Source organism: Urocampus carinirostris, chromosome 5, assembly GCF_059441175.1.
Source record: "Urocampus carinirostris isolate Australia breed hairy pipefish chromosome 5, RoL_Ucar_1.0, whole genome shotgun sequence".
Lineage (NCBI taxonomy): Eukaryota > Metazoa > Chordata > Actinopteri > Syngnathiformes > Syngnathidae > Urocampus > Urocampus carinirostris.
In genome coordinates, this window is record NC_142353.1 from 27,229,512 (window position 1) to 27,301,600 (window position 72,089).

Genomic DNA, 72,089 nt, shown 5'->3' on the forward strand with positions numbered 1-72,089 from the left:
AGCCAGTATTATTAGCAGTCCTTCAATGTTACTCACCTTCCACAGCTGGTCATGCAAGGGAACGTCAAGTGTGATTCAGGCCTTTTAAACTGTTTTTTCCACGTTACCTTCTCTAGTCACTTATGTAGCCAAGTTACATGATTCAGGGCCCTGACGCATGACAAATTCTATCTAGCATTTTTAGTAACTTCTCTTGCCTAGCCGCTAATAGTAGCCACCTACAACAGCTCTGACCAACTCCAGCCATTCATTCTTTTCAATCGCTCCAGGTGTATCCAGATTTATTATCCATATGAAAAACAGTTATCATGCATTTTTTTTTTTAATCTTATTTCAACATTTAATGCTAATATCTCGGGTTGGCATATTTGTATTAGGCGGCTGAAGATGAGCCTAAAAGGCTTTGCACAAGGTGACAATTAGACGACAATGTTGAAAAAGACTCCGTAGTAGGTCCAAAAACTTGAAAGACGGGGAGGGGGATGAGGCCCCCCATACACGTACTTGACAGTTAGCCATTCGGCTATCATCTTAGATCCACCATCTTGATGAAAGAAATGAGGGTTTGCCTCCTGGGGTTTGTGTTTTTAATCAGGAGCCCCCGAGGAGAGAACCAGGCAGCCCGCGGGCCCCTGGCTACCGCTAACTACTGTCATGCTAATAAAAGAGATCCAGGGTGTGAAAGGAGAAGCTAGCTTGTTATCCGCGTGCTAATGAATGCAGTGGGATGTATGGTCGGTTTTGTGCATCTTTAATGAGGCGTCAGAGTTTGAGCTAGCGTGTCAAGATGACGGGACGCTGTGCGAGCTACACTGGAAACCGATTGGCCCCGAAAGATGAAATGCTAACGAGTATATAGCAAATGCTAAGAAGCCTGAGTCAACGCTCTGATTTGATTTGAAAGCTAGCACGTTTTTATGACCATCTTTGAAACAAATAGTTTACAGATTATTTTATTCTAAGTCTTTAGTAGCTCACCTGGTTAAATACTTGACTTCCACACGTAAGGTTACAAATCAAGTTTTAGTGAAACTCATACCGTTATCCCTTGCTACTTTGCGCTTCGGTTAGCATTGCTTCACTGCTTTGCGGAATGTGGATTCAATAACGGTCTTTATTGTCCTTGATATCAACGTGGTGTGGATTGTGTTGTGCAGTAGACAGCACAAAGCAAATGCCATCTTGGGGGCATGTTTTATGCATGTGTGTATTTCGTGGGCAAGACTGCCTGTGTGCGCAAAAGTTGTAGGCTGGTGTATGCTGTCAGTTAATCAGCGGGTCAATATGGCCACCAAAATATGATACAAACTATGGCGACAGCTAGCTTTTAGCAGATTGTTCCATTAAAAATTAATTCATCAATCAATTAAATCGGACTTTGAGGAAAGTCAGAAGAGTGCAGAAATGGGGATCACTAGCAGGTGCTCCGTGGATTGTTATTGGGTCCCGTAAGAAACTGAGGCGGCGTCAGGAGGCAAGGCAATATTAAGGCTGCAGGTCTGGCTTCCTACAATTCTCTTAAGTCACCCCTGCCAAGCACCTGTAACTCACCAACCCCAGATCCATTATCCATGAAACGGATGACTGGGAGCTAAAACTTGTGGGAAACTGCTAAATTCGGGAAAGCTCTATTTCAATCATTGCAGAGACCTGGCCTCCAATTGAGGATACCCGATGCTAGTGTGAACCAGATGCTCTCTAATTTGCTTATTCATATAAGTCAGCTGGTTCAGTTCCCTGAAAAATGAATTCGTGATCTATAACATTTTTTATATTTACTGCCCTCTCCTCTCTTAATGCACATCTACTCCACCCGGTGCCTTAGCAGAGCCCCCAAACACCATCAAGGACTGGTTGAGAAAGTCGCTTACAGGTTCATCAGAAAAAGAATCCACGGAATGAGGAACAGCTTCTTCCTGAAAGCCATTACCACCATGAACTCCCATCCACGGGTTTCATGAGTATAATGTTCTGTACAACTGCCACACATATTATATTTCATTAACTGAGGTTCTGCCATAGACATCAATAGTCTTCAGTTATTCATTTTAGCTAGGATGCCGTAGACGACTATAGACGTCAGAGATCCATCCTAACTCAGTTGCTATAGACGGCTCATGACGTCAAAGTTGAATTTGAGTTATTTTGCAAAAAAATGGCTAAAACTGAAAAGCTATAATGCTATAAATTGCTATATAAGTTCCATTTTAGCCATGACACCATAAATGGCTATAGCAGTCAGTTATCTATTTTCGCTAGGAATTCATGGATATAAAGAAACGTTCTAGCTAGGATGCCATAGGCTATAGACATCAAAGATCAACTATAGCTAGTCTGGTGGTAAATCTGTTATTGTTTTTTTATGTTGTTATCCTTTATCACGATTTTACCTTTTTAATTTGTTTTACTTGCACTGAAAGGAGAAGCCCTCCAATTTTGCTGTACTATTGTATCATGACAATAAAGACCAGTCATATATTTATTTCCAGTAGTATATGACTGTGTTTTAAACAAATATATATTATCGGTGGCCTTGGGGGTATGGCGCCCGCCCCGAGACTAGGAGGTTGTGGTTCAAGCCTCGGCCGAGTCATACCTAAGACAAACATTGGTACCCGTTGCCTCCCTGCTTGGCGTTCAGCATTAGGGGTTGGAATTGGGGGGTTTGGTCACCTAATGACTCCCAATACCTCAGTTGGGTTGAGCGAGGGGGCTGGGAATCCCCTCCTCTGAATCAATCTCACAAAAAGAGTCAGAAATGACTCTAGCCACCTCCCACCAGGGGGATATGGCTGTGGTATATATATTTTAAACAAATACCGTTCTCAAAATAAATGTTCCATAACTGCAGTAGCTCACTGGGTTTAATGAGTTTCTGGCGAGATTACAAATCCTAGCAATGTTTTTCTCTGTAATCTCAGATTGCCTCATCCTAGTATCATTGGAGCCGACGTGAATTAGACCTGTCCTGGCGTCTAAGTTTTCATGTCAGCTCCCTGAAATTAGCTGCAATGTCGAATGCTCTGGCATCAGGAATACACATAACCATAGCTGGAGTGCTAAGCTTTATGTTACTAGTGATGGAGTTACCTATAACTAGGGAGCCAGCAGAATGGGGAGAAGTGGGACTAAGTAGGTAACTGAACTTGTTATGCGTCTCGATTGGCTCACCGTGGTTAGCAAGCTGTTAAGGCTCAATGCTAACCAGACTAGCAGGGTCGCTTCAACCCACGCTAGCAGTGGTGTCTGCGGCACCTAACTTTTTCCTTTTAAACTGCTCTAGCTCACGGACACGTCCCTCAAGGACTGTCTGCTCACATTAGTGGGAACAACCTTTACAACAACCCATACTTACCTTTGAGCAGTCAGAAGGCGAGCAGCATCTTAGCAGCTGTACCGGCGATAAACAATTGAGCGCGGCACTTACCTTACGTCAGTCGTCCGAGGTACATACCAGGATCTATTCGAGCTGTTTAAGATGAAAAATCTCAGTTCAGAATTATAGTAGAGCAGGAATCTAAAACCACGGCGGCGCAGTGGTTAGCGCGTGTGCGGCACAGTTCTGAGGTCGTGGGAACCTCCTGCGTGGGTTCAAATCCAGCTACCGGCCTTACTGTGCGGAGTTTGTATGTTCTCCCCGTGCTTGCGTGGGTTTCCTCTGGGCACTCCTGTTTTCCTCTCATTCCAAAGACATGCGTTTCAGGTGAATTGGCCGGTCCAAAAGGTCCCTAGGTGTAACTGAGCGAGTGAGTTGTCTGTCCACGTGTGCCCTGCGATTGGCTGGCACCCAGTTCAGGGTGTCCTCTGCCCACTGCCCGGAGATGGCTGGGATGGGCTCCAGCCCCCCCGCGGCCCTGATAAGGATAAGCGGTACAGCTAATGAGATGAGATGAGATGAGGAATCTAAACTGATATCGTAGTCATAGTCTTGAGGACAGAGCAGCACAAAACCGGTGCCAACTCTATAACCCGTAGTACTAGCATCTTACCCTCTAAACTACCAGTGCTGTTACAAAGTCTAACCAAAACTGTAGCTCCAACCACAGCCATAAAAATTGTTACAGAGAAAAACCTAACCCTAACTCCAACACTAAAACTAACCATTGCTCCAACCCTAGTTACAGCAAAATCCCCAACCCTAACTCCAACTAAAACTTGGACCCAAGATCCATCCAAAAACAAAGCTTTCGCCACCCAAAACCCCAAATCAACAAAAACCTAAACCCAAAATTTATACTGGCTTAACTAGGAATTAAGCCCACAACTCGCTGAATGCAATACAGGAATCTCACTAATAGTTATAAAACAATAACCATAGCAAAAGCCAAAACCCTTAAACTATCTCCAACACCAACTCACTAACCAAGGCTTCAACAAATCGGCCCGGTGATCATAGGATTTGTAGTAGGGATCAAACCCACAAAGCTGTGTACAGATATCAGGCAGCTTAACAGTTGAGCTACCGGTGATGGTAAATGCTCAAAGGCCAAACCCCAAATCCAACCAAAACCCTAACAAAAACTAAACCTAACTTAATCAATTTTGGAAAAGAAAACCCCCCCAAAAAATAACTTACCCTACTACCCAAACCTGATAAAGCTATCTCCCTAATCCTAAACCTCATACTAACTTGACTGAAGATTGAACCCACAACACCGTATAGGCAAAGCATCTTACCAGTTGATCCCCAACTGATGGCTTATACTGGTGGGTAAACCGGAATCCTCAACACTTTAAACCTTTAGTCCCATAATTCCAACCAAAAACAAGCACTCTCCTTGACCTTTACAGTGAAACACGAACTTGTATTTACGGACTCGGACTCTTCAAAACAAAAGAAAAAAACACTAATCAAGGCTCTTTGAGCTAGTTAACTGGTTAATTAACACTACAAATGACAAAACACTACTCACAAAGTAAAGAACATAATTTATTTCAAAGAAAAATCTCACTGCCGAAATAAATACATAAAATGGGCAATGTGAGTTAGGTTACTTTGTGAATCGACAAAATAAAAGCAAAACCTTTAACCGGTACTGAAAAGTCAATCATATGAAAGTATCCCAGCTACTTCCTGAGTTAACAGGCTGCACTAAAAAAAAAAAAAAAAAAAATCAAGTCAACAATTAAGTTGGTGTTAAAATATACCTTCAGTTTTTAATAAATACATTTTAAAAACAGGTTTAATAGCAAATAAAAGCTAGAGTAAGCTTGGATCCGAATGGCTAAAAAGGAAGTGTGGGAAAGTAGAAAAAAAACAAAACATCGAAACAGGCAGGCTTGATACATTCATTATTTTCCATTTTTTCTAAAGCAAAATAGTAAAAATAGAATTAAGACGGCACAAAAAAAAAAAAAAAAAAAAAAAAAAAAAAAAAAAAACCAGCACGATTATGTTGAAACGTTTCGGACATTGGTAAGGTAGACCCCCGGGATACAGTGACCCCACTTTAAGACTTTTTCATGTTTTTCTTTATGGCATTTTGGCCACCATACCACATCAACTACACATTTTTTTGCGTGGTGAAAAGAGTGTAAAACTTTGCAATGCTAAAGGGAGAAGCAAAAACTTAAGAAAAGCAAATACGGATATACTATTGGCTGAACTGGCTCCGTCGATGCATTCCTTTCTCTTCATTCTGTTTAGAATCTCATGTGCTTCATAAATACTAAAGGAGTCGGTGGATCCTGTGCTGAGGGGAGGCGTAAAACCATAATAACCATGGAAACAAAGCTTGTGATAAACAAGAAATACGGCAGGCGGCTACCCTCGCTAAATTGCATGCTTGTAATTCAACGACAATCGTGAATATTTTTATAAATTAAAGCAAGGAAATCCTGTGAGGGCCGTTTCCTCCCCTCTGCATCCACCTGCTATTCCACTGCAGCACCCCAAGTCACGTGACATCAAAGGTAACAGATGTAATCTCCCCCTTTTTTATCATAAATAATTAAATATGTAGTTTAATTTTTTTCAGTGTTTTCATCTAGGGTATCAACAGTACGGCGTTAGTTATTTCTTATTTCAAGTACTTTTTTTCTAGTTTACGTGAAAATCTTGCTTATTTTAAGTTTAATATTTTGTAGATTTAAGATGTTGTAACCTGTTTATTTCGTAAAATAAATCAATAAATACAATTTAGCTTTTTTTTTAAAGTATTTTCTTCTTTAGAAAAGCTCATTTTATGTGTAAAAATAAATAAACAAGAATGATCTAATTAATTTGATTATTTTAAATGGTATTTTCTCCTAGTTTTAAGAGTTTTTGAATTTGTTTATCTAGATAAAAGCAAAGTAAATAAAATGTAATTTCCCCTTTATATTATAAACAAATATACATGTCATTTAATTGTTGTTTCCTGTGTTTTTATCTCAGGTATCAGTGATTCTGAGCCAATTATTTCTTATTTCAAGTACTTTTTTAGTAATTTGGGTATAAAAATCTTAATTAAGTTAATATATTCCTTTGTACTTTTAATCTTTTTATCTAGTAATGTTTTCTTCTACTTTGGATAGAAAAAAATGTTGAGTGTAATTTTAAGATATTTTAAGTATTTTTTACCCCCAAAATAATTATTTTAACACAAATCAAGATTATTAAGATTATTTTTAAAATATTTTAACTTGTTTATCTAGTAAAATAAAACAACAAGGAAATCTAAGGGCCGTCTTTTCCACCCTCTGCATCCACCCACAACTCCACTGTTCCAGCTGAAGTCATCTGACACCGAAAGTAAATACAATTTCAATTTTCCATAACATTATAAATATGCATGCAGTTAAATCACCTATGCACTTACTAAATTTCGCTATATGGCAATTTCACTTTGCAACCGCCATCTCAGAACGGATTCATGCCGTATCCCAGGGGGTCTACTGTATTAGCTTTATCACCAGATACTGTACATTTGTGTCTTCATTTGTGCATTTAAAAACAAACCAAAAAAAACACAATACTTCATGATTGTAAGGCCCTTTAGGTGGGGACATGGTTTGAGACGGGGGACACTTGGCACCATTGATTTAAAAACACACAAAAAAAGTGATTGGCGTAAGAAAAAAAACAATCAAGAAAAAAAAAATCAGTTTTCGCATCAACAGTAGCAGACACACACTTGTTTCGAAATGGCTCAGTTAAAAAAAAAAATCACAAGTTGACGCTCCTTGAACTTGAAATTGTCTTTTGTCGGCCCTCACGCATTAACACCCAAGTTTTATGGCTGATAAACTCCACCTACTCACACACCAAGATTTAAGACTTGTTCATTCACTTGGTGAGACAGTGCACTGCAAAAAAGGAATCCCTAACTCTTAACAAAACATTTGGCTCCATTTAGGTGTACCCTTTCCTTAGTTTTAAGATATTTTAATATGTGTATCAAGTAAAATCTAACAGTAAAGATCATTTTGCTCATTCTAACCTGTTAACAGTTGAGCTACCGGTGATGGTAAATGCTCCAAGGCCAAACCCCAAATCCAACCAAAACCCTAACAAAAACTAAACCTAACTTCAACAGAAGTGAGTACATTTTTTTTTAATTTGGGTGGAATATTTTGTTCAGATCCTTTTACTTATTTTTTTTGTTAATTTCTCGCTTCCTGTGTAATTTAAGTATGTTTTTCCCTAGTTTTAAGATGGTTATATGTGCTTATCCCGGGAAATATAATATTTAAGATGATTCAACTTAAAGTGGGGTTTTACTAGCTTTAAGACACATTAACTTGTTTATCTTGTAAAACAAAATCGCGGAAGATAAAATTGCTAATTTTGAGTATTTCTATAAGCTTGTGGGTCATTTTGATCAATTTAAGTATATATTTTTTTGTGCATATTTTGTGTGTATTTTTAGTTATAAGAAAATTTTAAGTGTTTAGTCAAATAAATAAAAAAGTTAAGAAAATGTTTTTAATTTTTTATTTTTATTTTAAGTTTTCTTTTAAATTTGGTTAAATGTCTGCTATTTAATTTTTTTTTTTTTTTTTTTTTTTTAGTTTTCAGTTATTTAGCCGGTCAAAATAATGAATTATTTTGAGCATTTCTAGAAGCTGGTCCACCAATATGCTTATTTTAAGTTTATATTTTCTAGTTATACATGTTAACTTGTTTTCTTTTAAAACAAAAACAGTTTACATTGTTATATGCATAGTTATCTAATAGCTGGTAGATTTTCCCCCTTAATTTAGAAAAAAAAACTTTATTTTTAATTATTTTCTTATTTAGGTCAAAATATTTGCTTATTTAATTTTTTGGGGGTAGTTTTAAGACATTTTAACTTTAGCATAATTTGTTTGTCCCAATTCAAGAAAAAAACTGTTGAGTATTTTCTGACTTTGAGAAATTTTATTTAAGACAATGTCAACTTAGAATTATTTAATTTAGCAGCTGTTACATTTTTATTGCCGAATTAAGGCAAAATGTGATTAACTGTGCAAGTATTGAAATAGCTTCTTTTTGTTCTTATATTTTGTTCTTGTTTAAGTTCATTTTTCATGTTATTTTTTCGCAATTTCTGCCATCTGCTAATTATTTCAAAGAGAAAATCAATTTACGATATTCTGGATGAAATGGCCATACAAACATTTGTTACATTAAAATTTAAGTTGATAAAAGATTAACTATTTTAAAATAAGAATTTGTCAAAATGAGCAAAATTGTCTTTCCAATGCAGTGGGATTTTTTGCAATGCACTCACCCGAGCAATACGACTCAACACATTAACCCAGTAATTCAGTAATTAGTATATTCCTGTGAGTAACAATGAAATTTAAAAAAAATAATAATAATTGCGTCCAGCATGAATATCATGACCAAACGAGTCAAGCTGTTACTTTGTCAGTCGAGCTCGTAACTGTTACTGAAATTGTTTTTATATGACCCAAAGAAAAAAGGAGTGAATGTCAAACCACAGAATTCCCATCCGTGGAGGAAGCACTGGAAGTGGAAGCGATTGCTCGCCGTGTGTCTCTTTACCTTCTGGTCATGCTGCCATGAGATACTGATGATAAAAAAGGCCAAAAAGCGACGTGGAAAAGAGGCAGGCTGCGATCCACCACGTAAAGAAAGAAAAGAGGCCCCGGAAAAGCAGAGGGGTAAAGACCGCCTTCAAGCCTCCCAGGGCCACTGACAGTTGGGTGACAGAGGCTCGGCCTCCCACCGCCGGGGGCATTGTTGGCGCTTGCCCCGGGGACACAGAGTCCGTCAGGTGTGTGCAAGGAAGGTCTTCTTCCGCATGGAAACCCCACGAATGTCCACCTGAGGGCGGAAAGTAAAACCGAGTCATCTTTTTGTCCTATTTTCAACAACGAGTACTGTATTAGTCTGTGTATGACGCTTGGGCTAGACAGACCCCTAATGCCCAGTTAAGCAGGTAGTTGCCTTGCATGGCTGACTCACTATTGGCGTGTGAGTGTGAGTGAATGGACAAGTGTGGAATACATTGTAAAGCGCTTTCGGAGGTCGTCAGTGACTTCAAAAGCGCTATATGAAAGGCAGATCATTACCATTAACCTAAAAACGTACTCAAAGTTTGGGTGCTTGTTCTACGTGAAGTTTTATGGTAGTATACTCCGTTTTAAGAGGGGACCGTATGAGAGTGTTATTGTGCCGACTGTGTTTTATGGTGCAGAGACTTGGAGCCTGAATGCAGATTTCAGAAGGAAGTTCAATGTTTTTGAGATGAAGTGTTTAAGAAGTATGTTAGGAGTGACAAGAATGGATAGATTGGGAAATGAAATTGTGAGAGACAGAACTAGAGTAATAGTGGAACTGAGCAAGCGTGTGGATAAGAGAGTACTCAGTTGGTTTGGACACATGGAGAGGATGGATGAGGAGCGAATGTTGAAGAGGATCTACAGAGCAGAAGTAAATGGAAAGAGACCAAGAGGAAAGCCGAGATTGACATGGATGGATGGTGTTTTGAGTGCACTGCAGGAAAGAGGTCTAAATCTAGTGGAAGCTAGAACTCTTGGTGATAATAGGAATGAGTGGAGAGGTGTTGTAAAAGGATAGTGGGATGTTTGGACGCGTTCTAAGGGATGGGCAAGGCACCCATATGATGCCGCAGGGGTAAACCAGTGAAAGCTGTCGGGCCCTGCTGTTGAACAGAAGTGTGTGTTGTGTCACCCTGACCCAAGTGACATGTCCGCTTTCTTGTGTCCCGTTTCATCTGGAGGGATGATCACCTTGGGTGCCGAGGTCCTTAACTTGTTGGGCATTTGGGTTGGCCATGGTCCAAAAGGTTTTGTGTTTTTTTTAATTTTCTTTTTACTTTATTTTATGTTATTGTATGTGTTTGTCTTGCTGTCGGTCACCCCTTGAGGAATATGGTCAAGGTAGATAGATAGATAGATATTACGTTTTTATTCCATGATTGATCAGTCATAATCTATCGCAGACTAAAATTGCAAAACATTGTATAAAACGGGAATCAAACTGGGATTGCAGCGGTAACAGGGTTCCTACAGCTTAAGGGAAGCTAAATTTATGAGTTTTTAAGAATTGCCTTCCGAAATCAAATTCAAGACCAAGTTGACAGACAAAAAAAAACAAAAACACAAATACTTATTGCACACAATACATTATGCCCCATACACATTACCTAACACAGCATTGGGGAAAAAGGTTCCTCAGACAGCCACTTTCAATTAAATTGACTCTTTCCCATGGTCTAAAATAAACATCTTCCAAAGTTGCCATCTTTAGGGTGGGTAAGTCCCAAGACATGCGTCTGTTCTGAAAGACCTGACTTTAACCTCATCACCGTTTTGTTAGTGCCATTATTGTAGTCGCGCCACCAAAGTAAATTGGTCAATTTTTAAAAAAGACAATTGTAAACTGTTACTAAATCTTTTTAGTTCAAACAAATGTAAACCTCATTAACATGCTCACATTTTTAAGACTGTCAAAAAACGAGAATTAAAACATTTTAATGCCAATTAAGGCCTTATTTTTAGGATCAAGAATTCAATGCCCTTTAAGAGTTTTCAAGATTCCGCGGGAACCCTGAGTAAAAGCTCCATTACCTAACCACTAGACCACTAGTAATACAGGTGTCTCATGAAAAGGCATTCCCTTTTGTGTCATATCACACTGTTTTTACTCAGTGCCACAGACAAAGGTTAAAAAACAGAGAAAAAAAATGCATTATGAAAGAGAAAAACACCAAAGAAAAGTACTCAAATATGGTAGTATATCATAAAATTCCGTGGAGAAACGCATATGAATAAACACTGTATGCATTTCTAATTTTATCCATCAGTATTTTCCAGTATAAATGGCGCACTGGATTATAAGGCACACTATAAAATCTCTGCTCAATTTCCGATTTTTCGGTGCGCCCTATGGTCCGGAAAATATGGTACAGTATTTCAATAAGGGCTCACCTAAAGTTTTTAGCAGCAAAGTCGTATGAAGCAGCATCACCAGCGGCGCCACATACTGTAGTGCGATGACACACAAGTAGTAAAAAACACGTGCAACCTGGGAAAGGGGAGAAGTACAGTCGAGCAATGTATTATTAAACACTCACCTCTAGAGCTCAATGTTGCTTATAACAGAGATGAGGTGTGTATTTGGTAAAACTCAGATGCCTACTTTCGTACTTCCTTGCATGGATTTTATGCAAATCAATTGAGCAAAACCATTTCTGAGCTTCTCATAAACAATTTTGTTGTTATATAAAGCTGCAGACTCTTAAAAGGAGCTGTACGGAATTTGGGACTTTGTTTCTTTCTGCTGCAATCTCCTGCCTTAAAGTCATCATGGCAACCTCAGTGAGCTCATTCATGTTAGCATGGAAGAAGGTGCATTTCTTAGATATGCTCATATACACTCTTTCATCTTTTTGAGGGGGTTGGGTTGGAGTGTGGATTCTACTAAAAGCAGCCTTTTTTAAAATTTTTCTATTTTCCTACTACATTGACAAAAAAACAACCTGGAGGGACAGGCATGATGTAACTCTCCAGCACTACCAACCAGCCCCCTTTCTTCGGAAACAATGTGTTCCGCCCCAAACCGCTTTGATAAAGCAAGTTAAAGCAGTTAGGAGCAGTGGAAAATAAAGCATTTCTTTAAACTCAGTTGGGCATTTTTAACACATAATAAAGAAGATATATAACTTTGAACTTTTTAAGAACACCTTAAGTGACGCACTCCACCTACAAGGAAGGAAAAAAGCTTCTTTTTTTTAGCAAATTATTTCAAGATTTCTTCACATTTTATACCAATTAAGTCAAGTCATGTTTATTTGTAAAGCCCTTAATCACAGGGAGTATCAAAGGGCTTAACTGACCACAGACTATTGCAAACAACAGACTATTATTACACCATCCCCTGATCTAAAACCAACATGAGGGCAAGGAAAAACTCAAAACCCTCAGCATGAGGAAAATGAAAAGTGTCAGTGAGAAACTAGGAATCGCCAAAGAGCAAGTGTCGCTGGTCGTAAAGTCCAACTTTGTTGGTGATAGATAGCATCTTCCTCTGCCTTTTAGGACTAGCTGCAGTCGGTCCGAGCGTTTGGTGGACATGATGGCTTTTACAGAAAGTTGAAGTTGAAAAAGAATTGACATTTCAAATCAATAAACATCGCGGCCGTGAGATGATAATGCTACAAGACCTTCATTCAGTTTGGAATCTCTCATATTTTATAAAAATTAATTGCAGGGGCGTTAAACTCATTTTAATGAGGCGGATCAGTATAAAAAAAAAAGACAGAAAGGGAGAATGAGTTTGAGAGCTAAAGAGAGTAAGAAACACATAGAGAAAGAAAGAGAAATCGAGAAAGCATGAGAAAGAAAAGGAATACAGAAACAGAGAGAAAAAGGGGCAGAGAGAAAGAGGAAGAAAGAGGGAAAGAGAAAAAGTGAATGAAAAGGGCAAAAAAGAAAGAGAGAAAGAAAAAGGGATGGTGGGAGATGTTAAATACACGTTAAATACCCCTGGACAAATGTATTTAATCACTGCCGGTCTTAAGGCTTTCAGTGATGCTAAATGGAGAAGCAAAAACATGATAACCATGGAATCAGCTATAAACACTCGAACACCAGTCACCATCTTCTGAAGGTCAACGCTGCTGATCCGCCCCGCCTCCTTCTTCATCTGCGCAACAGCCTTCTCCGCCAGGTTGAGGTAAGCCTGCAGATGATGCCTCATCATGGCTAGCCTTAGCACGCACATTAGCACGATGGCCCACAAGCGCAGGGTGTCGAACGTCTGCTCCGCCATCCTGAACCGGGGAAGGCAGTCAAATAGTTTCGTCTTTTTCAACACGATTCCACAAATGTTCTTTAGGATTGTCACACTTTTATCGCAGCAAGGAAATCCATGGATGGTTATAACATAGCACAGGGGTGGGGGCAACTATTTTGAGTCAGGGGCCGCACAAGGCTAAAAAATGTGGCAATGGGGCAAGACAAATCCCAATTTTCTCATTTAGAAATAAATAAACATGACATCTACATGTTATATTTCTTTAAATTTGTGTTTTAAATAGATTCGATTCTTCAAATTGGTTTTAGGCACAACATTTGATATTTAGTTTTGTCGTATTACTGTGGTATTTTTTAAGCATTTCTTTTGTATATTTGTAGTATTGCTGTAGTTATATTTTTGTAATATTTCAGCAGTGGTATGTTTGCAGTATTTCTATAGTAGCTGTCTGCAGTATTGACACAATACATCTTTTATAGTATATCTCTAGCATTTTTGTAGTATTACTGTAGGTCTGTAGTCTTTCTGTCATAATATTTCTGAATTACTATTTCCGTTGAAATAATTCTGTTGCAGTATTTTATTATTATATTTAAAGTATTACAGTAGATGTATTTTTGTAGTATTTCTATGGTACTATTTTGTAGGGATTCCGTAGTAGAGTTTTTACAGTATTTCTGTAGGATTAGTGTAGTTTTGATTTTGTAATATTTCTGTCGTAATATCTCTGTAGTGGAACTTTTGTAGTATTTATTTCTTAATATTTCTGTTGTAGCATTTGAGTATTGCTGGTTCTACGGCATGTGTGGGGTTTGGGTGGCACTGTCTTACATTACGACTGTAATGGTATTTTTGAAGTATTGCCATAATAGTTTTTTTGTACTATTTACATAGTAGTATTTTGGTGGAATTTCTTTAGTGTTTTTGTAATATTACTGTTGTGGCAGTTTTGTGGGAATTAAGCGCTTAAATTGGTTTTGTTCTTGATTAATAATAAAAAAAAAAACTTTTCTACTTAGCAGTTTTTACTATCGCGTGATTTTTGGAACCCAACACCCGCGAAAAACAATGGGATTACTGTACTTGCAAAATTTGCTAAGCACACATTGTGCATCATGGCAGTACCTCTGTGATGCACAAACATTTAAATAAAACGGTCAAACGAAACAGAGTCTGACTCGCCTCGGTATGATACAAGTTACATTCAAGTCAATATGGTTTGGATGACATGCATTGTAATGAAATGAAATGAAAATGAAATGAATACATTTTATACGCTTATATTTCGCCATAAAAGGATGCGTAAGCGTTATGCCAGAGTGAGCCCGACAAAAGAATTTGAAATTAAAGGCATGCAGTCCGAAGAATAAATATAAGTTATTGAAACAGTAAATACGGCAAATATCAGTTGTGAAAACCATTTCATTTAAAGCTGTTGACAATTGTTGAGTTATTTTGTTAGACTTTCCAGTTGACCAATGAATGTACTTCACAAAATGTACATAGTATTTGTTTTATTTACTGTTCTACTGCTGCTAATGAGCATTTCTTGGTTTACAGCGACAAAAAAATGTTTACTTGATTTTAATTTGTTTTTTTGCTTGTCATTAAAAAACGTCAGAGGTTTATTTGTGGATTTATGTCTCAATAGACCAAGCATTGTGCCAAATTGTTTTCTCATCTCATCTCATCTCATCAGCTGCACCGCTTATCCTCAGTAGGGTCGCGGGGATGCTGGAGCCCATCCCAGCAATCATCAGGCAGTGGGCAGGGGACACCCTGGACTGGTTGCCAGCCAATCGCAGGGCACACGGGGACAGACAACTCACTCGCTCAGTCACACCTAGGGACAATTTGGACCGGCCAATTCACCCGAAATGCATGTTTTTGGAATGTGGGAGGAAACCGGAGTGCCCGGAGGAAACCCACGCAAGCACGGGGAGAACATACAAACTCCGCACAGTAAGGCCGGGAGCTGGATTTGAACCCACTCAGGAGGTTCCCACGACCTCAGTACTGTGCCGCACACGCGCTAACCACTGCGCCGCCGTGCTTCCCCCAAAATAGTTTTTTTTTATTATTTTTATTTTTTGTACAAAAACTATGTTGAATTAAAGGTGTACTTTTTATTGTACCTTTTTATTATCATTTGTCACATAATTAAATCAACTTTATGTAAAAAAATAATAATAATTATCTGATAATTAGTCGAATAATCAAATAATTCATTATGACTAGTCAACAATTAAAATTATTAGTTGCAGCCCTAGTAATAACACAGTAATAACATGACAGGTTGTTATTTAAAAAATGTACATCAAACTTGCAGCCCTTCGTGAAAAGCAGTAACAAAAAAGCAGCACTCAACAATTGAAAACGAATGTTGGTGACACCCAAAATAGATCAACTCTGGTTTCGTCTACTCACAAAGGCAAGCTCTCCTTTCCCAATGTGGGGTTCATGATGTAGTCCTTGGTAATGGGCTTCACCCACAGCAGGACCATGATGAGCGGGGACAGGAAATTGATATGAAGTAAAGTTCTTTAACAAAAACAAATATAAAATAAAAAAGGAGAATGATTGTTAACATGTGAAATGAATATATTGAAAAAAAAACCTGATTGTTCGTTATATAAATTGTCAACAATCGTTTATTAAAGACTTATTGAAAGAGAAAGTTTTTCAAGTCAGTCAAAATAAATGTATTGTGGTAATGATAAAAAAAAAATCTTAAAACTGAGAGAACAGTAACATGTTTTTACACAGTCGGTGCTGTTGCTTATCCGCTTTGGATGACTTTTTCCCCCTGGTTTCTTAGCTAATGAAATACATAAGAATAATTCGAGGAAAATATTTTGTTGGTAAAAGTTTGACAGAGCTCCCTCCGGAGCAAACCGAAAAATAAGATGCAACCAACTGCACAAACCCGACCCCCATGTGAAAGCCAGCTTGACAAGACTCATCTCACCACTTTCTTTAAAAGCCTCTTTTCAGTTGTATTTTTTCTTTCGGCTGAAACCGAATACGCACTTCTGGTCATTTTCGGCTGATAAGTAATTTAGATACGAAAATCCAGTGCATCCCTAGTAATGATTCATGGCCATATTCAAGCACTTTTAAGGTCTTTCAGCAAATTGAAAAAAATTCCAGTACCGTTAACTGAAAAGAATCCCGTGTGAATCATGTATTTTGCAGTTCCACAAATGTATCAATGATTTACAAATGTGATTTTAAATCTCAAGCGGGCATTTATAAATAAAAAAATGAATTTTAGATCTTAAGGAAATCGCGAACGACAATGAATGGATATATTTTTTATACAAATCCCTACCCATCAAGGTAATATGTAGCTTACATTTTAAGTTGAAGGAACTTCTTCCCGTTACTATGTACCCATTGGAAACGCTACCTTTATTTTTTGCAACGCCCATATTAAATTTCCATAATTAATAGAAAATTATTGCACTCATCCAGATTTAGGTGTAACATGCACCCTTTCTCTTAGGCGTAGGGGGGCGATGACACTCTATAGAATAATGCCATACAAGCTAATGATAGCTGTCGTTGGTCACAAGGGAAAAAGAAATGCAATGGCAAAACCAAGCCCCCAAAGAGTATTGCCGGCGTCATTTTCAACCAGACTAGTTGGAAAAACATGGCAACAACTTCAAGCATTTACAAATTACAAGCACTTCACCCAAAACAGAAGCTCTTCTCAATCCTTGAAAACAAAAAAATAATTAAAATTCAAGCATTTTCAAGAATTTTAAGCACTTGTACGAACGCTGTCTTATGCAGTCATTTTGAATTAAAAAAAAAACGATAACAGACAACCTATTAAATAAAATCCAGTTCCTCACTGTGTTAACTTGGCTGTGGTCACATTTAGGGCATCGAGGTGCATCTGGGCCAATCGCAGACCTGGGAAGGTTAAAAAAGCTCCAATAAGGGCGCAAAGGATGGCCAGGATGAGTTTGAAGGTAAGTTTGGATATTGGACCCCTGCCAAGAGCGAGAGAAGGGTTCAAAAATATAAATAATAAAGGCACATAAACTTCACCCAAAAAAAAAAAAAAAAAAACCCTTACTGTGACTCCAAGCCTTGGTGCTCCAGAAACTGCAGTGCGCTATCAGAAAAGTTAGCAAAACCTTCGAATGGAAAAAAAAATAATTTCTCTGCAGAAGGTGAAGGTTGCAGAATACAAAGCGGCACTCACCAGTTTCCAGCCCGAATTCCAGATAGTTCTCGGTGACGATGAGGATGGCCATGGCCTTAACGAAAAAGAAGAAGCCGAATGTGATGCAGAGAGAGCGCTCGCCTCCTTCCTCTAGTTTGAAATAGTGAGTCGTCAGAGAGAAAAGAATTTTGCTGGAGTGACCGAGTCAAGGAAACCTCCTAGATTACAGGATCATTTTCTTTTTTTAGTTTGACCAAACTTCAATTATTTCCCATCATATTACATTATAAATACCCTACTTTAAAAAAAATATTTTTTATATACAGTAGACCCCAGGATATGGAGACCCCACCAACCACATTTTCCCTTTAAGGTGTGGAATAAGATGTATTTTCAGACCTTCTTTACAGCATTTTCCCCACCATACGACAAACAAAAATTATTTGGCATGTCCAAACACTTAGAAAATTCAAACCTTGCGGTGTTAATAACGCATCAAAGATGCCCGTCTACTATTGGTCGACGTCATACAACTTTTTGGTCTGCTATTGGTTTGCGTCAAGGTATCATGACAACGCCGGAATGCAATTGGCTGAATACGTCCCACAATACCTTTCTCTTCATTCAGTTCGGGATATAATGTGCTTTGTTGAGACTTTGCAAGTCCGTGTTACAACACTGTATTTTTGGTATGGAATTTATAGGCTATGGTTCCCAAGGCTTGCAGTGATGCTAAAGAGAAAAGCAAAAACATGATAACCATGGAAATGAAGCTTATCGTTGTCAATAAATACAAAGAAGCCACAAGAATGGCTACTTTTACTAAGGAGGTGCTTAAAGCAAGGAATTATTCTAAGGGAGAACAATTCTCGTAAGTGGACCTTTTAAAATTAGTTTCATTTTGCCATCTCCTCCATTCCTTCTGTATTAACCTGCTACTCCACCATACCATCTCAAGTCACGTCAAGATAAAGGTAATTACAATTAAATGTTCCTTTACATTTAATTGTTTTTTCATTGTTTTTGATCCTAAACACATACATTACACATAAATAATAATTACCATATACGTTTGTGTTATTTGTAAAATTTTAACTGTAGTACCGGGGGAATAAGAACTTATTAAATAATAACCATATGATTCTCTACCCTGCTATTGGGCAAATTCACTTTGTGATCCCCATCTCAGAACGAATTAGTTTCCTATCATAGTGATCAACAGTAATGGCAATGGATTAACTATTACATAATACCCTGTCATTTAGCAAAAATGTTCATTTCAAAATGCGATTTTCTATAAATTGTATTTACGCACTTTTGGGTTTCCATACTTCTCCAACTGGGTGATTTGCTAGATAAAACAGTCAAATTATTTGTTTTGCCATAAAAACATACATTTATCTCATTCAGCGCCATAATGTAAGAATATGTTCTCAGAAGCCTCGTCTCTGATGAAAAAAAAAACATATTAAAAAGTGTTTGGTGAAGTTCATCAGTAAGGATAAAGCTTCTGCAAATTATTGCAACCTGATACATCTTCATGAGATGGCAGGATTGGCTTTCATCAGATCTTTTTCCACACATCAAGGAAGCCCCCACAGTTTTGCTTCCTGTATCCAACAATTTAAGTGTGTAGGTGGCCTGATAGGACGAGTATAGGTGTAGTGAAGCAATGTGGTCAGAGAAGCAAATAAATGGATAAGTACAGACATAAAAGGCTTAAAGCGTTTACATTCTAAAAAAGACAAAAGCCCTTCTGCTTGAAATTCATCTTTTCACAAAAATAAGTTTTTCTTAGGTAAGAGTATTTTCAAAAAAATTAACAATGTTCACCTGTGGTTTACTAAACAATGGTAAAAGCTAGAAACATCCTTCATTTCTAATAAATAATAAGGCTTCAAGCTTTTGTTTGATATGTCCTTTGCCTATACAGCGACAGAACACAATTTTCTATAGGCCTTCACTGGCTCTTCCCATTTGAGAGAAACATCTGGTATTGAATGAGTTAGAGGTGTGTCCACTCTATTTTAAGCACTTGCATCTTAAAAGCACCACCTCATCCAAATCCATTCAAAGCTCAAAATATTTCTCTTCGTGGGGGAACTCAACAGCCAGTTCATTTGGCGCTTGGATCCCAAATTGATCTTGTAAAACTCCTTTTGAGTATTGCCGGCTGAATGTCCGGCATATCCTTAACCATTGTCATCACAAATGAAACAGGAAAACTGAAAATCAAGTGCTCCATTAGCACATATATTGAAGGCAACGCGCTCCGTCATATTCACGGCCGACCCCCTCGCTTCGTTCCTTTGCCTGACGTAAATTAAGGTCTCCAATCTCGGCCGTATCCGGGAAATGACACACCATCTGACCGCGGCGAGGCGAGGTTGACCAGGAGCACTGGAAAAGATTGATTCCTGTGCTCGGTGGAACGGATAATGCATATTATTAGGCCATCATTCAACGTGGCAAATAGCGGGGAGCCGCCGAGCAGAAAGGTGCTAGCAGTCGAGCCTGGTAGGAGATCTCTGCATCATTCTAAGTGCATGGACTGCCGCTTAGATCTGCACAATCGCATGGAAAATGATTCGTTCTCTCAGGCCCACCCAAAAAAAGAAAAGAAAAAACACAACAAGAAAAAAAACTAATCCCCGATTTGAAATGTATAGTATGACTGTTTTGAGTTAAAGGTATGACAAAATGTTAGTTCAAATTTTGCATACATACCTTACGATTGTTTTCACTTTATGGGGTGTAATAAAATATTTCTTCAGCCCCTCTTTATGGCATTGCCCCACTATACCCCATCACCAACAACTTGATGTGCATGCTTCAAAACTTGGTTGAAAGGCTCGAGACATCAGTACAGTGAACCTAGAGATATGGCGTTCCCACCTTACAACATTTTCACTTAATGGTATGAAATAAAATGTTTTCTCAGCCGTTCTTTAGGGCGTTTGCTTCACTAATGGTAAACAACCCAAAATCTATACAGAGACTCCCATATTTACGACCATTCGGTAGCTACAAATTTTTTTTCGGGATGCCGAAAAATATCCGCACATTGCTTTAAGTTAGATTTTGTATTGTGTGCACCTTTTGCAGAGTTTTTCTTGAAGCTTATCTTGCAAAAGTAAGTTACACTTAACTTTATCTTTATACGGCATATCATTTGATGAAATGTATTTTTTTTGTACAAAACAATACAGGTTACTTATACAAGCCTTAAACATACTTATATAAACCTTGAACATACAAAATATAGCACTAAAGCAACTCCCAAACAAATTCAACTTACGAACGATGGACCGGAACCTATCTTGTTCTGCGTCTGTATTGCGTGCCAAGAAACTTTGTTTTAAAGCCTCAGTGTGTATTGTTTGACCACTACATGGCCCTGTGTTGCCAGGTAAAAACATAGGACCGGAGAAACCTGAAGACTGAAGTGGGGATTCCAATGTGTAAAAGAAATGCAAATGTCTTGACTTATGATTTTTTTTTTTCAATAAAAAATAAGTGCAGTGCTTAGCACAATCGCCTAACACGCGAAATGTCCCCGGTTCGAGAAACACATGTTGGCCTGGAGAGGGATGGGTGCGACCAGGCTTTATTTGCCCAAGACACACCACAGGAAATGGTGCCCTGTACCACTTGGAGGCACTAAATATTACACATGGTCCCATTAAAGTTTTAGCCATCGGTACAGTAGAGCACCAAAATAAAGCAAGCCCGCCTTACGACTTTTTTTTTCAACCCAAAGCATTTTCCCTTCTATACGACATCAACAAGAACTTACCACAATACAAGATATTTAATGAGATGCCTGCCTCGGCTTCAAAACAACACCTACCTCCCCAATTAAAACTAGTACAGCAACCTCCAGGGTACAGGGCCCCGGGATACGACGTTTCCACTTCACATCGTGCAACTAGACTTTTTTTGAGCCAAAGCATTTTCCCTAATATACGACATCGACTACTTATTTTGCTTCCCCAAACATTTCTTAAAATCAATCTTTGCGGTGTTTGTGTGTATCAATTGGTGGCTAGTCTGCTATTAGTTTATGTCATGACATTATGAAAATGCAGATATGCTACAGGCTGAACTCGCTCCTACGATGTCTATGTCGAGGAGTTGGCTTTTTTTGTCCTTTTTTTCTTATTACGATGGCTGAGATCTATGACAAAGGTTTTCAAAACGCTATTTGATTAATAAAAGAAGGAAACCTTGTATAACTCCCCGTGCCAAAGTAAAAAAAAAAAAGCTATCAGAAATGAATGATCACATTCAAGAGTGAGTAGATTTGATTGACCGGGCGGACATTTTTTTTTCCCTCAAATATTCTCCACATCTTTATTTATATCGTACCTAAAGAGATGTCGTAGAGATTAAAGACTAGGAAAAAGTCTTGGAGATATTCTGAAGATTGATTCATCTAAAAATAACGAGGCGGACTAAAAAGACAAGAAGAAGAAAATAAAACTCAAGTGGGAGTTGCAGTCAAGCGGAAGAAGGCATGCAAGATGAACTGCTGAACGTAGGATACAGTATAAAGTGTACCCACCTTAAGATGTTTTCACTTTACAGTGTAGAAGATGTTTTTTTCCGATCTCTCTTTGGGGCATTTACCACACTATACATCAACAGCTCTTTGCGGTGTTTGTGTGTATTTAAGGGTAAGTCCTTTAAGATGCCTGCTGCTATTAATTAACATCATAAAATGTTGGTCTGCTATTGGTATGTGTCACAGCATCATGAAAATACCTATTTGCTATTAGCTGGAATATATCCCACACAGCCTTTTTCTCCTTTCAATTCAAAATTTCTTGCATAAAGGTTTATTTAAATATTGTATTCATTTGCTATGGGTGCCAGGGAGACGCAAAAACATAACAACCATGGAAACAAAGCTTGTGATTATCAAGAAAGCCATAACCAATAGAGATTCCAGGCATTTTTTTAGAACAAAGAGAGGCAACTAAGTCTTGTGACATTATTACTTTACGGTGTGGAATAAGATGTATTTTTAGTCTCTTTACAGTAGTTTCCCTACTACATTAAATTAAACATGTAATAATTCAAACCCTGCTGTTTTGTGGATATGTAGAGTTATGTCGCCAAGAGACCTGTATGCCGTGGGTTAAACAAGAGGCTGGTCTATTGCTTTGCGCCATGGCATCCTGAAAATGCCAAAATGCTATTGGTTAAATTACCTTCTACAATGCCTTTCTCTCCATTTAGTTCAGGACCTCGTGTGCTTTGTAGCAACGTTGCTAGTGCTGTATTGTAATTGCAAGACTTGAAATTATGCTAAAGGAGGGAGTGAAAAATAATGATAACCATGGAAACAAAGCTAGGGATAATAATACGAAGAAGGCCTCGTTATGGAACAATGCTATACGCAAACGAGAATCAGGACAATTATTAGGAATACGGAGAGAACTAAACAAAGTCATCTACGGTCATGACAATCCTTGGAAGTGTAATTTTTGAAATCAGTTTCAATTTGAATTTCCCTGTCTTTACCTTTTTGCATACCATCTGCTACCTTCCAGCTCAAGTCGTGTCACATCAAAGGTAAGTGAACCATCCTTTTTCTAGTACAGTAATCCCTCACCATAACATGGTTCTTCTTTAATGATCTTGTTGCTTAGATATGGAGTAACATTTCATAAAATAATATGCTCTATAAAGATCAATAAAGTTGAGTTTAACTTACTTTTAAAAGATCCCCTTTAAGAGTTAGGCTACTTCGTCCTCTGTGGTAAAAAGTGGCCAAAAAAAAAGCGCTCTCAACCGCATCAAGCTTTCTTATTTCACTTTCTATTCATTACACTCTACACCAACCATATTAAATGGATGCACGAGGGATCAAACAATAAAAATGTCAAAGTTCTTAGCGCGCTGGAGATAGTATAGACATAGAAAGTATAGAATGTTTACGAACGAACTAGGAAGAGGAAGCAGATTTTTCAACTTTCGGGTGGATGCTGGGTGATCTCTCATAGCGCCGCAGGCCAGTAGAGGCGGAAAGAAGCACTACAATAATGTCCTGTACTCAGAAAAAGGTGCGCACAATACAAAATCAAACTTACAGCAATGTCCAGATATTTTTCGACATCCCGGAAAAAATGTTCGTATCTACCATTTTGCGTAAGTTGAATGGACGTAAGTAAGGCAGCGTCTGTACCTTAAAGTTCGATTCATCATCAGATACACCAAGGAGCCATTTCTCTCGTCTTACTTTTTTGCATTTATTCATATCTTTCAGAACAACTTTCTGTTTTCTCCATTTTCTTTGGTGGAGCAAATAAAAATAGTGTGACGAGATAAAATCTAAAACGCGTAATACACTGATAAATACAGTACTCCTGCCCACGTCAACTAAAGCAATTTTAATTCAAACACACCACCTCAAACGCTCGATTCGTTCTAGGAAATAGCACAATACCCCCTAAAAAAAATTCTCCATTGATCTGTACAATTCAGTCAGTCACCCTTTTTGACGTCAAAACGTTGAATTTCCCCTAAAGTTGAGAGATTTTCATGCCTGATTTATAATAGTATTACATTCTTGAGTTGCGCAATATAATTATACATACACTGACAATATAAGGGCCAGAATTCGAGGAAACTAATTATTTTTTCCCGTCGCTCTGACAAGGCCAATTTACATGCAATAGGAATAGAAAGAAAACCCCTTTCAAAAGTGACCTTCTGCTGTCAGTTTTGAAAGCCTAGGGACACAAAAGAAAAAAGCCTTTAGCTCTCTGCTCTCATGTAACTTGCAGCACGGACGTTCCTGTAAATCTAATGCAGTTCGATGTGACATCGGCTCTGATTGAAGGATACAAGACAAAAGCGAGCACCAACATGGACCACACCACACTGATGTTCATCTCTCCTGAGGGTTGTGCGAGGCTGTAGTACAATTCTGTGATCAGATAGACTACGGTAGCCGCCACGGTGAAATCAACCAGCCACTGGAACTCTGGGAAGTAGTGCAAAGCTGTGGGAACACGAAAAGGAATTTTATTATCTAATTAAATCAATTACCACATTTTCTGCACAATTAACCCCTTAACGGTTTGGCGTCCCTCTGGCAACACTCTTGGCCAATTGCAACCTTTTTTTCACGGTTCTTAGCCTGTGACACCCTATCAGGGCCTATTGAAAAGAACGTCATGATCTACTTCGGCTTCGAAAATCTCTAGCCAGTAGTTACCGAATTAAATGATGATTGACACATTGTTTAACCAATGAAATCTGAAATGTTTCATCAAGATATTCACTGTGTATTCAAATTAAAGTCCAAAATGAACATACGGAACGCCACTCGTGATTCATTTTTACGCACCGTTATAACGTGCAAGTGTGCACAATCATTCATTGACTTCTACAACTAGAAGTCAAACATTTACAACTCTTTCAAAATGTCCCAAAAATTTGCCAAAATAGAATACACAGTTGCAGGGGTTCTATAGCTGTATACTTGTCGTCTCCAGATGGCAACTTTTGGAAACGCCTATATCTACCATTAGAAAAATGTGTAAAATACAATGTTTAGTTTTTCAGATTGTGATCACATTTGACAAGGTACCAGGTAAAGCTTCAAGCTATTGTCTCACCCCTTTTCAAGTAAGATGCCCTAGCTAAACTCATCTACAAGCGTTTGATTGCAAAAACAATTCAGGCGAGAATAAAAAACTTCCATTTGTGTGTGTTCCAACTTAAGACTACTCAATGTTAGTAGCACTTACATAGATTTTTTTCAGTTTGGGACAAAACTAGTGTTAGCTTTCAAAAGATACCAAAAGCCAAGTATCTTGGATTGGGATTTTAGGCGTTTTTTACAGGAACGTTAAGGGGTTAATGCCTTATAGTCCAAAAATACCATATCTATAAAAAGCGGAACTGTTAGTACCTAATGTGTCGACTTCAGTGATGCATTTGGTCTCCAGTTGAAGATCGATGTCCTTAGGTACGGTTAGCGACTTGCTGTCTATGTGCCCGTTGTACTTCCTGATGTCAAGAGCAATAAACCATGTCAAATGTTTGTCAGTAATAAACGTAATGAGAAGATATTATTATAAGCACAAGAGCTTTTACATAATAACATTGTAAAAAGTGCATATGATGATGTGCTTGTTCATGACGTGAAAATACACGACTTCTTAACATTATACGGCATGTGGTGGCGCTGTGAGAGGTCACCCAGCATCCACCCCGGAGTAAAAAAGAATCCGCTACCTCTTCCTGGTTCGTGTGTAAACATTCTATACTGTCTATGTCTATACTATCTCCAGCGCACTAAGAACTTTGACACTTTCGTTGTTTAATATCTTGTGCATCCATTCAATATGGTTGGTGTAACGTGTAAAGAAGCGAGCTGTTTCTTTTGAAATGAAAGTGGAATAAGAAAGCTTGATGCAGTTTTTTTCAGCCACTTTTTAGAACCTCTTTAAGCGCATCTACCAAAAGTAATTTACACTCAACTTTATTTATCTTTATAGAGCATTTTATTTTATGAAATGTTTATTTATTAGTACAAAACAATACAGGTTACTTATACAAGCCCTAAACATACTTATATAAATCTTAAACATACAAAATATGGCACTGAAGTATCTTACGAACAAATTCAACTTTTGAACGATTGTCTCGTTTGTAAGTAGGGCAGAGTCTGTACTAGATGGCACCGTTTTGTCTAATGCGAACAAAAAACAGCCAAATGAGCACAGTGTGGTAGCAAGATTCAAGACAAACCTGAAAGATTTACAAATTTCTCTACCTATGAATTTTTAAAAAAAGTTAACATTGGTATGAAAGTTCATGTATTTTTGCCTAGTATTCAAACCATTTTTTACTGAATGACGATTTTTTTCTTGTACCAATAAGAGGCACTAAATATTACACACTGCCCCTTTAAATCTAGTACGCTCTAATTCTAAATGTGTTTTTGCCCATTATTTGAATCAAAGATTTTTTTTAATGATAGTTGTTCTACCCGCTAGGACGCGCTAAATAATACACACTATCGCTTTAAAACGAGAACATATGAATCATCTGCTAGATAAATAGATTTGTTTTTTTTGAACACATCAAAATATGACAAAGAGAATCAAATCTATAATGGGTGACTGAAAGAATTGAGGCAATTGTCCTCTGCGCTCTAGTTTTAAATTGAAGTCACTACTGGAAGTTAATCCTAAAGGGACAGGGGGGGCAAGTTCCAGAATAGTCTTTTTTTTATCACCCTATATGAGGCAGGTTGGTGTGGCGTGGCACCCCGTGTTCAATAATCCCCCCAAAGAAAAAAAACGGACCTGTCTTTTTGCCAGCTCATGCCACGCAGCTCACGTCCGACTCCATTATTGGAATGAAGCCCCTTTTTTGCTGTCAGAATTGTTGTGCGGCCTTGCCGTGTTTTGGCCCGGGGCACTTACAGTGCTATTGTCTGATGAATGTAATGCACACACTGGGCTGAACTAAGGAGGCCCATTGGATATCAGCTCATGCTGTGAGTGACTTAATTCTTCCTATGGGCTGCAGTGTGTACTTTTTCCTTTTTACTAGAAAAAAAGAAGATAGCATAACTTAAAAGGAAAATATATGTTTATATCGAGTAGAACCGCGGAATAAAGCAACATCGCCTTCCCAATTTTTCACTTTCAGTTTGGGATTAAGTGTGATGTGATAACTGGGTTTTTTTTGTCTTTTTTTGCTAAGAAAAATATTTCATCATTTAAAGGGACAGTGTGTATTATTTGAATAACGAGCAAAAATTCAATCACATAAATGTATGCATGCAATTAAAAAAAATGTAGGCCGTGTAATTAGCATTCATTTTACATAACATGAGCCCCAATGAAATCGCAATCTTGCTGCTACTGTTATCCAAATACTTCAAAAAGTCTGGGCAAAAGAAAAAGAGAAATAAAATCGTGCGTTTTAGTCACTTTGAGTCTCTGTAGTTTGCATTGCATTTTGGAGCATTTGTTTTCAGTTGCACTACACCTTACAGAAACATATATTGGTCAAAAAATACACACCGTCCCTCTAAACGAGACCAAAAAAGGGTCATTGTGACCAGAGACTACAAAAAAGCATGGTTAGAAAACTGAGCGCTACAAAAAGGGTCTCAATGTCAAAAACAAGGTCGGACAATAAAAAAGCAGCTCTAACAATGTATGCCTTGAGGCATCTTCTCTACCTGTCTTTCCTCTTCTGTCCCTTCTGTTTCCCGACGAGGTTCCTCAACTCATCTTCCGTAGGGTGTTGATACCAGCGCAGACTAGCAAAACAGGAGCAAAAAGTACAATAAATTATACAAAAATCTTAAAAATTAAAAAATTAAAAAACACTTGTGATACCAAATACAGAGAAAAATATTTATTTATATCTTTATACTCAGGACTCCAGGTCCACACTTGCATCTTCTTTATTTACCTCCATTGTCAGGACTTCAAGAAAAGGAATAAAAACAAACAAAGTGGTGTGAAGGTGTGGATTACCTGCCACTGCAAAGTAGCCATCTTGCAAAGGAATAATGAGGTATGATTTTTTGGATCACGCTGGCCATCACCATGGTAACCACCAGCTGCACACCGATCACACCCTGTAAAAAACAGAAGGATTTAAGTGGCCCTCAAATGCAGATAATGTTTCACTTAAAGTAATAATTGACCACTAAAAGTTTTTGTAGCTTAGAATGGAGCCAATGCATGTGATTTGGAACAAGAAATGCTACAGAAGCCCTAAATTCGGAAGCCTACTTTCATATTTTCTGAATTTCAGCCAGCGAAAGGACATGAAAGCTGGTGTTAATCCCCGTGAGCGACCGTAAAAGATCGAGTGAAATTGATACAGTGGCAGAAAAGAGCGAATAGCCGAGGTTGGTCAAAGATTGCGTGTGTGTGATGATCTTTAGTGGCTAGCGGGAGAAGCTACTAAAAAGCCAGTAAAAGATTGCAAGAGCAAACTATAATTAGTCAAGTGTCGGAACTATGAATCATGGAAATCAGCTAACGATAACAAAAGGTACTAGCAGCAGGCAAAAGTCTCTAGCCAAGTGGCTAACATGAATGGCTAGAGAGGGGGGAAACGGTGGAAAAAGTGCCAGATAACTAAATCAAAGGACTCAGGGACATCTGCTTGCATGGCCAGATGTTGAAGGAGAGTGGCACCCACTGAAAAGGCAAACTTTATTTGCACAAAGGGGCTAACAAAAACAATAGCGGCGAGCCATAGCCTGCAGCCAAGTGGCTAATGTGAGTGGCTAGAGAAGGAATCGGATAAGGGGAAAATGGAAGATGCCTGAATCACTTGACTTGGCAAGCATCACATGCAAGGTTCAGTTGTGCGTGGTAAGTCTCCATTAGGCGAGAAAAGCTCCACCAGGATAAGCTAAAATCCTCATTTACAAGAAAAGCAAGATGAAATCACTTCCATCCATTATCTGCACCGCTTATCCTCAGAAGGGTTGGGGGGTGCTGGAGCCCATCCCAGTTATCTTCGGGCAGTGGCAGGGGACACCCTGAACTGGTTGCCAGCCAGTCGCAGGGCACATAGGGAGACAATTCGCTCGCTCATTTACACCTAAGGACAATTTGGAACAGCCAATTCACCTGACATGCATATTTATGGAATGTGGGTGGAAACCGGAGTAAACGCACAAAAGCACGGGGAGAACATGCAAACTCCGCACAGGAGGTTCGATCTCATGACCTCAAAGCTGTGTTGCACACGCGCTAAGCACTGCGCCGCCGTGCTGCATAAAATAACTTAAAACGGGAAAATACATTTATACTTTTTCAATCTACAGTGTGGAATAAGAAGTTGTTCAGCCCCTCTTTACAGCATTTTCCCTCATTGTCTTGGGAAAAAAAATCATGTTATGAGATAGTAAATGTGTTTTAGCTTATTATTTGAATCATAGTGTTCTATTGAAATAATGTATTTTTCCAGAAATAAGGGTAGTGATATAATACACACTGGCACGTTAAAACAATCTTTTCCTTTTCCAGTATGAAGAATCGTGAAAAAAACATTAATGTTTTAATCTAAACTTAGCTGGCTAGCGACTCCCCACAGATTTCAATTGGTACATGGTGAAGGGGGTCAAGCAGTATAGGCAAGATAAGGAAAATCGTGCTGGTTCAATTTCTTAAGGTGCCAGAATGGTCAGCAAGCATCCAGCTAACCAGCTTGGGGTATTGAGCTTTTTGACCTATATAGCACATACACCCGGTTGATGTAATGTTTGGCGACCGGTCACCTCTGAGCAGAGATAATTGCCCTCTTATTGGCGGGCTCGTTCCTCTCTCGGGGACCCTGGAAGAAGTATTGACATGTGCTTTTGGAGCTTAGACCTGACGAGAAGGGCATGAACCCCTTTGACCAATTTAAAAAAAAGGGTCTAGAGTGCCGCTCTGGACATCGTAACAAAAACATAAAAGCAAATTTTGTGAAAACAGAAGGATTTAAGTGGCCTTTACTCAAAGGGACAGTGTGTAATAATTGACGACTACATATTGTTGTAGCTTAGAATAAAGCTGAAGTGTGTCCATTTGAAGAAGACGCACTACGGAAGCCTAAAGAATGCCCCTTAGCAGATTCTGACGCCTACTTCCATATTTTCTGAATTTAAATCAGCAAGTGGACATAAAAGCTGCTGTTAAACACCGCCAGTGGCAACAAAAGACCGAGAGAGCTGAACACACCTGGAGCGGCTAAAAGGAGCAAATATCTGGAGTAGGTCAGAGTTGGCGGACGTGGCTAACTTTAATGGCTAGCGGGAGACGCTGCTGAAAGGCCAGTAAAAGATTGCAAGAGCAAACTGGAATTTGCCAAATGTCGGGACCCCGAATCACGGAACTCAGCTAACAATTACAGCGGCGGCGAGCCAAAGCCTCAAGCCAATTGCTGTATGACTAGAGAAGGAGAGCGGGGTAAAAAGATTATTGAATCACAGGACACAGCAACCTTCACTTGCATGACTGGTTTTGGAAGGCTGCTGACACTGAGTAACAAAGCAGAAGCAGCCAACAATAAAACTAGCAGCAAGCATCTAGAAATAACCTACAGCCAAGTGGCTAACATGAGCAGCCAGAGAAGGAAACATTGGAAAAAAATGGAAGAAGCCTGAATCATGGAACTCTGCGACATTCGCTTCCATGACCAGCTATGAAAGGACGAAGCAAGCTTTATTTACACGGAGTCGCCAACAATAACATTAGTGTCTAGCTGAGAGCCATACTCTGCAGGCAAATGGCTAAAATGAGAGTGGTTAGAGAAGAGAACAGTAGAAGAACAGATGCCGATATGAAAAAAAAGATCATAAATAATTTTGCTTCTTTCAATGAGCCTTTTTCCCTAATAATTGTATTTTAGGAGTAAAATAAAGACAATTAAAATAGAGTAAAATGATCTGCCACACTTCTACTTATATTAATGAGCCTTTTTCACATTTTGCTATATTTCAACAAGTACAATTGGAAATATGAAATAACTAAGTGTGACTGCCTATACATAGTCATGATTTTTCATTTAAAATCTCCTATTTTTTTTGTAATTTAAGCTACTTCATTAAATTAATCGCAATTAATTAACTTCTTCATTTGATCATTCGTGATTATTTAGCTTTTCCAGTATTTCAGTTATGTTTTATTGTGTAGCCAACAGTGGCATTGAATTTTGTATCAGACTTGTTAAACATGGTTAAAACCAATGGTCGTTGTTCAGCGGAAATTTTCCACCACCGCTGTACTTGAAGTTTCGTTTTCCATTAAGTTTAAGTTTAGTGTCAGCTTGTGGACACCCCTTTATATATTATATATGATCTTTTTTGACATACCGGCATCTTTACCTCTACTGTTCTCTTCTCTAGCCACTTTGTGTAAGCCTTTTTGTTTTCAAACTTGTGAATACAAATAGCCATGGTCCGTCTTTTATTTGTGCCCGGAATATTCGGCAACTGCTCATTATCTCCAGCCTTCATTTTAACAACCTACGTTTTCTCTAAACATAATCAAATGACCACACAGAGGAAGAAAAAGTGTATTTACGACACAGTGTATAGGAAAATATGCATTCAATTTTTATATATCATTTCCTATTTTGCATAGCATGGCTACTAATGTCATTGCACCATTTTTCTGATGCACTCAAAGCTTAGGCCACTGGTACTACCTTGCAAATATTTCAAAGCTATCCTACCATTCTTTTTCATCTTACTTTTTCACTTAAGTCTGTTTATTTATCCAGGAGTGCAACGACTAATCTTATTGAAATCTAATCTGCCTACCCTTGATGTAAACAATGCACACCACGTTGTTATAAACAACAGTAAATACCTGTATACAGTGGACATACTCCAAATAACAGTAAAAACAACCAACAACAATAATCAAAATAACCCAACCATGTTATCCTAAACAATCTTTTTGTCAGTGTTCAAGAGTCAAAATAGAACCACTATCTTCATCAGAAGCAAAAAGAATAAAACAAATGTCAGCATTAATGTTAAATGCTTTTCTTATCAGCTGCAAGAACAGTGTAAATACTATGCACACTTAAATGTGTTGATGAATTCTTAAATTTGACAACTTGTGTTTTTCGATCAGCTCCTTCCTGCATGAACATAGTTAAAGAAGGGTTCACGTATTGACGCACACCAAAAGTCATTGCACAAAATTCGACTATATAAATACTCTAAAGACGGCGGCGCAGTGGTTAGCGCGTGTGCGGCACAGTTATAAGGTCTTGGGAACCTCCTGAGTGGGTTCAAATCCAGCTACCGGACTTCCTGTGCGGAGTTTGTATGTTCTCCCCGTGCTTGCGTGTGTTTCCTCCGGGCACTCCGGTTTCCTCCCACATTCCAAAAGACATGCATTTCAGGTGGATTGGCCGGTCCAAATTGTCCCTAGGTGTGAATGAGCGAGCGAGTTGTCTGTCCTTGTGTGCCCTGCGATTGGCTGGCAACCAGTTCAGGGTGTCCCCTGCTCACTGCCCGATGATTGCTGGGATGGGCTCCAGCACCCCCGCGACCCTACTGAGGATAAGTGGTGCAGCTAATGAGATGACATTATTAAGGACAGAAGAATCATACTAAGAGTCAAAAAAAGACCAGAAAATTATTGGTGTCTTCCTGCCCAGTCCATTATCAAGAACTCCTCTTTGATCTGATGCCTTATGGTAGATGCTTAAGGTCCCTCAAACAAAGACTAAGAGGCCAAGGCAAAACTGTACCACCAACCTAAACAAGCACTCACTACTGGAAGAAAAATATATTGCTTAAGCATAGTCTAGTCGAGTCATTTTTAATTGTATAATCCCAAGAAGTCTCAAAGGACTGTACAGACTAACAAGGACAGCAGACTATTATCACACCATCCCCTGATCTAAAACCTACACAAGGCAAGGAAAAACCAAAAACCTTAGCATGAGGAAATCGAAGAAACTTGATTTTACTTTTTTATTATTATGATAGTTTAAATGCACTATTTTCCACTGGATTGTTTTTCTGATGCACTTAAAACTTAAACCAATCCATAAGAACTACAGTGTACACAATTCTTATTGAACCCAATATTATTAGGTTGTTTTGTTTTTAAATACTGCAGTGTCAGGTCTAATGTTGTTATAAACAATGCATTCTTGGTTGTTAGCAATGACAAAGGCAATTATATTCTAATGGACAGTTAGGGGTCAAAAAGGTTATTGAGTTGCATACATGATAAAAAGGCTCCAGAAGCATTGCAGGCACTAAAATATTGCTTAAAATTTACTATTAGAACATGAATTTTGTTTCACATGATGCATGTCGGGAATATGGCAAATATGTACATGATCAGTTGATAATAGTTTAGAAAACACCATTTATAAAAGCAACCTGTGCTAACCAGCAAATGCTAACAGATTACAAATGTGTAACATTAAATCACATTTATCGCTATTAATGCAAACAGAAGGGGTGCACAGTTATTGTTGATATTTAATTATTGCAAATATATAAACATATAAAAATATGATATTGGCAAGTTTGTTGTCACTCACCATGTTGATGCAGTGCAGCCGAAAGAGGCTCAACGCCGACAACACAGAGCACTCCGAGTCGGAGACAACACGGCGTGGAGCACATAAGCCCTTTTGACGATGTTTATACAAAAATAAAATGAATTATAATGAATACGTTTAGTCGGAATGTCACTGCATCCGCCATCCAGCCTTTACATCGTGAAAATCAAATCAGAGAAGTGAAGCTCCGCCACCATTTAATTCAACAGCAGTAGAGGTCACTGTGTAACTCCCGATGAGTAGGTAGCTGAGAATATGCCTGTGTAATCACCGTAAGAAAATCGGTTTTAAATTTACTGAGTGTAGTTTTTCTTTACCTAAACTAAAGAATATTCCATTTAACTTTAGATTATCCCATATAATTGTCAAAGTTTAACTTTAAAATTCATTCTAATGTAACGTTTTGAACAGGAGTAGACAGAGAGCGTTCGATTGGTATTAAGGACCAAAAAGACCGGATTTTTTTTTCTCAATAAGCTTTATTGACAATTCTAAAAATTTATTCATTTAGATTTTCATTTAATCTTGGGGGAAAAAAATCATTGTGGTTTTTATTCAAGAAATTATTCTTGTGATATATTGACCACAAGTCAGGGAAATGAAGATCTTTAAATTTTGTACCAAAATTCATTTTTGGGAAAGGGATGGGAACCGGCTGGCTGTACTCGCCCAAGACACACCACGGGAAGTGGTGCACCTAGTGGTTAAGGGATCCAAACAAAAAACATCTTTTCTCCCTATGAAACAGATAACATTTTTAATTAAGCTTTATTGACACTAGAAAAATAGGAATTATAATTATATATTTTTTTTTAACAAGAAACAAATGTAATTTGAATTGTATTATATTTTTGGTTAAACGCATACAGAACGAGGAAAATATTTTAAAATAGAATACAAATATTTATTTATTTGAAACAAGAATATTTTTTCATTGTCCAGTAAATTGTATTTCACTGAGCTTTATCTACAGACTTTGAACAGGCATTTTTTTTATTAGTTTGAAACTGTATTTTAAACTTTATGTTTACAATTTACAATTAATGTGAAACAAAAGGACGAGTGCAAATTTTTTATATTGTACTCTGTTAAAAAAAAGACACATTTATATAGTATGTCAATGTCATTGGAATTCATTTACATTTTCTTTGAATATAACATACTAAAAAAAATATCACATTAGAAAGAGATAAAAAGAAAAAAAATATATAAAAAATAATAATATAAAGTAAAACTTTCTTATTCTGTTGAAAGAAAAGTATGTGAATCTTAGATATTCTTTTCTAATTTTATTAGATTTAAACATTTATAAAATAGTAAAATAATTAATCGAAAATTAAAACTGACTTTTCTTTCAGTGTATAGCAAACATACAGGATAAATTTGTTACGAGGTAGGGATGCCAAAGGGAAATTGCCATACAGCAATGATAGAAACCTATGCTAATAGACCAGTATCCCAGGTAAAAGCATTTAAACAACTAAAAAGAGTGTTGGGTGCCGCCAGACTGAACTTGCCCAAGACACACCACATGAAGTGATGCCTCTACGACCCTGGCGGTTAAGGGATCCGAGAACCGTGATGTAGTGAGTACTGCTTTGTATAATATACAGCTATAGGACTAAATATCATTGTAAATGGAATCACGGTTTAGGAGAAAATGACTTGAGCTGGTCGAGTGGAGGAGCTGGTGGATGCAGAGAGAAGAAGAGACTAAGCAAAATGTCCACTTTTGAGGATTTTCACCCCGTTAGAACAGGGGTTGGTAATCTTTTTGACCCAAAGAGCCATAATAGCAAAATATTTTGATTTTTTTCTGGAGGGGAGAGCCATACCATATATTTTAAGACAAAATTCAGAAAACCACCAAACCCCATCTCCAGACAAAATCAAAATTTTCTGCGCCTTTTATTTCACAGTGGGATGTGAGACGATTTAATTAGGTTTATGAAATAAGAGTAAAGCCAAATCCTGCGTCCCATATAAACAAATATACCAATTTAAACTTGTCTCCCTCCCACAGTTACTTAAAGATTGTTGAGGCTTATTTTGACCCATTTTTTTAATACATCATGTTTTCAAAACAAAGTGTAAGCAGAGTTATTTTGTAAAAATGGCACAAAATATTGTAAACGAAGATACTGACGTATTTACCTTCGGTGCAGACGGCACTGGGTCAGGGAAAAATGCGCTGTGTGCATAGCACCGCCCACCCTTACCACTTACCCAATCAAATTGCTCTGTATGCTTGGCTGGTGTTTCTGGGTGTTTAAAGTTTTTCCATGGGTTTTCATCATGAAGTGTCTCAACAATTCAAATTGTTCAATGAGCTTCGTATAAAGGATTTCTTAGCAACGTACAGACAAAACTGATGGTGTGACACCTTGACTGTAAACTGTAGTGGGGGTTATGCTGTGTATATATGAACCGGACCAATTACATTATTAGCATTATGTTGGTTTTGCGTGGACTAGAATCTTGGCTCTTCATTTATCAGATTTGAAATGCTATAGATGAGATTTGCATGAGTTTAATTTCATCTCCAAGCCATATGTACTCCCGAACAGAGCCTAAATGGTTCGCGAGCTACAGGTTCCTGATGCCTGCTTCAGAAGATTTATTTTCTGTAATTGACTCCTTATTGTCAATAAGAGTCCTGGTCATCAATTTACAGCCATGTACAGTTAATTTGCCTTCTCCATATTTCCTTATAATCGCAAGCTTTGTTTCCATGGTTAACATGTTTTTTTCTTCTACCTTTAGAATCACTGCAAGTCTATGACTCATAGCAAATGAATTCACAATAAAACATACAGTATTGTATTGCGATGAATTAAGAATGGAATGAAGAGAGAGAAAGGCATTGTGGGATGTAGTTTAGCCAATAACATATCAGCATTTTCATGACGCAAACCAGTAGCAGAACAGCATTTTATAAGACGTGGGCCAATAGCTGACAGGCATCTGAGAAATGTAACACTACATACAAAGTTTTAATTGCACACCCCAAACAATTGTTGTTGATGCACTATAGTGGGGGTAATGCCGTAAAGAGGGGTCAGAAACAGTTTATTTCAGACCCTAAAGTGGAAATGTGGGTTTACTGTACTGCACATTCCAATTTTAGTCATTTTTTTGCTATCGTTTTCTTTTACTCCCTCATGAGTTTTCTTTTCTTCTTCTCCTCTTTTAAGTCCGCCTCGTTATTTTCCGACTCTTTGATCCAAACGACATCTTCTCAGTTAGCGATATAAATAAAGATTTCGAGAATATCACAGTGAAAAATCTCTGGTCAATCAAATCCACTCACTGTTGAATGTCATCATTCATTTTTGATATCTTTTTTTTTCTTTTACTATGGCGGGGGAAGCGTTATAGAAAAGTTCCTTCTTTTATTAATCCAACAGCAGTTTGAAAACAATGCATCGCTGATCTCAAAGAGCGAAGGAAGAAAGTAGGAGAAAAACGTCGACCTCCGGGTTGAAAACGAAGGCGAGCGGCTTTGTCCTTTCTGCGGCACCTTCCGGTTCCAGTCCGTGCACGCAGATGTGAATCATAATGTAAATGCAATTACGCTTGAATTATTTATTTGTAGCACTAGAACATTTTTTGCTACGAATGACAGGAAATAAAACGTCTGGGGTGTACCATAACATTTTGTTATTACCGATAACAGATAAATCCTGATCCTGGTACCGATTCTCATAACCGATACTTTCTTCTTTTTCTTTTTTACTGTGTGCTTTATTTATCAAAAAATAAAAACATATGTAAAATCTGATTAGTTTTATTTGTGTCTTGATTGTAACTGTTTTTTTCCTAAGGTTGATAGACAAAATCCTACTTTTGGAACAGATACTGTTAACTGATAACTTCTTGTTTTGTCTTCTTTAGCTGCATGTTATATTTGGAAAAAAAATCAAATAAAACAGATCCAAAATCTAAATATTTATTTATGTTCTTAATTTCTAAAAGTTTTTCCCCCTACTGATTCCAGTGAATCCCTGCTTCTGGAGACCAATACCGATAACAGATAACTTTTTTTAACTGCATGCTGTAGTTGTTAAAAAAAAACACACACACACTGAAAATCTAATCATTTTAAAGTTAATTTTAACATTTTTTCCCCTCTATTAAAAACAATGAATTCCTGCTTCTGGAGACCGATACCAGCAACCAATATTTTGTATCTTTATCTGTGTGCTATAGTTACTAAAAAAAACACCCAAAATCGAATCATTTTATCTTAATTTTAAATGCTCTCCGCCATATTGATAACAATGAATTCCTGCTCCTAAAGACTGATAACGATAACAAAGATTTTTCATTTTCAAGTGTGTGATTTAGTTACTAATATAAACACCCAAAATCTAATCATTTTTATCTCAATTTTGACAGTTTTTTTCCCACTATTGATAACAATGAACTCCTGGTTCTGGGGACTGATAACGTTATAACCGTTATGATAACCGTTATTTTGTATCTTTATCCGCGTATCATAGTTACTTAAAAAAAGGTCCCAAAACCTGAATTTATGTTAAGTTTGACTGTTTTTTTCCGTACTGATACCAATGAATTGATGCCTCTGAAGACCAAAACGATAACCAATAATCGATAGCTTCCTTTTTCAACTGCATGCTATATTGATACACCGATAATCTGTCGGAAATATCTCTATGTCAGTTTCATGGTGCGCTTAACAAACAAATTAAGTATTGATTGATTAGTCGAGCTCTCGCCTCTACAACGCAACTTTTTGAAAACATGTTTACCAAAGCTCTATAATGTTATCGTAATTTTCAATAATAAAAAAACACACATAAAATTATACAATTTTGGATGTGTCTTTATTTTTAGTCAATATAGCATGCAGATAAAAAACAATATATATGATGTATTGTCACGAGGCGTGGTGGGGTCGAAGGAGTGAAAGGGGTGATCGGACCAGAACGGAGGCAGGAGGCAGGAAGGGAGAACTCGATTGCGTGACGATCCATAAGTTTTATTTAACAAAATAAAAGTTGTCCAAAAGTCAGGGACAAGACAAACAAAAACATTCTTACAATCAGAACAGGACGGTACAGAGTTCCTCCGGCACGAACTCAATAGGACAAGGCATAACAGACGGAAAATGTTTAAACCTAAAACAGGACAAGGCATAACAGACCTGGGATTGTGTAATGAGCCAGCGCCCGCCAAACCCAAAATCCAGCCTTAAATAGCAGACCAGCAATCAGCTGATCTGCTTCAGCTTGAGTTCGGGGGCGTGGCATACTGGTCGTCATGGCGACCGTGACAGAGCCCCCCCTTTAAGGGACAGCTCCCGAGGTCCCAACAAGAAAGAAAAAAAAAATACTACCTCGCGCCCCGGAATGGTTCGACGCTCACGATTGGGGCAACCCCGCTCCCTCCTCCGAACACGCAGGAACGGGGAGAGGCAGGCGCCATCTGCGTCAGGCGGATCGGAATCGGCGCTCAGCAGGGGGGGGGGGGGGTCCGGCGGGCAAACTGGACAGGGGATAACAGACAGGCAGAACTGACGAGAACAGGACAGATAAACAGGACAGGCAAAATCAGAAGAGTCGCACTCAGGACAGGCCGATTCAGAAGAGTCGCACTCAGGACAGGCCGATTCAGAAGAGTCGCACTCAGGACAGGCCGATTCAGAAGAGTTGCACTCAGGACAGGCCGATTCAGAAGAGTCGCACTCAGGACAGGCCGATTCAGAAGAGTCGCACTCAGGACAGGCCGATTCAGAAGAGTCGCACTCAGGACAGGCCGATTCAGAAGAGTCGCACTCAGGACAGACCGATTCAGAAGAGTCGCACTCAGGACAGACCGATTCAGAAGAGTCGCTTTCAGGACAGACCGATTCAGAAGAGTCGCACTCAGGACAGACCGATTCAGAAGAGTCGCACTCAGGACAGGCAGATTCAGAAGTGTCACACTCAGGACAGGCAGATTCAAAAGTGGCGATTCAGACAGGACAGGCGGAATCAGAACAGGCAAGGCAGGGCAGGCGGAATCAGAACAGACAAGACACGAGAGAGTCAAAATCAGAACCGGCAAAACATGAGAGACAAAATCAGAACCGGCAAAACATGAGAGAGTCAAAATCAGAACCGGCAAAACAGGAGCAGAGGAGTCGGACTGGCAGGCAGCGGAGTCGGACTGGCAGGCAGCGGAGTCGGACTGGCAGGCCGCGGAGTCGGACTGGCACGCAGGGGAGTCGGACTGGCAGGCGGCGGAGTCGGACTGGCAGGCAGCGGAGTCGGACTGGCAGGCAGCGGAGTCGGACTGGCACGCAGGGGAGGCTGAATAGCAGGCAATCGGCACGGGAGTCGGGCAGGCAGGCATGAGAGTCGAACAGGCAGGCGTCAATTCCTCCCGGGACCCCATTCGAGGCACAGCAATGGCCACGACGGGCGGGGCCGTGGTTCGAACGGGCAGGGAGTCGAAGTCGGACTCAGTGGGCGCTTGCCAAGCTGCGTTCTCCAGGTCTCCCCAAATCGCGCTGGGATCGTTCGCTGAGTTCTTGTCGTGGCTGGCTCATTCTGTCACGAGGCGTGGTGGGGTCGAAGGAGTGAAAGGGGTGATCGGACCAGAACGGAGGCAGGAGGCAGGAAGGGAGAACTCAATTGCGTGACGATCCATAAGTTTTATTTAACAAAATAAAAGTTGTCCAAAAGTCAGGGACAAGACAAACAAAAACATTCTTACAATCAGAACAGGACGGTACAGAGTTCCTCCGGCACAAACTCAATAGGACAAGGCATAACAGACGGAAAATGTTTAAACCTAAAACAGGACAAGGCATAACAGACCTGGGATTGTGTAATGAGCCAGCGCCCGCCAAACCCAAAATCCAGCCTTAAATAGAAGACCAGCAATCAGCTGATCTGCTTCAGCTTGAGTTCGGGGGCGTGGCATACTGGTCGTCATGGCGACCGTGACATGTATATACAACCATATCTTGTAATAGTTTGTTTTTGTGAACTCATTGACACATGGTCCAAATGCATTGTCATGTACTTTTGCAGTTTTCACTATGCTGGAGAAGGAATTAAAGCTTATATGCAATGTTCCCTCTAATTTTCCAAGGGTCTGAGCGTTCACACAAAGTCGGTGAGCAACGCTTGAAACAACAGTGAGCAACAGCAATCCCAAGTGAGGCAACTAAGTCATTATCAAACATGTCCAAAACTTGACATTAAGTTACATTTCCGGCAATGCAAAACATGTTTCCACTTTTGAATGAATTGACTAATGTATTATTGCAAAAACAACAACAATTCTTTCACTCGATTTCCATTTCTTTTTTTTCCTGGTATCTTTTGTTGCATAATACTAACATTTGTGGGGGCTCATTTAATCGGTTGCACGATACACAACTGTATATAATCACATTTTTAGTGGAAACACAATGTTGGCAACAAGATTGACTTGGTAAAATTGGAAATTATTTGAATGCAACACAAACTTTTTCTTCTTTTTCCCTGTTTTTTTTCATTTTTTTAAAAATTCCTTTAAAAAAATCTCATTGTGTTTATTTTTTCCTAGCTGTTACTTTTTTCTTTGTGTTCTCTACTTACTTTTTTTCCTTTGTTTCTTTCTTTTCTTTTCTTCTGGCTTTTTTCTGAAATTTTCCTTCTTTTTTCTCTTCCTTTTGTTTCTTTTTTTCTCAGCTTTTCACTACTTTTTCATTTTGGTATTTTTTTCTTTTTTGTTCTATTCCCCTTTCCTTTAAGTCGTTTTGTGCATAATTTTACATAATATTTGGTCTTATAGAGATGAAAGAAGCAAAAACAACCTGAAGAGCCGTTTAGTACCCGAAAGAGCCGGTTCTTTTTAGTGAGCCGAGCCGAAGAAGCCGGTTCTCAAAAAACTCTACTGACTTTACTCAACTTCGTTTTACTTCGACCTTGACTTCAAAATACCGCATTTAGAACACAAAGTCAGGGGATCCTGTGTATTTTTACCTTCATACACTGTAACTTTGACTTAATTCGCTTCTTAAGTAGCAATTTCGAGCCCTTATTTTGTGAGCTGGCTAGATTTTCTTGTGCGCGGAAAAGCTCTGGGTAGTGCGCAATTGCGCCCTCACGCAGCTTAGAGGGAACATTGCGCTGGATAGATTTTCTAGTGCGGGCAGTGGGAACATTGCTTACATGCCTCCTGTGGTCACGGTCCTTCTTTGGTTGTTTAGCCCAGTGTCATAACGATGACACAACAAACTTACTTTAAAGATCTTTTGTCATATTATTCATATTCTGCAAGCAATATAAGCTCATATCACTTTTCCCATCCATGTTTTTTTTAATCTCTGGTTTACTTTGATGTATCACATTGAAATATTTTTTTCCTTTCTCATCTAGCATGTATAGGGGGATGCTAGGACATTAGCTTCCCATTTGTCAGTGTTGCCTTTTGCAAAAGCGCAATATGGAAAACATTCATTTCCGTGTCAGTGTCGTCATTTTAACGTATCGCAGATACATCATACGTGGTGATGTATGAATGCAGATTATTCTTTTTTTCCTATTCGGATCCACGCTGATTTATATTGCAAATGGATAGTGAGTGTGTGTGTTTCGTGTGTTTGCGTAATTTGTGTGTGAGATGTAAAAAATAACGGGCAAGCTAGGTGAAGGGGGAGAGAGAAAGAGAGATGCTCATTATAATCAGGCAATTATGCGGGCAGAATTAGAAGCGTCCTTATTTTGTCTGGATGCGGCGAGTGCGGAGATTCTTGGGCGACTGGAGACAAAACATTTTTTCTACGATTGATGCCAAGGATGTGACTAACGGGACCATCTTTTCCAATATTGATTATAATGATTATTATTATTTTTCTGTGAGTTCTAAATGAGGGTCCTCAGGTTTTAATTTGCATTGATGGATTTTTTTGTTTTTCTATTTTTAATTTTGAGCGGGTGTGAAGACTCTTGACACAGAAGGACATCCGAACCGGGTACATAATTGTATTGCTTGCTTTTTAATATTATTATTTTATTTATTATTATTGGTTGATTTTTACTTTTTAGCATCATTATCACTTGTATTGTTTATTTATGTATTCATTATCTATTATTGTATTTTCTATTTATTTAAAATTACGTGTATATGTAACTATCTATTTTTTATTTAATATGTATTTTAGGTAGTAGTTAGAGTCATATTGTAAAAGTATTTGTTTTTTTATTTATTTCTATAACTTGTAACATTGATCTCATTATCATTTATTTTATTTATTCATTCAAATTTACTATTTATATTTACCATTCTATTATTGTATAATTGTTTATATTATCTGCATTTATTTCTGACACATTAATGTTACCGTATGGCTTTATGTCCATGGATATTTTACAATAAAGGATAATTATGATTATGATCTGCGTATTTTATCCTTTTTTTTCACATGATATCATCTTAAAACAAAGTCATGCAAGGCACACGTCCACGTTAAAGACTTTGACCTCTGACCCAGGGTGTTTGACCCAGTTCGACCTGCGACCTTCTCCGCTAGTCTTATCAACACGGTCCTTAGCGTATATCGATTGGTGCTCCTTGGAGACGAGGTTTGCTAATTCCATGTTTTTAGAGTGTGTATTTGTTCGCATGTTTGTTTGTATTTAAGCGTGTATCCATTGGCGCTCCTTGGGAGGGTACCTTTTCATAATTTGCTCATTTTCTTGCAACGGTGTCCTCCATTTCGAAACCTAATAAAAAAAATATATGTTTTTTTATTTATTTTATTCTAATTGGCTATTTTATCATTTATGTATTAAGATTAAGAAGATGTCAAAATACACCACAAATGAATGTACTATTACTGTCATGTGAAAGCAATTTATTTTATAAAATGTTTAAAATAAATGACACCAAAACAATCTTTTTTTTATGACAGTTATTTTATTAAAAGGCCAACCAAACTCACAACACTGTTTTGCTTTTTTTTTTTTTTTCAAGATAATTAATCTTTTTTATCTAAATTAATTTCCATTATTAATTTCAGTCATATTTATACAAAATCGTCACTGTCATGTGAAAAAAACATATCTCCAAATTCTTTTTTCTTCCCGTTCACTTTCTATATTGTCCCTCAGTAGGTTTTTTTGAGTAATTTTAATTTAAATCTACTTTTAATCCGTCAATATTGATTGTATTGTTGCTTGCATGTAAAAAACAAAAATAATAATGTGCAAAACCTTTGAATCAAAAATATAATTTGACAGATTATTTTTTTAATAATAATTAAATATAATATCGTTTTCTTTGGTGGAAAATATTGTTATTATAAATGCAATTAACAATCACTTTTTATTTGACAATAGCACCTATATTTTAACTAAGTGGATCTCAAAAAGTAACCCCAACTTACAAATAAATAAAATTACAAAAATAATAATAATTGAAATAAATAATACAAAACTGACAAAAGAGTAAAATGAACTATATTTATAGTATTTCTAGAACAATATACAAAAAAATTCAAATTATAAATTATAATTAAATAAAAAGGATTAAAAATATATATATAATAAATAAATGAAGTAACAAATTAGATAATATAAATGGATAAGAAGTAAATGAATGAATGCATAGATAAATACATTAGAAAAAATAATAATAAAGAAATTAATGCATAAAATTGAATAAATAAAAGAGACAAAATAAGTAAAGACTTATGAATAAATCATACTAATAGATAAATATATAATTGATACTTAAATAAAATTATCCAAATAGATGAATAAATATGTATTAAATAAATTATATATTTTTTACTTATGGTACCATGTTGTTGAATATGTGGTACCATGATTAAAATCCATTATTGACAATACCATAGTTTTTATGTTCTTAAAAGTCTGATTTATCATCAGATACAACAATGTCTTTCAGGATGGTACCAAGACTAAAAATAGTGTGATAATAAGATAAAACCTAGTGACTTTTCCTTTTCATTTACATTTCCAGTGGTCTATTGACCTCGCAGTGGATTTTTGCTTATCATTATTATCATTTTTACTCTTGTTATCATAAGACCAGTCCATGATACAGAAAAGGTTGGGGACTACAACATAGTTTGAGATTTTCAGACAGAGTCAGTGCAAATAAATGCAAAGTCGTGCACGGACAATCATGGCAGGCTAGTGCAGCTGCCGGTATGGCCTGGTGAAGAGGAGGGGGCACGACTATCGCCGAGAGATGTTGAAATTCTCGATTAAATTACCCTGATTAACAATTTTGTGTTGGCGAGGGGCGACTGCTCGTGGAGAGGCCCGCCAACTATTCATTCCCACAGCGCCAAGGTCGAAAGGTGCCCCAAGTTCACAGGCTCGCCTCTTTTCTTATGTTAATGGTTGCGGGCAAATCAGCTGCCCAGGAATAAGGCCGGCCTGAGAACTTTCAGACGCTCGTCATTCCGCTCTTCAGTCTGGACAACCCCGACTTACCACAACAATCCCCCCTTGACACATTCCATGCACAGTTCAGTTTTTTTTTTTTTATGGAAGCAGAAAAAAGGTGGGTCGCTATAATAGGATGGTTTTTCTTTTTGTTCTTTATTTTTTCAACCAAAGAAAGAGGACACAGGGAACAGACAGACTCTTACATAAAACTTCTTTGTTGTACATCTTTTCATGAACAAATTTAAGGACTTTCGAAGCCAATTTTCAAGATTTTCCAGTACCATTAAAATAAGTTATTCAATGTGATTCCTTTACTTGCAGATCCACAAATGTATCTGCGACCTACACATGCGATTTTTTTAATCCCGTGTGTGCTTTTATCAAAAAATATGATTTTTAGATTTTGAGTAAATCGCAAATATATTTATCTGAACAATATCCAAGTAAATGTTTTTTTAGACAAATCACTCCTCATATAGGTGTTGGTTAAACCTGACAGTAATAAGTAGCTTACATTTTCAGTTGCTGGGAGTTCTTATTACAATTTTCCACTGTTAAACACTCCCTATTTTTTTTGCATGGCCCAAAATAAACGTCCATAACTGATGCGTAATCCTTTCACTAATAAACATTTCATAATTACCCTTTAGGTGTAACATGCACTTGTCCGTGTGCGCGACCCATAGGGGGTGACGAGAATTCTTACCACAATGCCGTTCAAACTAGTGCAAGCTGCAGATTATCACGAGGGAAGAAATTTGATGGCAAAGTGAAGCCACCAGAGAGCAGTGTCGGCGTCATTTTTAAGCAGACTTGTTGAAAAACATGGCAACAATTTCAAGCATTTTCAAGCAGAATACCCAAATTCCAGTAATTTTTGATTTTTGAAAACACAACATTAAAATCTAAGAATTTTGAAGTGTTTCAAAGACCCATACGAACCCTGAAAACAACTACATTATGTTCCAACACCAACAAGCTCTAACAGAATAAAAATGTAAGAAGTACAACACAGGATACGTCAGAAAACTAACTAGCTCTAAGGGCCCGGTCACACAGCAGTTTGCGTCTGTATCGAGGCCAGAAATTTCTGCCTGTGAAGCGGATGCTATTGAACGCTTTGAGATCGCCATACAGACGAGATACAGCCGTGCTTTACACGCGGTCGGAAATTCACACGCGGTTGGCCACGCGAAAAAGTTTTGCGCTGCTCAAAACTTTAGGGCCTGGTCACACAGCCTTTCACGGGCTTATCGAGGCTGAATCACGGCCAGAAATTTCTGCCCGTGAAGCAGACGCTGTTGGACGCTTTGAGATCGCCATATAGACGAGATACAGCAGTGCTTTACTCGCGGTCGGAAATTCACACGCGGTTGGTCGCGCGAAAAAGTTTTGCGCTGCTCAAAACTTTAGACCACGTGTAAACCGCGGGCGGCACACGAGGTAATGACGCGGAACGACGTGCTATGGCCGCGGGCATGGCGTGGTTACACGTGGGTAGGACGCGAAATTTCAGCGGGTAATCGTGGGTGGAGCACGGTCATAGCATGTTCTGCGCCTGTATCGCGGTGTTATTACGTGAAATTAGCGTGTTACGCGTGTGACGGTCAAACGCCTTTCTCCGCGTATATACAGCGCGATTTGCTGAGCACACGTCAGTTGTGCTCGAGACGTCAAGGGGTGAACATAGATCCCCGTCACTGTAGTGACCTCGTATTAATCCATTTTTATTTCTTGACATTTCTTTTTATTTCATAACAAGATAATAAAATAAAAATGAAAAACTATTACAATAATAACATATTGGCTTCTTCGGTGCCATAGCTTGAAATCTTGATCCTCACGGGACTGTGTCTTGAGCGGTTATGATTTCTACAGCCCGGTGTTATGCCGAGAAATGCATCCCTGCCGAGATTTGCATCCCCTCGCTACTACAACCACTTTTCCCTCGTTTTATCTCACTTTTATATCCATAAAACCATTCCGTCTTTGTTTTTGTTGTGAACGTAATCGAACGGTAATGCACACCGTATATAAATCACTTTTGAGAACTGTTATGCACTCTACCGTAAAGCTTATTATGCAGAAATAAGCTTTATGGTTGAGTGCATAACAGTTTCAATAGGAGCGATTTGAATAGAAAAAGGCAAAATAAACATGTTACCTGCTCAAAAGTGATTTGTATACTGTGTGCATTACCGTTCGATTACATTCACAACAAATACAAAGACGGAATGGTTTAAGTTGTATTATATTCCCAACAAATGCAAGACGAAGTGGTTTTGGTTATATGTTCGCCATTAAATTCCCTAAAAGTGATATAAAAGTTAGATAAAACGAGGTAAAAGTGGTTGAAGTAGCGAGGGGATGCAAATCTCGGCAAGGATGCATTTCTCGGCATAACGCCGGCTCGGCAGCTTTTATACCCGTGGTCCACACGAGAAAATAACGCGGAAATGACGCGATGAGGAAGCGGAACAGTCGCCGGCGTCTGTTTTGCGGGCATACCACTGATGAACAGCGGGTTGGCCAATTTTGCGCATTTTCCATCGCGGGCAACCACGGGCAAAAAAAAAAAAAACCCGCAAAATTTTACCCGCAATACAGACGCAAACGGCTGTGTGACCGGGCCCTAACTGAACAACAGGTGAAAAGAAGATGGCACAGCGAACATACTCACACGTGGATAGAACGGCAGAATGTTTCGACATTAACCAGCTCTAACAGAACAAAAAATGAAAGCTCAAGACAAAGCTGTATATGTTCAAAAACTAACTAGCTCTAACTGAACAAAACGTGAAAGACTATAACACAAGGGAGCATACTCACGTGTGAATAAATCAACTGGGTAATGCTCTGACACCAACCAGCTCCAATATAACAAAACATGAAAGGTGGAGACACCACAGGATATGTTGTACCAGTAACATGCTCTTTCTGAGCCAAACCTTAAAGGAAGACGTCACAAGGAACATACTATGCTTGGATAGAACAACTATTTAATGTTCAGACACCAAAAAGCTCTTACAGAACAAAACATATAAAGATAAATGCCCACAGTTGGACAGAATAACAACAAGGGTGCCATGGCAACAAGACCATGAAACAAAGAAGGTAAGCTTAAAAGTTGTAACTGGACAAAACATGAAAGGATATGTTGGAACCGTGATTAGCTCTAGCTGAAAAAAAAACGTGAAAGGAAGACAATGAAGGCAACATTGTCAAACATGGATCAAACAACTACCTAATGTTCCGACACCAACTAGCTCGAGCAGAACAAAACATGAAAGGAAGACAGGGGACTTTTTTTTCAAATGGAAAAATTACGAAAAATATTGTAAAACAAAAGAAAAAAAAGTCAAATAAATGACTCTTTAAATAACGTGGATAACAATCCCCTTCGGGTGCACCGAAACATGCGTGTCATTCCAAAAACACACGTGTCAGGTTAATTGGCGGGTCCGAATTGTCCCTAGGTGTGAAAGAGCGGAGTGGTCGTATGTCTCTGTCTGCCCTGCGATTGTCTGGCAACCAGTTCAGGGTGTCCCCTGCCCACTGCCTAAATATAGCTGGGATGAGTTCCAGCACCCTTGGAGGATAAGCGGCGCAGAAAACGGATGGAAAATGGATAACGTGGTTTATCAGAAAACCTAAAAAAAAGATTGTCCTAAATATTAATGCTCCTATTTTTCTAAAAAATTATTACATTTCTTATTTGCCTTGTGTATACAATAAGTTTAAAAAATCTCCAAGTTCAAAAAGAGACATATATGTGGTGCGTGAACAAACTAATTAGCATAACATCTAGCCATAAGCTAGCCATTGAGTACTTTCCTTTACATCGTCTTTGAATTCATGTGACGAGACGATAATTCATCCCCAAATCACAAGACGGCCCCCCTGAAACATCAATGGGAACGAGGACCCAAAGTCAACACATTTAGAACAAATACTTAATACACTTAGTTAACTAGCATGAAACAAAAATCGGAATCATTCAAATCTTCCTTTGATATTAGCATTCTTTTTAGTAGAGTCGGACTAAAATATGAGCGTTACAAGTCCACGTTCTGATGAGCTAGCATGTTTGCTGTCTGGCGGGAAACAGAATTGATTAACACGCAAACAAAGGCGTTATAGGGCCCTTGGGAGACTGGGGGCCACAGGGGTCAGGAGTGAGGGGCCACGTCTAGACGGCTTGCTTTAGTTCTTTTGGGATTTTCGCGTTCAATGAAAAAACTTGACCTCTGTCTGGGGTTTTTCGGGAAAAGCTAGCTTGGAATTACTATAGCGTTCAACGCTCGAATTTTAAATTCTGCCTCGTTCTTGGTTTAATTTTCCTAAATTGAGTAAAATATGTTTTCCGGATCACAATTTTCATACAGTACAAAACATAAATAAGATTTATATTTAAAAATACCGTAAATGGAAGAGTCTTAGCAATTGTCACTCAGGCATATGATTGTGAGTTTTTCTTATGCCGTATCAAAAATAAAAAAATACCAAAATAAAAAAATAAACTAAAACCCAATGCTAAAATTAATGAAAACTGTGTACCGTACAAGAAAAAAAAAGCATAACGGGGTGGGAGGTCAAACTATGGCTCATGGGGCACATATGGTCAGACTCATTATTTTGGCCTGCTAAATAAAAACAGTAAAAGTAGAATTATAATATACATTAAAAGGAACATTCCTTGATTTAGTGCCAGTATTGTTCCCAGTTTCCCTTTGTGTATTTGAAAAAAAGGAGTGTATTCATTTTATTTATTAAGATTTATATGAAACTTCATGCAAGAAAAACACTTTCTGAGCTAGCCCGTGTGCCTATAGTGCCTAAACGGACGTTGTGTATTATCTGACCACTAGATGTTGCTGTATTGTGTTGTGCAGCGGACACAAGTGCTAAAAAGCATTCGAAAGAACTTATGTACCCTTTTTTTAGGACCCAGTTATCTTGAAGGGACAGTATGCTTTATCAGACAACTAGATGTTGCTGCCTACTGTGATGCAATCAAAAACAAGTGCTCTAAAGCACGAGTAAAAATACAAACTCTGGAGACTGAAAGAGACCAAAACGTGTGAGTATGTTCCCTCTTTTTTATTTTTATTTTTTGCCAGGTATTCATTTTTTCAGGTACCCATTGAAGCAAAATGGCCAACATTCATATCCCCCTCTAGGTGAGCCTCATGTTATAAAAATTATTTAAAGTAATATTCTTGACTTGCACTTTTATATGTTAATATATTTTTGCTTATTAGTTAAATAATATAGTTTTTTAGCAAATGCAGTTTGATCACTAGAAGGTGCCTAACGGTACACACTGTCCCTTTAAAAATATCTGTCAACATTCTCGTATTTTATAAAAAAAATTAAGCATTTCAAAATGTGTTTGCTATTCAACATTTTTTTTTGTACGGGGAAAAAAATACTGCTACGTACAAGAACCAACACTAAATTGACTGCTTGTGGTTGAAGGAACTAAAAAAGAGAAGAAATAATTATTTTTACTTGAGAAAATAAAATACAGTTCACTAAAAAAATACCAGCAAATACTCGCAAGATAAATTATTGTTTTTCTTAATTAATACAATAAACTTGTTTGCACAAATAATGTTTGTTTTTATTCTACATACTATGTCTTGCTGTGAGTAAATAGTTGCCACATTGTGTTTGTAAGGTTTCTCATTACTTAACGAGGATAACTCCGAACAATAATAAGGGGAATAACTGGCTGCGATTTACAGGTACAGTATATTATTTTACAGAACCGTTTTGATTAACTGTCAATTTAAAAACAAATGTAAAAGAGAATTTAGCACACTGGAAAGGACTAGCTGGTAGCATTTCAAAATAAAGCAAGAAATTACAATGGCGATACGTAGAAAAGCGCACAGCGGCAAATTCAATGGTTCCTCCCACTCTGTGGGTTAGTATCACTACTGACGTGCTGTCAGTGCTGCGGGGCACACTATAATTGAAAGTCTGGAGACAAACGCGGCTTGTTTAAATCGTGCCGGGCCGCGGCGAAAAAACAAAGCCTAGAGCGCACGACGCTACTCGGCTAATGGCGAACTGTGGAGGGGTGCGGCCTCTGCTTTGTTCCTCTCCGTCGTCATTACGAGCCGTGAGCTAACGCTGGAAGATCGGACTTTTTTAGTAACATAACATAAGGTAACGTGACATATTGCATAGTAATGCAACATATCATAATAAAAGGTGACTTAGCATAAGATAATGTCAGGTAGCGAACATAACGTAAGGTAACAAAACGTAAGGTAACAAAACTTAAGGTCACATAGCATAAGGTTACATAACATAAGGTTACATAACGTAAGGTAACATAACGTACGGTAATGTAACATAAGGTAACGTAATATAATGTAAGACAATGCAGCATAATATAATGTCATGTAACATAACATAAGGTAACATAACATTATGTGTTGTAATGTAGCATAACCTAAGGTAACATAGAATAACATAATGTCAGGTAACATAGCATAATGTAAGGTATCATAATATAATAATTATATAAAGTCACGTATGTAACATAAGGTAACATAAGGTAACGTGACATAACGTGCGGTAATGAAGCATAACACAATGTAAGGTAACGTAAGATAAGGTTATATATTGTAATGTAACATAATATAATTTAAAGTGTGTAATATTTGACCACTAGATGGCACTATTGTCTAATGCGAACAAAAACCAGTGCCACAGCAGGCAGCAAGATGCCAGACAAACATGGCGGCAACCTTAGGAATGGATTCCTTTATTTAACAGAAATACAGATTTCTCTACCTATGTTTTTTTAAATAAAATTAACATTGGTTAGATATTAAATGTATTTTTGCCCAGTATTCGAATTAATGTTTTTTTTTACTGAATGAAAGTTTTTTTGTATCACAAGGAGGCAGTAAATATTACACACTGTCCCTTTGATGTAACATATCACAACATATAGTCAGGTACGTAACATAGGGTAACGTAACATAACATAACTTAAGGTAAGATAGCATGAGGTAATCTCCCATAACATAATGTAAGGTGATGTCACATAACATAAGGTAATGCAAGATAACGTTACCTTATTTTAAGGTAACCGAACGTCCGGTAATGCTCATTTTGTTTTGTAACCGTGCTTCATCATGACAGGCTGTGAACTAACGCTAAGCGATCTAACTTTTTTTTCCCAGTCTTTTTAACTTAGTTTAAAATGAGGTAACGTAAAGTAAGGTACAATATTAGGAGGTAACGTAAGGCAACGTAACATAATATAAGGTAACGTAACTTAAAGTAAGGTAACCCAGCAATCTAATGTAACATAACAAAACAACATAACTTAACGCAACGCAATTTAACGTAAAGCAACGTCAAGTAACATAACATAACGTAGCCGAACAAGACATAACTTAAAGTAACCCAGCATATTGTAACCAAATGTAAAATAATCTGACATCATGTAATGTAACCTGGTGTAATTCAACCAGACATAAAATGACCTCACCTAGCACAATATAACATAAGATAAGGGTGACCTTACCTCACATAACTAATGAAACATAACGATATTAAGTAATGTAATGTAATGTCATGTAACATAACATTAGTTAATATAACATTACTTCACGTACTGTAATGTAACATGACATAAAGTAAAAAAAAATGTTCTTAATTGATTCTGAAACAATTTTTTCCATAAAAATATTTTTGGGAGGTTTAAATATTTAATTTTACTTGAGAAATAATTTAAATGAAATATAGTTTAGTAAAAAATACTCTTTTCAATTCCCAGTGTGGATGATGTGATATTGCGATTGATCTTAAAAACGTTGTGAAGTTCTTGAAAACACCCTCTTTTGACCTTGCTTTCGGATAGAACTCCACAGACGACGATCATTTACGTGAAATTTTGAATTGGCCAGTCCATCCCAGAGTGCCACATAGAAGAGCGTCCTCCCTTCTGGCAAGCTTTCAAAGTGTTTTTGGAAATATCAGCACAAATGGATCCATTTGCACTTCCCCTCACTCGCCGTTGCATATACGTGCAAATACGCTCGCTTGCTGACAGTACAGATTGGAGAGCCGCCACAAAAGTGATTCTATTTAAGCAAAATTGAAAAGCTGTGATGTTCCCCTACGCTATATAGGCCGCGCTTGATGCAATATATATCCGCAGCAGCTGCGAGTTGGCCTCCCGGTGAATTATTGGGCACGGTTGTCTTTTATTGACCTGCATAAGGAACGTCCGGCTGCTAGTGGCAAGACAGCAGCTCATTTCGGCCAGCTATATATACGGTAGATATATGAATGTATCTTATCAATAAAGCCATCAGGCTTCAAGACGGAAAAAGTGGCCCGGCATCGTTCCTCTCGGGACGGACTGAGGCTCGGTCAACATTCAACACTTGTAAATCAATCGCTCGCCGTTGCCAAGGCAAACACGGCGCGAATTTGCACTTGCTAGCGTGCTGACGCTCATTCGGTTCATATCTTTCACCTGGGAGAATATCAATACCTGTTATAGTATGTGTAACGGAATAGATAGATAGATAGATAGATAGATAGATAGATAGATAGATAGATAGATAGATAGATAGATAGATAGATAGATAGATAGATAGATAGATAGATAGATAGATAGATAGATAGATAGATAGATAGATAGATAGATAGATAGATAGATAGATAGATAGATAGATAGATAGATAGATAGATAGATAGATAGATAGATAGATAGATAGATAGATAGATAGATAGATAGATACTTTATTCATCCCCTAAGGGAAATTCACATTTCCAGCAGCATCCCTGAGCTGAGAACAGTACAATAATAAAGCCAAAAGAATACAATATACAAATACCCAGTGTGACGTGCAAATGCCCACTGTAGCAATAATGTAACACAACCCAACATAAAACAACCTCCCCTAATGTAACATTACCCGACATCTTGTGACATATCCTGACGTTACCCGGCATAACATAAACTGACTTGACTTAAACCAAACTTAACGTAACACAACTTTCTGTCATGGTTGCCCTGGCGCCCACTTGGACGCGCCTGTGTGTGTCACGGTTGCCGTGGTGCCCAATTGGCCCTGCCCGTGTGTGTCACGGTTGCCATGGTGCCCAATTGGCCCCGCCCGTGTGGTGCCAGCTGCGGCTCGTTGAGAAATTGGCTTGTTTATATAAAGCTCAGCGCTCTTCAGGGTCAGCCTGTCAAACGAACTTCTGCCCACAAGACGTGGGTTCTGACTCTGTCCTGTCTTCCTGTCATATATCCAGTCCGGTATTGTTCCCGTTTATTGTTGTCCTGTTTAATTTCGGGTTCCAGTTTAGTTTCCGTCTGTTTATTATTTTCTCCTGTTTTCGTTCCCTTCTAGTGTCTTCTGTTAATTTTCAATATCCTGATCCGTTATCTATCCTGTCTGTCACTTCCTGACCGGTATCGACCCTATCGGTCCGATATCAACTTGGGCAGTTGTAATCGGTCTCGTCAGTCTCTGGCTTCCGGTCTTTTCACGCCAGACCGGCTACCTATTGTGCATGACTCCCCATTTCCCGTAAAATAAAGGCTTGTGTGAGACGTCACGCGATTGGGTTCTGTTTTTGTTCGGGTTCTGACACTTCCCTAACCTAATGTAATGTAACACAACCGAAAAAAAACCTAATCTAACAGAACATGACCGGATGTGATAACCTAACGTAACATATCGAATGTAACATGACCTGACAACATGTGATGTAACATGGTGTTACCCAGCGTAACATAACCGGACGTGACCTAAATAAAACTTTACGTAATACAACGTAATGTAACCTGACACAATGTAACATGACCTAACACAACCTAACATAACATAACCTAACACAGTAGTTCTCAAATAGTAGGGCTCGAGGCTCAGCCGAGGGAGCTATGTTTGACTTTGGGAACCTTTTTTTAATGTCCACTACATTAGAGGACAGTGGCACACTCATTGGCTAAGTGTGTGCTCGCTGGTGAAGCCTCAGTGCTTTGCATTTCGGTAGCACAGAGAAAGGTTTTATTCTTCCTAGATAGGGCATGACAGAAAATAATTGAGAAGCACTGACTTAACATAACCAAACGGAACTTAACCTAACGGAAAATGAAAAAAGACAGGTTTGTGGTTATCCCTTTAATCAGTGTATTACCAACAATAATTTAATCCAGAAAACAAATTAATAATTTGACTAAGAAAATGTATTATTCTACTTAATTACAGTATATTTTTATTAAATGTTATTCATTTATTCAAATGTTGTATTATATATTTTTTCCTTCTACGGTGAATGTCCAAGCAACTTAATTTTTGAACTTTTATAATAAACCTCGTTCATGTCGAGCAACTCAGTATCTCACAACAAAATATTAATTAACAATATATATGTTATAACGAAACACATGTACAATATAGCATGTTAAACTACATGAATAAACACTTTTGGAAAAAAAATATATGGTGTAAGATTATTTAGTATTTTGTAAGGGAAAATACGAAAGTTTGTAAGGGCATGGAGACAAAGACAAAAGAAACTAAATATGAATTATGACTCACAACACGTGGTAAGCTTTCTCTCCTGGCTTTGATCTCTGGCAAAACTAACATAAAATGCGACAGAAACAAAATGAAAATACATCAAAACAGCTTACCAACATAATTTTTGCCGTTCCATGTATTCCTTTATTCCCCAAGCCTGCACAAAATTAAGTAATTTTATTCATATTCAGTTTCTTTTGTCTTTTATTAGCATATTTGGTATTGGAGTAATCCAAAAGTAATTGAAAGTAATCAAGTTAAAGTAACCCTACCCAACCCTTGGTATAACCCAACATATAACAATTAAACTTACCTTGACATAACAACGTAAAGTAAGCTCAAATGGCCTAACCCAACATAACAAAATAAAACCTATCCTAATGTAATCCAATGTCATCAATTCAGGTATAGAGTATATTGATTGTTCCAGATGTTTTTGTCGTTGTTTTTTGACCTGCCTGTTAGCTGCAGACGCAAGCTAGCTCGGGGCATCCTCTTGTCTCATCAGACGAAACGTCAGTGGACGGTGCTAGCCCACCTGCCCCCCTCCCCATCTCACCTGTCAGGTTCGTTGACACGTATGGTGTAAACAGAAAGTGAAAAAATGTGCAAAGGAGCGCTTGTTTTGTTATCATGACAGCAAAAAAAGGCGGGGGGGCAGAGAAGGAGGTGGGACTTATTGGTGGAAGCCATCTTTCATCCCCCTGCACGTGATTAGCCATTCCTCATGATACGATGATCCAGGCCCAATTAAAGGGCCCCAAAAATGTGATGACAAGGTAAGGGAAAGACAAGAACGAGTGATTTGACATCTGAAAAGGAGAGCAGGGTAGAAAAAATCAAGGGAGGAGGTAGAGGAAAAGGAGGGCGGAGCCATGTCGCCAAAGGAAATGAAGATGGGGCAAGGAGAGAGAATGTTAAGTAGAAAGCGACGGGGGGATGAATGGGGGGGGGGGGTGCAACTCTCATATGAAACAATTTCTCAAACGTAGTTTCTGATCTTCTGAGATTGGATGGCGCTGAATTACGAGAAACACGATGAAATACACGCGAAATATTCGCTACGCTGTTGCTCATATAGATGCGTTTGATTTACAAGGTTGAGGATTTATTGAGCACGAGCACGATAGGGGATTTTTTTCCTTTTCTTTTTTAAGACACCCCCTCTTCACGAGAGTTAAGTTAAAAAAAGAAAAAGGGGAAAAGTAAAGATGAAGGGGGAAAAGAAGGACAAATGACAAAAGGAGAAGAAGAAAAGGGAACAAAACAAGAAAGAAGGAAAAAGGGAAGAAACAAATGGGAAAAAAATATAAAGAGATGAAAACAAAGAAAAAATTAAAGGTACAAAAGGAGGAAAAGCGCTAACAAGTACATCTGGTATTTCTACCCATACGGAAAAAAAATTTGCTTCGAACATCCATTGAGAAACAATGAACAAACATGTTAGTCTAGACGCTAATGCTAAGAAATATGAGTGGTGTTACTTTAACTGGATTACTTTCAATCACTTTTGGACTACTCCAATACCAAATGTGCTAATAAAAGACAAAAGAAACTAAATATGAATAAAATTATGACTCACAACATGTGGTAAGGGGGCAGCACGGTGACGCAGTGGTTAGCACTTGTGCGGCACAGTTCATGGACCTCCTGCGTGGGTTCAAATCCAGACTTCCTGTGCGGAGTTTGTATGTTCTCCACGTGCTTGCGTGGGTTTCCTCCGGGCACTCCGGTTTCCAAAAACATGCATTTCGGGTGAATTGGCCGGTCCAAATTGTCCCTAGGTGTGAATGAACGAATGAGTTGTCTGTCCCTGTGTGCCCTGCGATTGGCTGGCAACCAGTTGAGGGTGTCCCCTGCCCACTGCCCGGAGATGGCTGGGATGGGCTCCAGCCCCCCCGCGATCCTAATGAGGATAAGCGGTACGGCTGATGAGATGAGATGAGAACACGTGGTAAGCTTTCTCTCCTGGCTTTGATCTCCGGCAAAACTAACATAAAATGCGACAAAAAATAAATAAAAATCCAAACAGCTTGCCAACATCCCTTTTGCCGCTCCATGTATTCCGTTACTCCCCAAGCCTGCACAAAATTTAGTAATTTTATTCATATTTAGTTTCTTTTGTCTTTTATTAGCATATTTGGTATTGGAGTAATCCAAAAGCAATTGAAAGTAATCCAGTTAAAGTAACCCTACCCAACCCTGGCGTTGTTATGAAAAACGTTGCATGGAAGATCCATTGAGCAACAATGAACAAACATGTTAGCCTAGATGCTAATGCTAAAAAATTTAAGATAGATTGCGAATTGGTGTTGGTCTGCATAAAAGCTGCACGGAACATACATTGAGCAAGAATAATGAACAAATATTAATGAAAAATATATATAAAATATATAATATATATAAAAATATATGAACAATAATAGCCTTGATACTAATGCTAAGAAAACGAGTCTTCGTTATCCGTCAAGCATATTCTGCAATACACAACACACAGTTTAACAAAGTTCCCAACACATTTTTTTTTAATAACCAAAAAAATTGTCAATAACACATTTTTGGGGTGTCAACACCGCTACCACAATCAGAATGCAGTTCCGAATAAAGTAGACCTCTGGGATACTTTATCAAGCACTACTTCTTAAAAGGCGATACTCAAGTTCCTGTCAAATTTATTATTATTAGGAACAAATTATTGGATTACACAATTTTGGAGTGTTGCTATAGCTTACACAATCAGAAACTGAATGCAGTTCCAAGTAAATGATACACCCTGGATTCTGCAAACCTGCCTCTTGACGTTTTCACTATGACGTGAAACAAGAAAATGCTAATTGCTAACCGACTGCGATTACAAGTGGTTTTCCTACTCGGCGTCAGTATCGGTGTGAAGAATACTTGCATGGAACATTGTTAAAGTAAGCGTCGAGCAACCATTAACATAAATTTTAGCCTAAATGCTAGTGCTAACATAACAAGAATTCATAATTCGGCAAGCACATTTGTCTAATTATTAGCAAAACATTTAGTTGATGACACATTTTTTGGGTGTTGAATTAGCTAACGCAATTAGGAATTGAGTGCAGTTCCTAATTAAGTACGGACGCTGCCCGACTTACGAACAAGATACAATCGTTGAGTTTGTCCGTAAGTTGCTTCAGTGCTATATTTTGTATGTTCAAGGTTTGTATAAGTATTTTTAAGGCTTGTATACGTAAAGTGTATTGTTTTGTTCTAAAAAAATAAACATTTCATAAAATAATATGCTCTAAAAAGATAAGTAAAGTTGAGTTTAACTTACTTTTGGAAGATGCGCTTGTAGAGGTCATCTGTGGTAAAAAGCGGCCGAAAAAAAAGCGTTCCGACCATTTTCTCAACCGCAGCAAGCTTTCTTATTCCACTTTCATTTCAAAAGAAACGGCTCGCCTCTCCTTTACACTTTACACCGACCATATTGAATGGAGGCACGAGATATTAAACAATAAAAAATTCAAAGTTCTGAGCATGCTGGAGATTTAGTACACGTAGCACAGTATGTTTACATACGAACATAGGAAGAGGAAGCAGATTTCTTCTTCGGGGTGGATGCTAGGTAACCTCTCACAGCGCCACCACACACCGGTAGCGGTGGAAAGAAGCACTACAGTAATGTCACACAATACAAAATCTAACTTACAGCAATGTCCGGATAATTTTCGACATCCAAATTGTTTTCCCCGTATCTACCATTTTACGTAAGTCGAATGGTCGTGAGTAGTGGAGCGTCTGTAGACCCCCGGGTTATGATCACCGGGCCTACGTTTTCACTGTACAGTTGGGAATAAGAAGTTTTTCCGCCCGCTTGACGGCACATTACCCACAATTTGACATCATAACTTGGGTCTCAAGGCTGGCAATGATGCTTATGGGAGAAACAGAAACATGAAAACCATGGAAATGAAGTTTGCGATCATCAGGAAATACGAAGAAGGCACACTAATTGCTACCCTAACTAAATTGTATGTCCGTAACCAATCTACGATTTGGACCTTTATTAGAAAAAGGTCAGTTCCATTGACAATTATAGACGTCAAAAATCAATGTGAACGACCAATGAATGAATGGAGGAAACAGACTTGTTCTTAAGTGTTTTTTATTTCACTGTTGATAGACAAACTGGCAAATAGATCTGATGGGTTGATAAAAATGTCCAATACAAAATATAATATCATAAAAATGACAAAGCTTGACGTCTTGTCTTGTTGATGTTGAGAAGGAAGCACCTGAAACACACAAAAAAGATGATTAAGAATATGTAATGAATATAAACTTAATAGACAGACATTGATCAGTCTAACAGTTGTCTTCTGAAAAGGTATTTGGCACATTTTTAAAAGAAGACATTGCTACATATATAAAAGAACAGTGTGCAAAATGAAGTGCCTCCTAGTGGTACAAAAAAACGTACTCAGTTTAATAAAAGCATTGATTTGAATAAAAGGCAAGATACCTTTACGATCACACAAATGTTAAATTTAATAAAGTTATAGGTCGAGATATTTGTATTTCTTTTACATAGTGGAATCCCTCCCTAAGGTCACCACCATGTTTGTCTGGCAACTTGCTGCTGTGCTGTGCTCTGTCGCACTGGTTTTTGTTCGCATTAGACATTGACATCTAGCGGTCAAATATTCCACACTGTGGCTTTGAATGTGCACTGTACATACAATACAAAAACTAGAGAAAAAAAAATGTTATTTCTGGATTTATAATTTTCTCATTTTTAGTATTAATTTTCAATTTTGTATATTATTCACAAAATTTTTTTCCAAACATTTTAGGTATTAATTTTCTGTATTTTTTCCCTAGATTTTATATGTTTACTTTAACATTATTTTCCAGTATATCTATTTTTAAAAAACATTTTATTTATGTTTGAAAAAATATATATATTTTATTTCCCAATATATTTTTTTATTTTCTCAGTTATTCTTTTTTCTCTATTTTCCCAAATTGTATTGATTGATTTGGAAAAAAAGGGTTTAACTTTATTTTCTGGAATATATAAGGTATGATTTTTCTTTATTTTCCATTTGATTTTACAGTGTTTTTCTGAATATTTTGTTCAATTTTTATCTCACTTCGTATAGGTTTTTTTGTTACATTTATTTTGTAATTTATTTCACAATATTTTCCAGAATATTTTATGTATTATCTGCCTTCATTTTTCTGTGTATATATGTATTTAATATCAAATGTATTTCTAAGTATTTCTTACAATAATTTAGGTATTATTTTTCTCCATTTTAACAAGAAATTATATCTTTTTTTAAACTTTTACTGTATTTGCTTATATTTTTATGTAACAATAGTCTTTAAAATATTATTTTCCTTTAATTTACATTTTTTTGCATTTATATGATATTCAATATACATTGTTTTATTATTTTGTCATTATTTTATGTATTTCCTTATATCTGTTTATTATTATTATTCATATATATTTTCCGCGAAACAAATTTTCTCTTCAGAAAATAAACAAGTAGAAACTAGTAAATGAAGTTTTGTTACATTTGGAACTGGGCTATTTTGTTAGGTATTCGAGTTACCCCCAGCCCACAATCCGAGACAACAATATAGCCCCCTCCCCTCTATAATGGCACTGCCCTTTCCTCCTTTTCTTCCGTGTGCACTTCTCACATGTATTGTCTTACATGATATACTTTAGAACACGATAAGACGGCCACTGACATTTTTTTTCAAGGGTGGTGGGGGGAAGGGGCTGGGGGGCACATAACTCGAGAGTGTCTCGGGTTTACACCTGCTTATTATTCTGTTCGAGGGAACTCAGGGTTTATGTTTACACCACAACAAGCTAGTATGGAGGAAAAAAAGGGCATTGTGCACGGTTGGTGACGTCACCGCTCCAAGTAGCGTTGTTGGCTTTTGTCCTGGCAGGGTTACTCGATCCTCTAATACCTCTAATTTCTTCCTTTCCTCTTATGAACTTTCCTTTCTCCTTTCTCGTTCCTTCTGTCCTTGCTTTTCCCTTATCTTATCCCCTTCCTTCTTGCACCCTCTCCCTCTTTCTTTCTTTCCTCCCTTCCCTCTATTTTCTTTCATCCCTGGCTCCCATTTTTTCCATCTTGCCTTTGCGACTTGTACTTTACTTCATTCCTCCCTCCCTTGTTCTTTCTGTCTTCTCTTTCTTTCCATTCCTCTTTCTTTTTCCCTCTCAATCCACTATCTTTTCTTCCTTCCTCACTGTCTTCCTTTTTCTCTCCGTCCTTCCTTTACCTGTCCAACTTTACTTGTTTCTTCTTTTCTCGCTCATTCCTTTCCTTTTTTGATCCCTACCATCCTTGCTCTCTCTTTCTCTCCCTCCCTGCCCACTACTTCCCTTCATTCCTTCCTTCCTTTCTCGTTCCGTCATGTTTTTTCTTTCTTCCCCCTTCCTTATCTTTTTCTCTCTCCCTCTCTCTCCTCCTTTCCTTTACCATTTTCTACACTCCCTCCTCCTTTCTCCTTCTTCACCTTCTCTCCTTACTTCTTCTTTTCTTTTTTACTTCATCGCTTCCTCAGACATTTCTCCCTCCCTTCTTTATACCCTCTTTCTTTCAATCATATTTCATTGTCTCTTCCTTTCCTTTAACTGACCCTCTTTTCTTCTCTCCTTCCTCCCACTTTCTTTCCTTCTGACCTCACTCTTCCCATCTCTCCTTCTTTCCTCTTTCTGTCAACACCTTCCACTTTCGTTGTACCTTCCCTCTGTCACCCTTTCATCCATTATCACTTCCTATTGTCTTCCTCCTTCCTTCTATCACTATATTTCTCCTTTGCTCTCTCTCACACTTTCCTACCTTTTCCTTCCTCTCTTCCTATTTCCATTATCCCTCCTTCTTTTCTCTGCTTTCCTCTCTTCACCTTTCCTTCCTTGATGGTTTCCTCTGTCCCCCTTTCTTCTTGGCCACTTTTCTCCCTTTACTTTTTCTTCCTTGTCGCTTTTCTCCCTTTACTTTGCCTTCCTTGCTGCTCCTCTCTCTTCACCTTTCCTTATTTCCTCCCGGTTCCTCTTTTCTCTTTTCTCCCTCCCCTTGCTCTTTTCTGAATTCCCCTTTTATCCTTCCTTCTTTCCCTCCTTCCTTCCCTTCCTTCCTTCCTTCCCCATTTGTACTTCCTTCGGTCCTTGTTATGACTTATTTTTTGTCATTTTTTTGTTTTTGGTCTTTTACTTTCATAGTGATACTTGTCATCATGGATTTGTAAGTAAAGGTACCACTGCATACAGTGTGTCACAAAACTGAGTACACCCTACACAAAAGTGGGCAGGAGTAGTTCAGGAGGTAAAGCGCTCGTCTTGGGTTCAAGAGGTCGCAGGTTTGATTCTCGGCTAATCCGTGTTATATATTGAAATGTTCTGGGGCAAGACACTTAATCACTAATCCCAAAAAGTTGCCTTGCATGGCTGACGCCGCTATCGGTTAGTTAGTGTGTAAAAAGGGAAAGGTGTGAAGCACATTGTAAAGCGTTTGGGAGGTCTTCAGTGACTTCAAAAGCACAATATAAATGCAGACCATTTACAGCTGTGAAGATTACCAGATGATGACAAAGTTAACGATTTTTTCTTAAATGAATACTGCAGAAATAAATCTGAGAATTAAAAAAAAAAAGATGCCTGTATCAAATCGCACTCACTCAAAATCCAACCGTCACACGGGAAGAGAACACATCTTTTCGCTTTCTACTTTTGTCAGTCTCCCTCAACCTCAGGGACACGTGCTCCTTTTCATCTGTCAGTATGGATGGCAACATACAAGTTTGCAGAAGAAAAAAAAAATGTAGGCACAGAGGAGGTTCAGTGTTTTGTATGCTCCGAGCAGTGCATTACGTGCTAAGTGTCCACTAGCCCCCCTATAGTAAATAATGGATGCTCCTTTTTCCTTCTCTGACTTGGTGGGCAGTCGGGGTTTACCTGGATAAATGCCCTTTGTATGTCTTTGGAGAAATGGATGTGGGTCAGACGATTTTATTAGCTCTGCATTTTTTTTCCTCCGCTCAAAAAGGCGAACTGAGGCGAGGCGGACCACGTTTTTCAAATATATATCAATAAATTAAATAAACAGCAAAGTCACCTTTGCGATCTGCTGAAAAACCTCTGATGTCAGCGTTTATTTCCAGGTCGCCCATCAAAGCTCTGCAAAATAAAGGGGAAGAAGTTAGTTTAGCTACAAAAATACATGGTACATTTGCTTAATCAGTGCACTTTACAAGATGATTTTCCCCCCTTTTATGTTATAAATACCAAGTCCGATTTGGATCGAATATAATTCAAAGAATTTAAGAATGTCTCTTTGGTTTCCTTCTTCTCATGCTGAAATTACACAGAAAGAGTTTCAGCCGATGTGAATTATTTACTTGATTCACTATCCGGCCCTTTAACCTCTCTAAGAAATAATGCACAGTGCTGTCGGGGTTGAAAATATACTCCCATAGGAGGGTAAGAGGGAGAGAGGAGTAGAGAGAGATGGGGATAGGGAGCAATAGGGAGGGAGGGAGTGAGAGATTGAGCATGGGAAAAAGGGGTAAGAGGAGATAGGTATAAAGGATAGATTCATAAATGATAAAGAAAGGAGAAAGGTCGAGGGAAAAGAGATAGAGAGAGAAAGAGGGAAGAAGGGAGAGTGGAACTGAGGGAGAATGGGAGAGACGTAGAGGACAGAAAGAGAAAATGAAAGAGACAGAGAGAGTGAGAGAAAAGGCAAGTCAGGTGAAAAAAAGAGAGAGAGATGGAAATAGGGAGGGAGAAGGGGGAGAAAGAGAGAAAGGGTGGGGACAGGACAAGAGATAAATACAGATCAAGAGAAAGAGCAAGAAATGGTTAACAAAGGAAGAACAATAGATGGAGGGCGTGGGAAAGAAAGAGGGGGAAGTGAAAGGGAAAAAGAGAGACAGAAATGGAGGGTTGAAGTAAGTCGAGGAGAGGGGGAGTAATCGAGAACAGTGAGAATGAGCGCAAGAAAAAAAGATGAGGTTGTGACAGAGAGAGAGAGACAAAGAGTGGGGGGGAAGAAAACATGATAAAAGAGAGAAAGAGAAAAAGTGTGAGAGGGTGAGAGAGAGAAAGCAAAAGCAGAACAGTAAGAAATACAGGTGTAGGGTGATTATAAGAGAGGTATAGAGAGTTAGAGAAGGAGAGGAGTGAGAAAGAAAAAGAAAGAACAAGAGAGGTAGAGCGGACAAGATGAAGGGGGAGGGAAAGAAAGGAGAGAAAGCTGAAGACAAAGGGCGAGACAAAGGGAAACAGAGGGGGATGCAGGGTGAGACAGTGAATGATATGAGAGAGAGAGTGAGAGACAGTGAGCAATATGAGAGAGAGAGAGAAAGAGAGAGACAGAGAGAGAGAGACAGAGAGAGTGGGAGAGGTGGAGGGGTTTTGGGGTTATTCCGGAATATCAAATAAAAAACAAAGCACTTTATCTACTGTACAACTAAAAGCCCCGTCTCATAGACAGGAGCCCATCCGACAACTGTTATGAGGAGACTGCGGGCTGTCCCATACGGGACTATTAAAAGCCAATGTGTGACAGTGTGGATGTGTTTTGGTCACAGTGATTTCTGACCTTGTTAGTGCGACAGTTTCTCTTATTGTACGTGAAGACAATATCAGATTTATATGAGATTTTGTAGTGGGAGGTTGTACGATTTTAAAAGTGACGTATATCGTAAATTCCGTACTAGAAAGCGCACATGTTGAAAGGGGAAAATAGTCATATATTTTCATATATAAGGCGCATGGAATTATAACTACAGTAGAAAATACTGTAGTTATTCGTTGCACATTTTATATGTTAGTGCAATGAATAATTATTTTAGTAAGGTCGCTGACCAAAATCGCAAAATATCGTTTACAACGGGAATCAAACCATAGGGGGCGACGGTGAGAGCTTCAAACCCTGACCAATAAACCCCTAGGGATACAAATCACACACCAAAAGGCATTTGATTTTTTTTGCTCGTTACCACACAATTTCTACTCACAGTGCCAGAAATGAATGTTAGAGAATGGAGGAAACAAAGTCGCCCTAAAATATATGAATAAACGCAAAAAAGGACGATGAGGGAAATAACTTTTAAGGGTATCTGATGATGACTCGGACTTTGCTTCTATTTATATCTAACAGGACGATTTTTTCCTCAAATTTGTCTCTTGCACCATAAGTGTATTGTGATAATGATTTTTTTAAATTGCCTTTTCGTTTGTCATCAATATCACTCGTGGTCTCGTAGTTAAGTATAGATGCTCTCATCGCTGAACCCAGGTATGATTTCAGTTGCATGCAATGTTTTGCTATTTGGGTCACAGACGATTCTCAAATGTCGTTCTGAAACATATAAATAAATGCAACCAATCACGACGAAAAAAAACAACTTTTAGTTGTATCTGATGATGAATCGGACTTTGCGTATATAGGACAAAATTTCTATTTTTTCCATTCTCTAACATTTCTGACACTGTATAAAGTGTGATACTGACAAAATCAATTGCATTTTTATATGTCATCTATATAAATGGTAGTCTAGTGGTTAAGTGTCGGCACTCTCACCGTTCGATTCTGCTTGCATGCATTGTTATACCATTTTGGCCAGTGGTGATTTTCAAATGATCAATCATTGCCCAAATATAGTATAATACCGTATAACCTTGTGTAGTAACACACACAAATAACTACTGTACACATTTCCAATCTTATACACAGTACTTTGCGGTATAGGTGGCACATCGGGTTATATGGCGCACTTTGAAATCTCTGGCCAATTTGGGATTGAGATACGCCTTATAGTCTAGAAAAAAACAGTAATATTTACGATTCACAGATCCCTTTACAGCCTGGGTTGTCAGGGCACCACTGTGGTTATTTGAAATAATTTTGACCCCGGGTTTTTCCTCCATTAATTTTACCACTCATCAAACTTAAGAATATTCCAGTAGTACTATTTCGTCCCTCTGCCAAACAGCATAGGTGCTACAGTAATATAACACAATCATTTAATACCCAATTGTGAAATAGCTTAAAATCACAAGATATGTCTCCTTTAATGTGATTGCCCTGAAAACCCATCTACATAAAAACAGGCACTCGTAGCATGGCTACGTTGTCATGGATACCCCGAGACACATCCGCCATCCTGCAAAGGGGGGATGCTGCTGAGCGCCTCAGAGGGGCCGTCGCCACACATTCGCCCCCATTTTGTTCCCCTCCCCCAAAAACGGAATCCCTATTCTCCCAGAATTGCGGCTTAGCATCGCAACCGGTCGCTTATATCAAGGGTGGGCCAACTACGGCCCATGGGCCATATTTGTCAGGCTTTTTTACCCAACCCGTCAAACGAAAATGTTAAAAATATAATGACAGTATATATATAAATAATTGTAAATAAAGTAACACAAATGAAAACTTTTTTTGGGGGGTGCCGACTTAGTCCCTGTTGTCACTTTGTTTGTCTACAGCAAAAATAGTACTACAAATACTACAAAAATACTTCAAAATGACTACAAAACTAAAAATCAAACAAGAACCTAATATATTAATGATTTGCTTTTATTTTTAAATGGGAAAAACATAGTATAGAAATACTATTACAGAAAAATTAAATCAGAAATACTACAAAAATACAACCTCAGTAATATTACTACTAAAGAAGTACTACAAAACTACACTGATATTAATACTAAAGAAATACTACAAAAATACTGGTATGGAAATACTGCAATATATTACTATGGATATACTTCAGAAATATTTCTACACAAATACTCCAAAAATACCACTACAAAAATGCTAAAATTTGAAAATCCTATATCAGAAAAATGTCAGAAATATTACAAAAGGACTACTGCAGTGATATTACAAAATACTACTGCAGTAATACTATAATATGAAAAACTGCAGAATTATTATGACAGAAATACTACAAAAATCCTATTACAGAAATACTACAAAAACGATACTACAACATACAACAAATATTATAAAAAAAACAAATAATTACGACAGAAATACTACTGAAGAAATTCTACAAAAATAAAACTAGAGTAGTACAACAAAAATACTACAAAAAATACGACTGCAGAAATAATACAAAAATACTACAAAAAAATAAAACTACAGTAAAAGTACAATACTCAATACCAGGTTTAAGGCTTAAAACAGGGACCTGATTTATTATTTTGCTTTAATAATGAAGATTTCAAAAGCATTTAATGAAAATAATCCATTAAAAATAAATATAAAGAAATATAACATGTAGGTGTCTGCATGTATATTTATTCATATATGAAAAAAAGGATAGGTTTCCAGGATTGGCTCAATGACCAACCCAATGAGGCCCTTGACTCCAAATAGTTGCCGACCCCTGGCTTTATATTATAACTGAGGACCTCCGACGTGTTTTGGGAATGTTGGCGTCAAAACTAAAATGAGCGTGTGTGTCTTGGGGGAGGGGTGGCCGTGTGATTGCCTCGGGAGGTTTGGTTAAGCCCACAGTTCATCCCGAACTGATCCTTTTCATTAGCCGGTATTAATAATTCAACGTTTCACTTGCTTTAATGGTTTAACGTGGACAAAGCTGCTCACACATGAAAAACGCTCACACACACTTTTTTATTTTTGGTTTTTCACGATGAAGTAAAGTGGACCCTCTGAATTTTTTGGGGCCACGGGCTACGACATTTCATGCACTGTATATAGACAACAAATAATTTTGCGCGCCCCAAAACTTTGAGGTACTAGTGTGTTGCCTCCTAAGACTTCTGTTTGCAATTGGTCGATGTCAAAAAAGCCTAGTCTACTATTGGTTCCGATCACAAAATCATGAAAACACGGCTATGCCAATGGCCCGAACTATCTCCCACAATGCCCATCCCTGCAGTCAGTTCGGAAGCTTGTGTGATCGAGTATTTCTTCATCCTGTTTTTATTCAGTCGGGGTCCAAGGCTAGCAAAGATGCTAAGAGATGCAAAATCATGATAACCATTTAAATGAAGCTTGCAATTATCAAGGACTTCACAGAAGACACACGAATCGCTACCCAAGCTAAGTTAGGACAATTATTAAAAATAAAGAGCAAAGAAAGAAAGAACATCTTTTAGTAGCATGGCAATCCTCACAAATTGAAGTTTTAGAATCAGTTTCATTTTTAATCGTCTATCTCCGTCTCATCCCCTCTCCATCCATCCACATACTCCACTGTACCAGCTCAAGTGACGTCAAACCATTGGTAAATCAAATGCACCTTTTTCATATGCATATATATATATATATATATATATATATATATATATATATATATATATATATATATATATTAAACATAAGTTCTACTTCCAATATACTATTTTATTTTCATGTTTTTAATCTGAGGTACTGTTGGTTCAGAAGGCATTCGATTATTAATAGATCCGAAACTGTTGTTTTCAGCCAATCAGAATGCGAGGCAGACGACAGCCCTATACCTTTTTGTATCACAGGCAATGCATGGCATGCTAGCAGCTTCACCATTTCGACTTGCATAGGATCGATGGGAACCAAAACAAAGTTATTTTTTTCTACAGTCAGTATTTATTTTTTTTCTGCTGCTGTACGGTCAGTTAGTTGTCAGTGAAAGAAGTTTGTGAGTTATTGCAGCCACTTTACTTGCACTTTTGTTGAGTGTATCAATGCGCCGTTGTTTGCATACCTCGTTAGCATAAGACAAAGAAAAAAATACAAGCGAAGGTGGTGGTTCATACTTAAAGTAAAACTGGTAAACTATGAGATGGATAGGATGTGCAGTCCTTGACCCAATGTATTGGGTTTGTGGAGCTTGTGATGTAGTTTCCATATGTTCCTTGCCGGAGTCTCGGAACGGATGCATATGGCACCACTCGTTTTGTGAATTTATATATCTTTTATATAACATTATCTCTCACAAATCTGAATCTATTTCTATGTGTAGTTCTTCCTCATAGATCGCCAACATTTTGAATCCACACTTAAAAGGTTACTACCGTCTAGACACCTTAATGTCATGGATATAACTGTATATAATAATTGAGACCCTTTTTACTGTCTTTTGAGATAAGTTTGCATAATAACGAAGAAACGATACGGCTATGCTATCAGGAATAGCGAATAAAGAGTCGCTCGCTGTTATTTTGGCCGCTTTATTTGCTCCGCGTGTGATACAGGACACGGTAAGTATGGTGGGCGTGGCTTAGCGGATCTATGAATTACAATAGGTTTCTATCCCCCTCTATACGGCGATTTCACTTTGCGATCCCCACTTCAGAACGGATTTGTGACTACTGTGCGTGCACTAAAAAAAGCATGTCAACTTTCTACATTAATATAGAGAGGGATGAAAGAGTTAAGCTTTTATGACGTGTCCCCTCCTCACCTCCTGGTTGCCCCCCTTTCATATTCTGCAGGAGGAAGAAATAATCCCCTCTGATTGGAAGGCTAACACCGAGTGTCAATTATTCTTATGAAAATGTCGGCGCAGTTTCTCACCTCTGAAATGAGCTGCGTCCAAAATGTCGGCTTTCCACAACCGCCACAAGGACATGATTGCATTTATTGTGAGCGGTGAAATAAGTGAACTATTACACATGTGCGCAAAAAGTCTGGAATAGCTCAAACAAAATATTCCTATAAACTCAAAAGCAAGATCACATGCATTGGTTTTACAGTATGTTTTCTTGTTCAAAATATTTTCTTTTGGTTAAAAAAAGAATAGTGCACGTGAGATCAGACTAATTAACAACCATTGAAGTGATAAAAAAAGAAAAAGAAATATCAGTATAATGTATACTAGCAGGGGTCCTCAGGACAATAGATCGGGGTCCCCGCCACAATATAAAAACTTATAGGGACAGTGTATATCATTTAGCACCTCATAGTGGTGAAAAAAAAGCAAAAAATGTTTCTCAATTAAAGTATCATTTTCTTCATTTAGTATGTTTGAATTATTTTTAGGTAAAATAAATGATATATTTTTTAAAATCCTATGAAATATAAATATAAAATAAGAGAAATTATATGTAGCTCTTTTTCATATTAAAAAAATAATGCAAAATGCAAAAATCGACTTCCCAAATCACACAATAATTCTCATTTTAAGATTATCTTTTAGATTTTATTGGCAAAATATGTAAATCCATACACTTAAAAGAAAACAATAAAATGAGAAAATTAATATGCTCTTATTGTATTAGTAAAAACCCTTACAAATATAGTAAAAAACACTATTAACATTTCTGCCAAGTGACTTTTGAAAAAATGTTTTCTTGAACATTTTTTTCTGCTGAATAACAAAAGCAAAAATTTGAAAGTTCAATAACTTTCTGATCACGTTTTAACAAACTACCCCAAAAAATACCAACAAAACTGATAAGCATCTACTTTTGTGGGATCTCTATCGCCAATTTGAGTACTGCTGCTGCCGACCACCGGCCACTCCAAGCAGTCCAATCCAATCTTTTATCGGCACTGCAATGCCGAGTCATTTTGCTTGTAAAAAGAGAGAAAAAAAAAGAAAAAGCCATCCCAAACCGGATCAAAAGACAGTCTTTGGTGTTCAGGTTCCAGGCAACAATGGCTTAAATTCACTCCTGAGCTCAACACACACGTTTAACTCAAGGGGGGAGTGCAGCGTGAGAGACAAAATCTGGTTTGGGGGCGCGTGAAGGAGCGTATGCTGATATTTTAGACGATAATGGTGTCAGAGAGATTAGATGCTATCCGCCTACTAAGTTTGTATTCAACTGCTGGCTTTCTACAACTTCATGGAGAACCTCCTCAAACTTGTCTGAAAAAAAAAAACTGGTTGGAATAGTCTTGCAGGAATTTTTGAATCACCACCAATACGGTCAAATCAAGTCAAGTCATTTTTATTTGTATAGCCCTTAATCACAAAGAGTCTCAAAGTGCTGCACAGGTTAAAACCACAGACTATTATTCCAGACTATTATCACACCATCCCCTGGTCTAAAACCTAACATCAAACCTAACAGGTTCTATTACAGTTTTTCTCTACTGGTCTTAATTGAGGACGTCACATCCCACCTTAATTACAAGCTGGGATTCATATCAAGAAAACATTTCCACTTCTCAAACGTATAAGAAGAAAGGCTGTTTGAACCTCAAATAGTAGAATACATTCACATTGTTTTAAGGACAAAATGACCAGCAACACTGAAACGTCTCGAAGTAATAATGTTCTCTTCAATGCTCAATTAGTGGCATTTTTTTATGAGATGCAAAATGCTTTGAATTCAATAATAAAACACAAAATAAAAAGTGCAACATTTTTGGTTGGGCCAGGCAGCTGTTCTGCTGTCCACCAAAAAGTGAAGCCGCGATCCATTATCCCCAAATGCATATTGCTGCAAACGGGGCCTGATAGAGCAAATTTGTGTCACGTGTAGCAGCTCATTTTTTCGTTCTTTCTACCAAAAATGAACAGCACCTGTGTGGTCGAGACCCATGATCTCAGGTTGACTATTTTTGCAAACTGCGGCCAACGAGCTCATGTAAAAATGAGAGCGGGCTACTTGTGGATTTTCAGATTCCGTGGGTGATTTCGGTCCGTGTGAATCGCGAAAAACAGATACAGTACTTGGG

The 72,089-nt window shown here is 38.0% G+C and overlaps 1 protein-coding gene and 1 long non-coding RNA gene across 2 annotated transcripts in view; both read right to left on the reverse strand.

Annotated features, from left to right (window-relative positions):
- Positions 1–8,171: 8,171 nt before the first annotated feature.
- tmem161b (transmembrane protein 161B) lies at positions 8,172–33,716 on the reverse strand. The gene is made up of 12 exons (XM_088336366.1): positions 33,444–33,716; positions 27,902–28,005; positions 27,601–27,681; positions 25,312–25,409; positions 24,240–24,396; positions 17,427–17,578; positions 17,298–17,358; positions 17,071–17,211; positions 15,638–15,751; positions 13,052–13,226; positions 11,383–11,479; positions 8,172–9,253 (listed from the first exon to the last, which is right to left on the reverse strand). Exons 1-12 carry the CDS (start codon positions 33,444–33,446, stop codon positions 8,979–8,981), a joined length of 1,458 nt encoding a protein of 485 aa, XP_088192492.1. The 5' UTR covers positions 33,447–33,716; the 3' UTR covers positions 8,172–8,978.
- Positions 33,717–59,564: 25,848 nt separating this feature from the next.
- LOC148365907 (uncharacterized) overlaps positions 59,565–72,089 on the reverse strand; it is a 57,927-nt gene continuing 45,402 nt past the window's right edge. Inside the window, exons 3-4 of the long non-coding RNA XR_015850429.1 lie at positions 63,561–63,622; positions 59,565–59,711 (exon numbers count right to left, since the gene is read on the reverse strand). This is a non-coding gene — a long non-coding RNA (uncharacterized LOC148365907). The remainder of the gene's footprint in view (positions 59,712–63,560; positions 63,623–72,089) is intronic.

What these genes read in the sequence shown, in the direction of transcription:
- tmem161b (XM_088336366.1), bottom strand. An exon ending in TTGGTGCTCGCTTTTGTCTT is followed by an intron (nt 17,579 to 24,239) that starts GTATCCTTCAAT and finishes CGGTCACTCCAG; the next exon opens with CAAAATTCTTTTCTCTCTGA. An exon ending in GCGTTGACCTTCAGAAGATG is followed by an intron (nt 11,480 to 13,051) that starts GTGACTGGTGTT and finishes CCCCTTTCCCAG; the next exon opens with GTTGCACGTGTTTTTTACTA.